The sequence below is a fragment of the Pistacia vera genome, unplaced genomic scaffold (assembly GCF_008641045.1).
Source record: "Pistacia vera cultivar Batoury unplaced genomic scaffold, PisVer_v2 Contig212, whole genome shotgun sequence".
Taxonomy (NCBI): Eukaryota; Viridiplantae; Streptophyta; class Magnoliopsida; order Sapindales; family Anacardiaceae; genus Pistacia; species Pistacia vera.
The window spans coordinates 1136994-1190348 of NW_022196016.1; the positions used below are offsets into that span (position 1 = coordinate 1136994).

The 53355-nt window shown below is 33.4% G+C and overlaps 6 protein-coding genes and 1 pseudogene across 9 annotated transcripts; 2 read left to right on the forward strand and 5 right to left on the reverse strand.

The window, feature by feature from the left end:
- Positions 1–1917: 1917 nt before the first annotated feature.
- LOC116129519 (pentatricopeptide repeat-containing protein At1g63400-like) lies at positions 1918–3218 on the forward strand. The gene is made up of 3 exons (XM_031415254.1): positions 1918–2344; positions 2505–2803; positions 3117–3218. The coding sequence occupies exons 1-3, from the start codon at positions 1918–1920 to the stop codon at positions 3216–3218; spliced, it is 828 nt and encodes a 275-aa protein (XP_031271114.1).
- Positions 3219–4439: 1221 nt separating this feature from the next.
- Positions 4440–9542, forward strand: LOC116129592. Its single transcript, XM_031415312.1, has 9 exons — positions 4440–4708; positions 5424–5612; positions 5711–5980; positions 6632–6666; positions 6754–6849; positions 7150–7309; positions 7446–8110; positions 8277–9096; positions 9190–9542. Exons 1-8 carry the CDS (start codon positions 4585–4587, stop codon positions 9048–9050), a joined length of 2313 nt encoding a protein of 770 aa, XP_031271172.1. The 5' UTR covers positions 4440–4584; the 3' UTR covers positions 9051–9096; positions 9190–9542.
- A 725-nt stretch (positions 9543–10267) lies between these two features.
- Positions 10268–30894, reverse strand: LOC116129450 (40S ribosomal protein S23). 2 transcript variants are annotated; one of them, XM_031415186.1, is made up of 4 exons: positions 30760–30894; positions 10873–11028; positions 10668–10794; positions 10268–10589 (listed from the first exon to the last, which is right to left on the reverse strand). In XM_031415186.1, exons 1-4 carry the CDS (start codon positions 30762–30764, stop codon positions 10449–10451), a joined length of 429 nt encoding a protein of 142 aa, XP_031271046.1. In that variant the 5' UTR covers positions 30765–30894; the 3' UTR covers positions 10268–10448. The 2 variants fall into 2 exon arrangements, with proteins under 2 accessions (XP_031271046.1, XP_031271047.1); XM_031415187.1 differs by lacking the exon at positions 30760–30894 and adding an exon at positions 11688–11812.
- Positions 13609–18294, reverse strand: LOC116129448 (annotated as a pseudogene).
- On the reverse strand, positions 21559–30849 carry LOC116129449. Of its 3 annotated transcripts, none has more exons than XM_031415185.1 (9): positions 30760–30849; positions 27827–28074; positions 24546–24581; positions 24375–24451; positions 23998–24263; positions 23396–23464; positions 23125–23183; positions 22431–22532; positions 21566–21751 (listed from the first exon to the last, which is right to left on the reverse strand). In XM_031415185.1, exons 2-9 carry the CDS (start codon positions 28047–28049, stop codon positions 21654–21656), a joined length of 930 nt encoding a protein of 309 aa, XP_031271045.1. In that variant the 5' UTR covers positions 28050–28074; positions 30760–30849; the 3' UTR covers positions 21566–21653. The 3 variants fall into 3 exon arrangements, with proteins under 3 accessions (XP_031271043.1, XP_031271045.1, XP_031271044.1); XM_031415184.1 differs by having other exon boundaries at positions 27827–28093; positions 30760–30847; XM_031415183.1 differs by lacking the exons at positions 27827–28074; positions 30760–30849 and adding an exon at positions 24794–25044 and having other exon boundaries at positions 21559–21751.
- A 3224-nt stretch (positions 30895–34118) lies between the features above and the next one.
- On the reverse strand, positions 34119–40393 carry LOC116129520 (interactor of constitutive active ROPs 2, chloroplastic-like). Its single transcript, XM_031415255.1, has 8 exons — positions 40333–40393; positions 39930–39965; positions 39764–39837; positions 39561–39653; positions 37347–37467; positions 37182–37234; positions 34433–35353; positions 34119–34330 (listed from the first exon to the last, which is right to left on the reverse strand). Exons 1-7 carry the CDS (start codon positions 40391–40393, stop codon positions 34436–34438), a joined length of 1356 nt encoding a protein of 451 aa, XP_031271115.1. The 3' UTR covers positions 34119–34330; positions 34433–34435.
- Positions 40394–48934: 8541 nt separating this feature from the next.
- LOC116129628 (ribonuclease P protein subunit p29-like) lies at positions 48935–52369 on the reverse strand. The gene is made up of 8 exons (XM_031415358.1): positions 52080–52369; positions 51825–51860; positions 51653–51729; positions 51303–51541; positions 50701–50769; positions 50429–50487; positions 49732–49833; positions 48935–49059 (listed from the first exon to the last, which is right to left on the reverse strand). Exons 3-8 carry the CDS (start codon positions 51683–51685, stop codon positions 48962–48964), a joined length of 600 nt encoding a protein of 199 aa, XP_031271218.1. The 5' UTR covers positions 51686–51729; positions 51825–51860; positions 52080–52369; the 3' UTR covers positions 48935–48961.
- Between the last annotated feature and the right edge of the window lie 986 nt (positions 52370–53355).

The following is a 53355-nucleotide window of genomic DNA, read 5'->3' on the forward strand; positions in this document are numbered from 1 at the left end:
TTGTATGTGGTGGTTCTGGTGGCGGATTTGGAAATGGTGTGTACTTGTCGTTTTCAAACTTTTTGTGTAGTACATTGTCATTATGGCAAACTTCAATTGTGAAGATGTCGTTCGACCCCCTCCGTTAATGACTTTTGGCATTTGACGCAGTTACAGAGACTTTGCAATGACAATAATACCCCTTAACCATGGTTCTCAATTTTTTAATATAAATATATGAAATTGAGCATCAATTTGAATTAAAATCTGAAATAATAACAATACTCTTTATATTAATAAAAAAATATATTCAAATATTTAGAACACGTTAAGTCATTAACAAACCCAGAAAAATAATGAAGAAAACCCACCAACACCTCATCCACAGATCCACTTTACCACCGTTACTCCATCACCTCACCTACTTTGCCACCGTCACTCCACACCTCACCGACTTCACTTCTCACCTCAGGCCACAGCCTTCACAACACTGCTACAATCCGAAATCAACACAAATTACCGCCACACCAACACAAATCAACATCATTCTCTTCTCTAAACCCCTCTTTTTATATCACCCCCAAATAATTTCTCAAAACTTCCATTTCATAATCGAAAGACATTGTCTACGTTTTGTGGATTTGTGTTTGTATTTATTTTCTATTGTTATTTATATTATGATGACTATGGAGTTAGGGATACAGGATAAAGTTGTATGAATAAATGGGGGAGATGATAATTTTATTGGCTTATGGAGGAGAAACCAAATCAATCCCGAATCTGAGTGGTGGAAGTGGGAGTGGGTTTGATTGAGGTGGGAGTGAGTTTGATTGTGGTTGTGATGGAAGTGGAGTTTGAGGGGTGGTTATGGAGGATGGAGAGAGGGGTTGGTATGGTTGTAAAGGTGGAGATGGTTTGTTGCGGTGCCAGATTGCAGACAACCGGTTAGGCAAAACGCCGCCGGCATAAGCTGCAAACCGGACTGGTCAAACGCCAGCAGGCTACGGCCCAGACAATCTAGGTGGTGTTTGGCTGTGGCGATGAGAGCTTAGGTTAAATTAATCAAAGATTTATTTATATATATGAGATGTAAGAGGACAAATTTACCCTTTGAACGTTTTAACCTTAACATTAGAAATTAAAAAATGAGTGGAACGTTTATAGTTTTCCAAACCAGGGGTACTAACTTGTCGATTCGTCATACTTAGGGGGGAACATCGGCCCTCCTACATAATCATTGTATAAGCTCTGGAATCATTCTGGATAAAACATGAGGGCTGAATGGTACATCTAATATATCTTAAGGACCGAACTGTTATTCTTAATTAGGGTTAATAAAAAAGAAGGAAAAGGTTCCAAATATCATGCGAATGTTGTATTTTCTGTTTTCCATCTTTCAAGCCGTCTCTTGACAAACCCTATCGAAATTCTATCGAAAATGTTTCTTAGAACTTCACTTGTTTCTTCAAACACAGCCTTGAAACCTAGATTCTCATCTTCATTCACTCCTTTACGAAATCCCACATCTTCAGTCTCCAAAAATCAATTCCCAAAACAAACCAAACACACACCCACTGTCAAACACCGCTGGAAACACAAGCTCAACTTGATGAATTTCTCCGTGTGAACTGCAGATCCGGTAACTTCTCTCTCAATGAATATTTGGATTAATTGCTTATGCAGATGTCGCGACTTTTAGTTATCTGATTCAAGGTCTTTCAATGAAGAGTAAGATTAAAAAGGTGACAGAATTGTTAAGGAAAATGATTGCTCTTGGTTGTAGGCCTAATGTAGGACTTTGGTTAGCAATATCGCTGTCGCCGTTCGGAATGGTGAATTTGGTGTCGTTTGTAAGCCTAATATTGTTATTTACAGTAGTATTATCGATGGTCTTTGCAAATATGGTTAGTAGGCTAGTCAAAACAAGTGTTTTCTGAAATGAAGACCAAGGGCATTAAACCAGATATGGTTACTTATAGCTCTGTAATTCATGGTTTGCGTTGTAGATGTAATTTGGAGGAGGCTAAAACTTTGTTTATGGAGATGTTGGATGAAGGTGTACAGCCTGATGTGGTGACATTTAGAGTTGTAATGGATGAACTTTGTAAGATTGGAAAGATGAACGAAGCCAATGGGTTGCTCCAACTGATGATTTATAGAGGTGTTCATCCAGACATATGTACTTATAACACAATTTTGAGTGGCTATTGCTTGGCAGGTAGAACTGACGATGCAAGGGAGCTATTTGTCTCTGTGGTGAGTAAGGGGTGTAAGCCTAATGCTGTTAGCTACAATATGTTGATGGATGGTTTATGCGTGGCAAATAAAATTGATGATGCTAAGCAGTTGTTTGAATCAATGACGAGTAAGGGATCAGGCCTAATGTAGTTAGCTACAATACTGTGATCGTTTGGTATTACAAGAACCAAAAAAATTGATGAAGCTATGATTGACTTTAAAGGGAGTTAAGCCCCGAGTTGTTACGTATAGCACTTTGCTAACTGGTTTTTTTCTTACTGATGAAGTTGGACATGCACGGAAACTATTTGGTGAGATGCAACTCAATAATGTTACACTCAATTTCATTACTTACAATATTCTTATTGATGGCCTCTGCAAAAATGGTTGTATGTTGGAGGCTGTTGAACTATTTCATACTTTAGGAAATGGAAACTTTCAACTTGACATCCAATCATCAATTGTCTCATTGATGGATTGCACAAAGCAGGGAGACTCGAGATTGCAAAATCAAGACTTGGTTCCAAGTGTTGTGACGTATAACATTATGTTGGATGAGCTTTGTAAAGAAGGGCGCTTAGAAAAGGTTTGTGATTTGTTATCAGATACGGAAGCAAAAAGGTGTTGCTCCAAATGTAGTCTCATTTAATACGCCTATGTATAACTTCTTAAGGCATAATGAGACCTCAAAAGTGGTTGAATTTCTTTTCAAAATGAGAAAGAGAAATGTGATGCAAGATGCATCCACAAATTCAATAGTTCAAAACTTAGTGGTGAAGGATGAAAACTAGCGTGAATGGCTAAACTTGCTTCCATCATTTTCTGTAGGAGAGCGGACTGGAAGTTGATTGTTGATTAACTGTATTCTCAATGTAGTAAGGCTTCATAAACCTTATTAGATGCCAAAGTACATGTCTTCTATGACAAGTAAAGCTTCTTCTCGCTCAACAACAAAGCAAAGCAGTAAAGTTGCTACATCTATAGAGGGGAATGCAACTTGATACCACAAATTCTGATAGATTCTTGTAGTAAGTAAGTTTTAGGCATTTCTTCTCAGATGTGTTTTTAATAGGATCAAATAGTTGACTTAATTTTATTGCTCAGGAATAGATATAATAGTTATCTCATCTGCCCATATTGCTCATTATTTGTATTTGCTATGAGAAAGAAAGACCTTTATGAGTGGATTTAGGTGCATTACAATGGTTTTGTTCTTCAACTGACAGATTCCATAAGCCCCAGTGATCTGTTAAAGCATGGATTTAATTGTGTAAATGAGTGATCATTATGTAACTATTATCAGTTTTTTAGGATTTTGGTGTTCTTTGGTTGAGTTGTCATGTTGAAAAGCTAATCATCCTTTCCTTGCTGTTGATGTCTTGATAAACTTGAAAAGGATTATCCCGGGTCTCGCAGTTTAAAATATTGATATTACCCCCCTGGAATATTATGATTTGAATTTGGCTCTTCTGACAGTCCTACTTTTACAGCAGATTCTTTTTCTCTTTTTATTTGAATGGTGAAACATCATCCTGAAGTTCGACAACTCTGTGAAGCTTTTAAAGAATGGCAGCTCCTTGTTATGATGATTTGCTCTAAAGTACCATGTTAGTGAAACAATAATACTGCAAATTCCTGCACTGCTCTTCCTGAAAAGTGAAAACAAAGGTCGGAATTTTTTATTTTTTTTGAAAAATTAATTAAAGCTGTGTAAATAAAAACCAAAACTGTAAGCATCCAACATTTCGTGGTTCCCATACTGCAGTTGAAAATGTTTTTAAAATATTTCTAAATATTTTTTTATTTATCATATCATATAACATATGATTATAATAGAAAATGCCATTTTTAAACTGATTTTATACATATTTAAAAGAAGGTTATGTTTATTCTGTTATTTAATTTAATTTACAAGCGGGATTCAAAACAAAAACTAACTAAAAGAAAAAAAAAATTATAATGAAAAAGAAATATGACCTACTTTTAAACCCCAGGTGCAGTGCAATGTGGACAGTTAGATTTCCATAGATGCAAACAGTAGCAAAATCTTGAACCGCAATCTGAACCGCATCATGACTCGTTTGGGCCCACTATGATAAAATCAACACACCAGGCGCTCCCTAACTTTTAATGCGGATGTAGATAAACTTTTTCTCCGCAATTTTTAATTACCTCCTAATTTTAAACCGCCGCATCTCCAAAATTCAAAAATTTCACTTCGTCCAATACAAACCAATCAAGGCTAGAGTGTTGGCTGAGTGTAACTCGGTGACTCAGTCCCATTCTCAAACGATCTCGAGACTTTTTCGATCCATTAGTGTCTAACTTTAGTTCAATATTGATTTTGATCTTTTACTGATCTCTGCAATGGATGAGTCCGAGAAACAGAGCGATCTTGAAATTCAAGAGCTCAGTCTCATCGACGTGTCGTTTGAAGACGATTGCCTCATCAATTCGGCTTTCACTAGCCCTCTACACCATCCATTTTCAGGTTCTCTTCTTAATTGATTATGGTTCGGTCTTGCTTTTTATAAAATCGGATAAATTCTTTGTTTCTTTTAGTCTTTGACTGGTATATGAGGTATGATATACGAGAATCTTGAAGGACGTCTCTTCATTTTGAAAGTGTTTATTGAGTTTCTTGCTTTTGGTACTTCAGATGAAACTACGAATAGTGTAAAGATTGAGGCGTTGGTACTGAGTATGCTCTAGGTTTGAAGTTATGCGATGACTATCCTTTCAATATTCCCAATATTACGTTGTTAATTGAGTATTTAATTCACTTGATATATCAATTTGTTGATCCTCTGGTTAGCTGCTGAGATTAACCAATTTTTGGATGTTTGTAGTGAAGATCTTTCAATTATTTCCTTTTCTTTCTTTCTTTCTTTCTTTTTTTCTGTTTGGTTTTGGTTTTAATTAATGCATGATATATGCTTGCACACTTACATTTGAGGTTTTATATTACAGCGAAGTAAGTATCTTTGTGTTGTCAGTGATGCGTAGAAAGGAAATTTTATTACCTTTGAAATTGTTTCTTGTATGATTTTAGATGCGGCATGAAGTGTTGGGCTAGCCTCAGTTTGAAATAAAGATTCTTTAATGAATGTTCAAGTTTCTGGATTTACAGTTTTTATGGTCTCATGTCAACATTCTTATAGTGGATATTGTGCTTTTCTACTGATGTGAATTTACTTGATGTTCAGAGAATCAGGAGCAAAAAAGTGTGAAGTTCTTGGAACCTTTTGAAGCTGTGGAAACCTCATTTAACTCCCCTGAAGTGAGGAAAGAAGAGTCTCAGCCAGTTGAATCATTGGAACCAGGAAAGACAAGAAGTGGACAATATAACTTGCGCAAAAGTTTGGCCTGGGACAATGCTTTCTTCACTAGTGAAGGCATGTTTCTTATTTAAATTTATTTGCTGTGTTTTTTTCCTCGCATTTTTAGCCAAAGTTTGGGACTTATGGTTAGAGTATATCTTCTATGCTATCAGGATTTCTGGATTCTGAGGAGCTTTCCAGTATGATTGGAGGCACCGAGAAAAGAGAGAAGCATGTATTATTGCCTGGAATTCAAGAAGACATCCACAGATCTACAGATTCACTATCTACATTAGACAGTGATACTTTGACATTAAAAAGTCTTGAGGTTGATTTGTTTAAAGATATAAGAGCTTCAATCCAGAAATCTAGCCGAGTGTCCAATGTGGCAAATTCAAATAATAAGAAGAAATTAGGGGTGACAGAGTCCCAAACTATGCAGTGTGAGAATCTTTTTTTGTTTTGTGCCTTTTCTTTTTCCTCAATTCGAGAAAATTCTTTGCTTTGTTTTTTCTGCATGCTAGTACACCATTTGATTTTTGATACCGCTTTTGAGATCCTCATTCTGGTCTGACACTTCAATATTACCTCCAGTAAATCATCATCTAACAACTTCTTCTTTTAGTGAATTCAAACAGTTATCTTCAATTTCAATGTAATTAAATAACCAAACTAAATTTCATAGGTCTGTAGTATGAGATGACATAAGAGATGCTAACACATTACCTAGATTACTTCTCATGTTAAACCACTTTTCTGGTGACATTAATGGATCAATCCAGCTATTTGATGTGAAGAATTATTTAAAGTAGGTTAATCTCACTGTAGAATTTGGTGTATGCTATTCAGATTCCTTTTGGTTCTCCTTGTATATTTCCATATGCTTGAAGCTTGCATGATGGATTTGTTTGTTCATTTTCTTGACCCCTTATTTTGGTTTTTTGCTTCCCACTTTTCTTTTACCTGCCAAGATCATATTAATGGAGCTACTCTGTTAATTAGTTAATTTCTAGATATTGGCTGGAGTCATTAAATTAGTCTTCTGTGTGCAAGTATTACTTAAAACTAATCGGAAACTATGCTTTATCTTTCAGCTTCAAAGAATGAGAATCTAGCATCTCGAGATAAGGTAAGGTCAACTCGCAAAATGTACCTTTAATCAGTAATTATTTTGTGGATGTCTTGTATGTACTAGTTAATCTCGTTGCAATTTCAGATGAAGCCAAAAATTGCTTCCAGAAAGCTTAGTGCTGGCACTCTAGGACCAGGGAAAACAACAAAGCAGACCTCTGTTCGTCTACAAGCCTCACAGGCATGCATTTTCTTAGTGCTCAACAAATTTCACTTGCATATGTGCATCTAATTCTTGGGAATTATGTGGGATTTTCTAACTAGAGCAAAGAGTATGGCCATTTAATATGGCACATGCTGTACTGCTTAATTTCTCAGTCTATAAAAACCATTGGGCTGTTCAAGCAGCTATGTTTTGCCATTCTTTGAAATATGAAAATTAAGAAATTTTTTGCTCTCAATGTACTACCTAGTTGGTTTAAACGTTACAAAATCATGAAGAGATCTTGGATAGGGTTTAACCGAAACAATTTTTGTGCAGTCTGTTGTTACAAATGGAGAGTTGACTTCATCTCCTTGTAAACCACCCAAGGCACGTGGTAGAATTAATCCTATCCCAACGCCAACGATATCGACCAAGAGGGCTTCCATGGGTGCTAACCGTGCCAAACTGGAAAAAGATAATCACAAAAATGCATCTGGTAATTTTAGCCCCAGCTTATATGTCTAACTTCATTTGACGTTGGCTGTATTAGTTTTATGGATTAACTTCTACACAGGCTGAACTGTTTGTTCTTTTACTGAATATATTTGCTTTTGACCTGAATTAATGAGCAGGTAAAGGAGCTCCAACATCAAAAATACCTTCTTCAGGTTCACGGAATATAGTTCCCAGGCCTACACTACCTTCTAGATCTTCTTTGCGTTCTTCAACTGCAACTAAAGCGGAGCTAACAACTTCTTGTTCCTCATTTGGTAGTTCTTGCAGTGTTTCATCTGACAACATTGGTAAAATTTCCTTAAATTCCATGAAAAGAAAAAATAATTCTGGTATTAGTAATGCTTCTTCTGCTGGTTCAACTGTCAAATCCATGTCAAGAACTGCACCAAAGGTTAAAAGTCAGTCAGGAAGTTCACATATTACGGCTTATTTGAGGTCTGTCGCCAAGCACTCTTCTAGCATATCACCAGCTAGCTCTATAAGTGAATGGTCCTCAGAGTCAACAGCATCAACTTCTACTGCTAATCAAAGGCGTAATAGTACAAGAGCTAGTGTAGACTCTAATTCTTCAAAATCAGTCTCTGTAGACAATGATGCCTTACAACGTTTGAATTTTCACGATTCCAATGATCAAAGCTCGGCTGGAAATGATGCCAAGTTCCCTGGTTTGCAAGGTGAATCTGTGAAGGGAGCTTCGATGAAAACTGGTCCAATTCTTTGTCCATCTTCAAAACCCTCTGGCCTTCGATTGCCGTCGCCTAAAATTGGCTTCTTTGATGGGGTCAGTTCTGGTTTTCCTATTATAATTACTGCATACTAGATGGGGAACCGGTTTTGCAAAATTAACTTATATATGTTTTTTGGCAAAATCAGCTTGCTCAATTTTATTTTGCAAATTTTGCTTTGTTAGGCAGGTATTAAACCATCATGAAATTTTATGTTTCCAGGTCAGATCAGCAGGGCGGACTCCCAATGGAAGTATGCAATCTCATCCCGGTGTACCCAGTGCCTTGCCTAAAATTGGAGCTGGAATTACTAGCCCAAGTGGAGGCTCAAACAAGTCAAAACTTGGAAAGATTCAACCGGCTAGAACTGCATTTCCGGTTCGGAATGTCAAACCTGATGCTCAGCAAAGTGCCATGACTGTGAAACCTAGATCTCCTTTACCTCCTCAAGAATCCTTAATTGCTGCAACAAAGGTCTCTAGTGCTTCAAAAAATGTGAAAAGCCCACTTGTATCTCCAAGAGTTCAGAGTAGATTGTCTTCTAAAACTGGTCGAGAAAGTGTTTCGAAGGCTGAGGAAGTTGATTCTAAAGGACATCATATAAGCGCTCAAAACTCTGGTTTGGCAGAAAAGAAAGGCATCTCAAGTGTCTTGAAACAAAGAGTAAGCCCCAAAAGCAATGGTAGAGCCAATGAACCAGGTTCCAAGTTCACTACTATGAATGAAGAACTCAACGCTTCTCATAATTTAATTCCCACTTTTGATGCTGAAAATATCAATCCGTCTCAACAAGTGGTTGAAGATGCAACATCTGGTCAGCAATTTCTCAAGAATGATTTAAGTTCTGTTCATAAGTCAAATGAAAAGGAGACGGTTCCTCGTGAAGATGAAGTCGCTGTTCTGACCAGACAAGTTGGAGCTATGGATATAAATGTGGAGTTAGAGAAGAAAGTCGTCTCACCTTCCCCAGAGAGCATTCTGGCAGAGAACAACTAAGCTGGTGTAATAATTTAGCAGCAGCAGCAGTATTTTTTTCTTGAAGGTATAGTTGATATAATTACTTAAAATTGTAAAGGGATCCTAGATGTCTATTTTTATTGTAAGTTAACCGGTCTTGTATTTTGATGTTATGCAGGTATCTTGTAAAATCTGATGTCTGTACGTGGAGTTTTTCTTTATTGGATTTAGCACCATTTGATACAAGGGTATGCATGAAATCAAGAGTGGAAATAATTTTAGTGGTTTTCATGTATATCTTAGTCTTATACGTAACATCCATGTTAAGTAATTTATTTTACTTTTCTTTTTTTTAATGGAAGTCCACTGAAGTCTGAAGTACAGTACTATTAAAAATTTTGTCTGTAATGTGTTTCCTGTACCCACTAGCTCTTTTGTTTCAAGTTTTTCAAGCAAACAATTTACGAAAACTTGTTTGAGAGGATAATTTTATAACATTGGACGGTGATCAAATTTAAAAATCTCTTGCCAAAAGGTAATAATAATTATCTTATGAGTAATGCAATTCCAATTTCGTATTTTGGTATCTCTTCTTTTGTGGTTGGATGGCAAGTCTTTTAATTATTAGGGTTATTTATATCCCCAAGTCTAGAGTTGTTGGCGAGATAATTAATTAATTATTGGGTTTATCCGAAAAAAAAAATGTCAACTTTGGTTGAAAATATTACATGAGATTTAATAATGTTCATTTAACTTTGTAGTGTAAAATGTCACCAAAAGAATAACATTTATCACACCAATATTTGTATATATAGGTTAAACTAATCAGAAACAAACATATTTGGCCAAGATAAAACAATATCTCAATGCCCCCATGGCTTCGTAAAAATCACAAATGCACCTACACTGCCCAGAAACCATTTTGTCCTTGTAAGCCATTTGCTTGAGAGAGAGAAATATGCGTTTTAATTTATTCTTAATTAAACTTTATTTATTTATTTATTTTTTTGTCGTATTTTGATTAAAGTTTATCTCTCCGCTCTACAACTACTACTTACAAATTTATTTTTAATATGAATATAAATTAATTGTCATAATTTAATTAAAATTTACATGTTTGTTATATTCTTAATCTGTAATTACTTGCATACTCCCAGCCAACCGACTTCTTTTTGGATTCGAAAGTAGTGTAAAATTGAAACAAACCCAGCGCAAGGAAAAGCAAATGATATGCTCTGGAATCTGCATACGAGAGATGAATGACAACAGCTTGAACGAGTGACAATTTAAATTCTAGAGTCAAAATGGCACCACAAAGCCCATACATTAACTAGACGACTGATCAAAAATTGTTCACAAAATCCACTCAAAAGAGAAAAAGTAACATTGCAAATCTTTAAATAAACTATCAAGAGACTTGGATAAAAAGTGTCCTCCTTAAGACCTTGGCTTCTCCTTCTTCTCTTTGAAGAGTGCCAAGAGGGAGACACCAGAAACCTTAACAACCTTAAACCTGACACCGGGAATATCTCCGACGGCATGACCCTTACGACCAAATCCAGCAATCAACACCTCATCCTACAACAACATAACATTCATAATCAGGGATATCTACTAGTGTAGAAAATTATATGTTCTAAAAAATATACTACTTACATTTTCTTCGATGTAGTTCAAGCAACCATCATTTGGAACAAAGGCAGCAATCTTCTTCCCATTCTTGATCAATTGGACTCTCGCACATTTACGAATAGCAGAGTTAGGCTGCTTAGCTTCAATACCACTGCACAATCATTATATAGTTAGATTAGTCAGTGAACACTATCCAGGAACACGATAAAAGTATAAAGCACAATCTTACATCTTCTCAAGAACAATTCCTTTAGCATGGGAAGACCCAGCAAATGGCTTCTTCCATTCATTTCCAAGGTTGGACTTCTTGTATGCCTTGTCTGCCCACCTTTGATTCCTGCGGTGGGTCTTCAGCTTGCGACCAGCTCCCATACCACGTGTCTTCCTGAATACAAAATTGCTCTTAATATCGTCTAATCAATATATCCAATAGATTTCTTTTTTTAAAAATAAAATAAACTAAGACTTATGGTGCCCTTCTACACTGACAAGCTTCAAGATGATGAACCATGTTAAAATGAAAGCACAAAAAATTAAAATAAAATTAATTGCAACCAGTAAGGTTGTCTAAACTACATAATGAATATCAAGAACACATCTAAACATTCTGATCAAACTTAGCACCTAAACAAATCACCAACAATTTTTCATTCGCATGACCTTCATATATGATTAATATCAGAATCAAATAGACTTAGCTCGACAAGCATAAACTCTATAATTCACTAAAACTGATGCAGATTACTAAGATTTTTCTAAGTTAAAAATAAAGCATTTCAATTTTCTATAATCCAATAAACAACGAATCAATACCAAAGGAATCCTTACATTACGATCAGCAAATGAGAAAAATTAACGCCCAACTTTTTAAATCAGATTCAAGACTTAATAAATGCTCCTCTATAAATCTTCCTGAGGTTACAGAAACTAACAGGATAATACAAAATGATGATCTAAACTACTAAACCAACGAAAACTCCTATTAGAGCCCTGGATTTGCGACAAACGTATTATCCTTAGCAAAATGAAAGAAGAGTTACGTACCCCATGATGGCTAGGTAAAGATATCCGACTGCTACGAGCTCTGAAAACGAAGACTGAGAAGAAACAGCAGCCGCTTTGTAAAACCCTAGCCTTGTAAAGGAAGTGGATGCTCTTTATTATAGAGATTTTTTGAATTGGAGCATTGTTGACTCGTCCATCCGATGGATTTTTAGGGTCAGTTTGGTCTGTCCTTTGTCCAGATTTTTAATTCGGGCCGCTCACTGGGCCGGTTGGAGCTCCATCAAATAGACTGGTTGGAAATATATAATATTTCCATATTATATTAGCTCCTTATTATTTTTTTTTTTCTCATAATATAAAACTTTAAGTTAATTATGCCATTCTCAATAATTTAGTTCATATTTATTATATTATTTTTTATTGGTGGGATAGTGATTTAATTTTTACTTAATTTTTTAACACTTTTTATTAGTCGTTCATCCTTGTTGACCTCTTGTTAAACTCGACCAGAAAGCAGAACTCATTGTATTAAAACTCGGACCAGAAAGCAACCTTTTTGTTGCCCAGGTTACCGGTCCAACCGGTTAGACCGTGAAGTCAGCGATAATTTTATTTTTAAAAAATTATATTACCCTTAAATTTTAATATATTAATTCCCCTAAAAAGTTAAATTAGTCCCTAAAATTTTTTTTATGTAAAAGATACCCCAAAATTACCACTTAATCCTTAACTTTTGACATATCTCCAAAACACCCTATAAAATTACATATGAACCCTTATAATTTTGAAATATTATAAAATTCCCCTAAGACCTGAACCGACCGGAGAAGCTGCCTCGGTCCCGGTCCGACCGGTCGGTCAGTCCGATTTTTAAATGAACCAACAATATAATAATGTTGAATTAATATTAATATAACTACCCATAACTTTGCAGTTTGCACTTATCACCATTAGATAATAAATGTAATATTCACCAGGTTGTCAGAAAATAAATTATTATAGGTTAAAATAATGAGTTGATTACCCCCCTTCCTAAAACCCTAAATTATAGTAAAAACAAGCTAAGAAAGTAACTTTTTTTTTTTCCCATATTTCACTTCTCATTTATGATAATAATAGAGAAAATTAAATTAAGAAAATTCAAGGAGTTGGTTCACAATTGAAAAGTTTTGCTCCCTTAATTGACTTCTTACATTCAAACCACTTTAAGGTTTACCCTGAAACATTCGCTTATGAGTGTTAATAGCCCTGAGGATTGTTTGAATTACGCATAAACTTGTCGAAAGATCATAAAAAAAATAAGAGAATGAGTCAAAATATTCCGAACCCTTCCATAAAAGTCCGATAGTTATTAATCAAAATATATGATGAAAAGAAGAATTGATTTGTGATTCTCAATCTCAGCCTTCATATTGGTCATTCCGAAAAAAATTTAAGGTTAAATAACTTATTAAATAGGTACAAATATTAACTCAAAACAGCATCCAAATTATATACTGAAATTTATATCCATCTAACAGAGAAAACTCTAACTGCCAATTGTAATCACGGAATGCATCTTGCAATTTCTTTTATGAGGTTTATTTCTTATCCCTATTAATATCTGAAATGGAGTAAAAAAGTAATGCCTTTTGTGACACGCAGGACGGCCTGCATCTAAAACATCATATTATTCAAAACCTGTTTCTCTTATTTCACCAAGAAACTTTTTCAATCATTCATGACTCCTTAAAACGAAAGAGCAAGACTGGTCAATTTGTTTTTTAACACATCCTGAAATAGGACAGGTTATATTCATTTGAACACTTGTTTTAAATCCAGGCAGTAATGGCTCAAAACAAACTGCTTCATACCATACTGAAAAACTTCTAAGAGATACAACACTTGTCTCTGTGTCCAAACCCCCATAATACATCAGGTGAAACGTAATTCAGATTGAAAAGTTCACCAGTTTTACACGTCTATACGAATTTGCAAAAAAGCTTCAAGTCTTTTTTAAATTTATTGGCATCTACTTTGAAACCTTCCAAAATACCTGTTAAATAATCAGAAGAGATATTTAGACGGAAAGTAATGAAACAACCAAAAGTTATAATAGAACTACTATATGCAACCTGCCAGGTTCTCTACCTTCTACTTCTGGCCTTTCTTCCATAGTACCCCAATCTTCTTCAGCATGTTTGCATTTTTCTTCTTGGGAGAGTCTCATCCATGTCTTCTGAGTAAGGAGATCCCGTAGTCCCATTCATGGTTTAAAGTTGCTTTCTACATATTTCCCATGTTTACCGGTTGAAAGCATAGCTGTGGCTGCCTCAGCTGCCTCCTCCCCTGGTCTGACTGACTTTAATCTCCTCATTTCAGCCTCCATTTCTGTATTTGCCACCTGTGCTGCGTCAAGTTGCTCAGTCACACGTGTTGCTCTTCTGCTGCTTTTATCGGCTTCCTCCGTTAAATAGCCCACTTCATCAAAGCTTCTCGCTCCGCAGCCCTAGCTGCTTCGGCTAAGTATAGCTTCATCATTGACTTTGTTTCTATCTATTTTCTCTTCTTTCAATCTCCAACTTGAGCATTTCATTTTGCTCGGTTATACTCTGTAACTCTGTCTCCTTATCCAACATACTTGCCTTCAACTCACTAAATCTGCCTCTAACTTCTTCAACTCCATTTCAAGTTCAGAATCTCTTCCTTAGGTTCATTTTTCCTGATCTTCAAATTCAGTCCCTCATTTTCCTCTGATATATTTTGCAGTTCTGTTCCTTGTCCATCAAATTTCCTCTCAACTCTTCGATATGAGCTTTGGCATTCTTCAATTCTGTCTCCAATTCAGCATCTCTCTGGCAATTCTGATTTTAGACGCTCACTTGTTCGTATGCACTTCTAACTGTAATGTGCTCTGAATATATTTCCTGGTACCTGGTCTCAGAAGCATCTAAGCATCTCAGTTGACTCAATTCATATTTAGCATGATTAAGCTCTGCTTTGAGCTGTCAATTTCCTCCTTTCCCCATCCTTCCGAGAAAGTTCAACATCACCTGAAGATTCCACCAATCTATTGTTGTTACTGCAAAGTAGATCTAACTGAGCTTGCTTACAGATCCTCCAATGATTAACCCGAGCTTTTGACTGCTCAACTCCAATGATAAGGAATTAAAGCCTCTGTGGCTTTAGTGCAATCAGATTGCAACATTTCTATATTTGCATTTGCCCTTTCCAGTTGCATTTGAGTTTTGCCCCAACTTCAAGAGCCTGAGCTTCAGATTCTTTGCAATTATTAAGATCAGATTTAAGTTTTTCAACCAGGGAGAGAGTTTCAGTAGTTCTATTCTCAAGCTCTGCATCTCAGCATGTGCAGACTCTGCATGCTTGGTCTGGGCAGCTTCAGATTCAGCCACCTTTCCAGCTGAACTTTTAGCCTCTGAATCTCATTCATGAAGAAGACAGGCAGCAGAATCCATAGCATGCTGTTTCTGGACATCACAGTTCAGACTGCCATGCTTTATCACGATCCTGTGAAATCTTTCTGAGCTCCATCACTCGAGCTCCTCAGAGTAGTAATCTCCAGCATTTGCTGTTGAGATTCCTCGAGCTTTGCTGACATGGCCGAGAATTGCTTCCGCCCTCCTCAGCTTCCTGCTGGGCTCGCCTCTTCCAGAATCAGAAGCACTCAGTTGCTCCTTAGCCTTCTTCAGTCTTCTTGAAGTTGAGCAAGCTGTGATTCCAATTCAGACACTCTGCTTGAGCGCTTTTTCTAGAATTCACAAGATAGAGAGCAGATATCAAGTGAATGAAAGATAACTAAGCATTGGCAATAAATGGTAACTTGTTATTAAAGAATTTCCAATTGTGAAAGAAAAAGCTGTCCAATTACAGAATTTGAGTGGTGCCAATAAATTCATTAGTTACAGTAACTAATGAGGAGCATTCATGAGTTTGCCAACTCCAGCATAGCATTTCTAGGCAATTCCACATGAAACGGCATCGGATCTGATTATAAAAATTTTGCAAATACCTCTGTTGTTGCTGGACTCCGAGGTGATTTGGCTCAATGATTTAGGACTTTTATCTTTTGGTGTCCTATTTGTTGGGTGCGGAGAAGAGGAAAAACATTGAATCTGATCCTGGTATCTTGAGTTGGCGGGCAGTTCGCGGTGTTGCAGGAGATTTCCTTTGAGGCACTTCCGAAGAGCCGTTCTGTTGTCAAAAATCGACAGAATGAAGCAGTATAAGCAAGCATGCATGAAAATCAATGAAGCATTTTTTACAGCAACTAATACAAAAATCATATCCATGCAAGTAATGTCTCCACATTACAGCCCATTTATGCCTCAAAACATAAATGGATTAATGGCTCATCATTTAATATGCTGACAACGATTTGGATGCCACTCATCCAAAAGGTCAATATTGATGTATACGACATTTTGGAATCTATTTCAAATTCTCCTTAGGATTTGCTATACAAACTAACAATACAAACACAATTGTAATAGTTGTTTCAGACATACGTGCAGCAACTGAACACATCATCTTAACAAGTAGTCTAAATGTTCAGACTCCATTAGCAGAGTCCATACTCACAAATCACATTGATTTTGCTCTTCTTGTCACTTTCTAGAATCATGCCGGCTAGCACATACAAAAAGCTTGATATTGGTTTCGAATCATTTTACTTCTATTGTTAAGAACTTCATGCATTGTAGATCAAAACCACAACTTAAACCAGTAAAATATAAATTGCCAGAACCAAGTGAACTACAAACAAAAAAAAAAGAAAAGGATGCCGCAGGTCCCATATTTAAATCTCTAATAAATAAAATAATTCCAACATGTCTAGAAATCCACCAGTAAATAAAAATTTTTTTTTTTTTTGGATAACATTTAATTTAACAATATGGTCTGCATTAACACAGAATTCCACAACTCAAACACAATTGGTAAATGACAATCTTACCTTGCTTTTGGAGTCTGCATTATTTGTATATCCCCTCTAGCAGAAGTAGTTGAATAGCAACCAACTCCTCTCGTTCAAACCCCACCTGACCCACAACACCTGCAATATTTCAGAGAAAACTTTGGCTGAGAAGACCATCAAAGAGAATCTAAATATATATGGTTGTACAAAGAAGAAGTAAATGGTTCAAAAAGACATCCACTTCTAATCACTTGTGTACAAACCCTAACAACAAACATTACAATCGCTTCAAAGAAACTCCACGGAACTACTCCCACTACCACACACCTGAACCAGAAGACAAAAATTAAAAGAAAGAAAAAGTTGCAATCAGTAGAGATTATTTAATATCATTACATAAACCACCTTTCCACCTTTTTTTTCACTTCCTTTTTACTCCAGTACTTCCACTTGCTCAACAACCATTATTGAAGCCACAATGGGCCAGCAACACAAAAATGATGATAGTACAGATGTGGGATTGCTCGTTTTATTTGATCACAAACAGCCATGACAAAAACGGATCATTCGATTCTTAACAATATAATTTAAGGGAAATTGCACTGAATAATGTGTTTAATTTAATAATAAAACATATTTCCCTTATTCAACATCTTGCTGCAATTTTAAAAGCAAAAAATCTAAAAATACCCTCTGCAATTATTGCAACCCTTTATTATTCATAAACTCCTAATTCTCCACCAAATCTCTTCTTCAAAAGTTTATGGTTAAAATAAAAATTTAAGAATTTAAAAACTATAAACTCTTTCATTCAAACAGAAACTGGGTATTTAAGGTTGAACGTTTGGGAAGAAAAGAAAAGAAAATATATGCTCTGAATCGTTTATTAGCATTCCACAAATATTAAAAATACAGAAACATTTGAAAAAAAAAAAAAAATGTTGCAATTAACACAGAGCAAGAAAGTTGTGAAAGAGAAATATTAAAAAAAAAAAAAAAAGAAGGTCAAACCAGTGTCAGATAGGAGTTTGGACCTGAAGTTATTGTTCACTGCAGAGGAAAAGCGTTTAGATCGACAAAGTTCCATTGATCTATACAAGTTGGAGAAGAATAAACTGAAATAGAACATGAAACTGAACTCTCTTCCAAAGTCATAACACTCTCACCAAAACTCAACGTCACAATAAAAAAAAAATTCAAACTTCGCTGTCGTCTTCTTCAGTTCAAAGAAGAAAACTTCAAAAAAACAAGCAAAACACCATCCGCAGAACAAATCCACATTTATTTTTTAGTCAGAGCTCTACCTAAAACACGAGATTCTCTTTCAAAAAGAAGACAAAACAGCCATCATTTAACGAAAAAAGTACCAAACAAGATATTCAAAGCTTCGAAAACAAGTAAGGACTCACATATTTAATGGAAACTAATCAAACCTCAAAAAATATTTAAAAAAAAAAAAACAATTACAGAACAAAGAAGTGAGCGCTAACATTGTTGAAAGTTGAAGAGAGTTTCATGAAACAGAAGCGCTTACCTGAACAAACAAGTTGGTTGGTTGTGTTTGAAACACTTTTAAGAAGCAGAAGTGACAAAGCGAAAACCCTAGCAAGAAAGAGATGGGAAGCCAAACAAGGCGTCAAGTTGAATTAGCTTAGTTTCAGGTGCAACAGCGCTCAGTTCCCGAGTTAGTGAGTGAGTGAGTGAGCGAGTCTTGGTGTTTTTGTCAGTGGGGAGAGCAAGCAACTAAGCAAGCAAAAATGTTTGCTGGACGTTTTCCTATACATAGATGTCACATACCATTTTCCACGCTCTCTTTATTTCACGCGCCTCTATTGTCACGTGATTTTATGCTCACTGTTTACGCCTACGCGCCTCTCCTCTCTATATGTAATCGTCCGTTTCTGTATTTTATTATTATTAATTAGATTTGAAATTTGTAAAGGTAACGGAGAGCGACATGTTCCGCCCAGGGTTTGGCCGAAACGAGTTTCAAAATGACACTTTTTCCCTTTTCAGGTTTTATTAATATTTAACTGAAATGATAAAAATATATTTAAACAGTTTATTATTTAATTAATTTATTATAAATAAAAATTTAGTTAAATTAAAATTTTTTCTTGGTTATTTATTATTTTAAATGTAAAAATATATTTTTACTTTTGTTTATTTAATTATTTAGGAATATTAGTTTTCTATATTAATTAATAAAAAATATTATATTATAAAAAATATTATAAATTTAATAAATTATTGAATAATATTTATGAGATATTGATAATATTATAATAAATATCAAAATCATTTAATTTTAAACAATTTTATAACATTATTCTAAACATTTTAGGTAGAATTAACTATTTTTTATTTTTTGAGTTTTTAATAGTTGACTTTTTGGTTAATTAAAAATAATAAAATTTTTATAAAGTCAAATATTTAAGGGTATTTTCTTCTTTTCAGTAAAATATTAATGGAAAACTTAACAGAATCTAACGAATGTTGGGAAAGTGCCGTTTCGTCAAACCTTGGGTGGGAAAATGCTGCTCTCCCTAAATGTAATGACCTCATACATCTGAAAATTAATTTGTTTTTAAATTGAGAAAAAATGGAAATAATTTCCAAATGTTACCTGCTTCCTCTACTTAAGTGCATGTGTGGGCTAATGTTTAACTAATTTTATGTTTCTCCTACTGCATTAATTGTTGTTACATTCCAAATTTGTATTAATATTTTTAGTCATATAATAAAAATGAGCAAGTAATGTAACGTGAGATTGGGGTAATAATAAATAAAAGTGGGTCATGTTAATATTGTTTACATGTGCAGGGCCTTGTTATTTGGGTAATCAAGAAGCTCTAGTGGATGATGTATTGTCTCATGGGGGCTAATACAATCCAACCTTTTTATTTTATAATATGATATCAAATAATAATGGTCAAATGTTGCTCTCAAGGCACAGATGATATAAATACCCCAACAACATTAATATTACTTGCCACCTGAATTTGTTATCTCATCTCAAACTCACAATTAATTTATGTTCAGCAGTGTGGTCCTTGAATATATTTGATTTTTTGGAAATAAAAAGACAACACTTGTTGAAAATATTAGGGTCTGTTTGTTTAAATATTTTTAACTATCATATTCATACTATTTTCAAAATATCAGTTTGTTTCTCTATTTTGAAAATACTATTATATTTTCTTCAACTACTTTTAAACCCCTTAGTTTATTAATTTAATTAAACACCTCCAGATAGAATTTAGAAATTAACAAAAACACTCCCACCAATCCACATTTGCCAAATTCCGGCCACTACCACCGGAAGGTGGTCGAAATCTGGTATAATGGCACACTACCAACTAGATATGGCTGGTAGTGCGCCAATCTATCATTTTTCGGCCATATCCACAAGCAAAGATATGGCCGTTGATGGCCAGATCGTTGGACGTAGTTGGTTGTCAATGACGACCGTATCTTTGGCTGTCGTTGACTACCAAACATGGCCAGATCCACGGTGGATCTTGTTAGAAAAGGCCATCTCAACGCACGACCGGCTGGATTTGGTCGGTCGTGGGGTTGATACGGTGACTCTGGCCACCCTCCGACGGTGGCGGTCAACTGCCAGAATTTAATGGGTGGGTGGGGGTGTTTTGTAATTTTTAATGTTTTTATTATATGGGTGTTTAGTTATTTAACAAACCTAGGAGATGTTTTTGTTAATTTTTGAATCCTACCTCGTTAGTCTCACCCAACTCTAAAAAAATCAAAAATACTATTCAAAATACTAATACATAAGCACCCTAATTATCCAAAGAGTAAACCACTTTTTCCCACCCAAGGTTTGTCTTAATGACATTTCTCACCCAAAAAGTTTTAAAATACTATTTTCTCATCTAACGTTATATTCTATTAATACTGAAAATACACATCATTTTCGCAATCGGAGTTCGACGAGCTACCAAGAGCCAAGGTAAGAGGATTTTTGTAGTGTGAAGGTTAATGGACCGAATGATGGTGACCGATTGAATATTCGTCGTTAGAAATCAGCTAAAAACAAAAAACTCTAGCTTTGTGGTGATGGGCAATCGGCGAGAAATCAGGTGTTGAGAATGAAAGAGGTTTTGTAAAGAGAAGACCGGGGGTTCAAATGGTATTGATGGAGAGAATTTTTACCATCAGAGTCGGCTTTGGGTAATATCGAAATATTAACTTTGAGTGAGAAAGTAGCATTTTGAAACTTTTTTGATGAGAAAAAGTCGTTTATTCTTATCCAAAAGTGATAATATAAGAGTTGGGGTATGAATATGATAAAGACTTTACTAGTTTACTTTTGTTCAAGGATAGACGAAGGGTTTGCTTTGTTTACGATAAAAGCAACAAAAACGTCTTATATCATCTTCATCATTTGCTTGGTCGACAAATCAAATCAAATACGGCCCAAATGCTCTGGTTTTCACCAAAACTGCTTCAAATGATTATGATAAAGGGCAAAATGATTGAACCTAAAAATGCTTTGTTTTGTTGTTGAGGTTATACAATACCTGCTCCTGAGATTTAGTTAATAAAGGATAAACATATATTAATAAACAAATGATTATTATAATAAAAAGTTTTGTTAATCTTGGTTTACAAGTTATGCTGCTTGTCGTGGGCCTTCAAATTCATCATTTTTATCTTTTGATCTTAATCCAGGTTTGTAAACTTTTCTTTTACTCACCCACCTCCATTTCTCTTACAATTCAAGCCAAGAAAAGCTACAACTTTTTAATTCTAATATTGTTTTGAAATATTATGTGAATCTTCAAATATTAGAATCCAAAAAATGAATATGTATGAAAATAGTAGTTGCAGTTTTATGATTTAATCTTGTACAAAATTTGAAGGAAAATAAGTTTGACATACAAAAACCGTAAAGAATATTGCATTTTTTATTTTTTATTTTGATGACCAGTAGTGTTCGGACTAGTTTACGTACATTTCAACTAATCCTCAAGGCCTTTGAAGTAAAGAATCGAATGAATATGTTATGTACACATTTCCTGTTGTATTGAACTAATAATATGAAAAGGTGAATGGAGATCTCTGAATCAAAATCACAATCTCAAATTTCTTGAAGTGAGTTTGTCTCCCAGCAACGTAATTTTCCAGCAGTCAACTTGGAATACGAAGACAGAACCCTTTTTGGGCACAACTGCAAATTACACAGATGAAAGATATAATAAACATCGTTGCCAGAGCAGTGCACATTCAAAGGACAAAGAGAAGAGACTCGTGGAGATTTTGAGACCAGACATCTATTATACATTGCATCCGCAATTTCAGATGGCTTTTCCACAACCCAGATTTTGAGACCAGACATCTATTATACGTTGCATCCGCAATTTCATATGGCTTTTACACAACCCGAATCAAGAAGATCAAGAAATTCCTATATTGCGGTAATGCATTCAAGTCCACATTGTGATTTGTGAGAACCTTGAGAACCGCTTTATATGTGAACTTTCCATGTTTTGAGTCATTAACTTTTTATTTATTTCCCCTCCCCCCACCTAAGTCAAATTTTTGCTTCATTTAAATTAAAATATTGATTAGAACATAAAGAAACTTAGAGTTTATATGAAACTACCAAACTCCAATTCACAGAAAGAGATTCCACTATATAAGCTAATATTTCAAACATTATATGATTACATCTTCTTAATTATCAACTAGTTGGCCAAACCAAAAACCATAAAAGAAAAATTTAAAAAAAAAAAATCTCAGATGTGAGTGGAAAACAGGCAAGAACAAGAAAATTTTAAACCACATATCATAGCTGGACTAATTATGGCTGAAGCTAATATAAAGTATGACCTATATGGTTGAATTACCTCGGAATTTATCATCTCTTGTAACTATCCCAAATGTTTCTGCAGTTTCACGAACCATAATACCACTCACTCCAGTGAAAGCAGCAATCTTACACTCAGCAACTACAAAAAATAGAGAGAATTAAGACTTCTGAATAAATAATAATAAATAAAAAATCATCAATACAGTTCATAGAAATATGGAGATATCTGTTTCATGTCAAAACTGATCTCTATTTTGATTTGTCCTATCAGTTCCTTTAGAGAATTATTTACCAAAATATGCTGTTTTTAGTCTAACTTGAATTATGTCAATATAGCACTGGTTATTTTCATGAATGCTTCCAACTGCAGTTCAACTTCTTGACAGGATATGGCCCACACAAAATTATTCTCAGCATATTATTTAAGATAAAATTTTCAATATAAGCTGGAGGGGACAGTAGAATAAAGACTAGAAGGTTTCCTCCAAGAACTCGTTGCTCATAAAATAGCCCATTTATGTCAAACCTCACAAGTAATTTGATAACTGATTTGTGCAAGTAGGCTTGTATCCAGTCAAGATGATTTAGATGGTCCTCAGGCCAGTTATAGGTGAAATGATCATTCATATAAACTGTCCTAAGAAGAAGAAGAAAAAGGCAGAGCTTCTAAAATTTTTATTGATTATTCATTAAGTAATGTAAAATTAATGCTGCAGCTTTGACCAAGTTACCTAGAATTATAGCACCATGCAAATCTGCACTAAGAAGACATTGAGCCAACTGGTTTTTCCTGCAAGATTGAAAGAAATCATGGTTATAGCCTAAAAGATAAACAAGATAATGATGATGACAATCTACAAGGCATAAGACCATGCATAATCCAAATATCAGCAAAATCATAACAAAGTAATATCTCACCCAAAAAAAAAAAAAAACAATCCAACAACAAACAAGCAAAGTATATTGAAACATTGGCGAAATTATGAGGAAACAATATCTCACCCGGTGGTTTTAATTAGTTGCAGTACATAGCCCTTCCACATTTCATGCATTGGCTTATAAGTTTCAAATCTGTAACTCGAACACAAACCAACAATTTTTAGACAAAACTACTGTAAAAGAGGAAAGAAAATTTGTCAAACTACAATCGCAATATAAATTACATCATCCAAACACATAATTTGAGACAAATAGAAATTGATTAATCATAATCTTTCTATCTCTTGAAAATTCAAGGAACTATTTTTTCCCCACATACCTCCAAATTTATATAACTAAAGTAGGAAAAATAAAAATACTGAAATTGCACCACTCAACAGTTCAAATGATGAATAAAGTATGACAGAAATTCATTGATCAATAATCAGCAACTTTATCCCAACGTAGAAGACGCTGTGTCTATTTAGATCTCCATTCCTAGATTCTCTTTTCATACCCTCTTTAGTTGAAAAAGAAATATCTCTACATTGTTGTGGTGTGATGCAAACAGAATAGAAGACACAACACCAGCAGATTCAAGCAAAGATTATAGAACAAAATGCAGGTGCAGATAGAGAGAGAAAAAGAGCTGCAGCTCTCAACCATATGCATCTTAGACAACTCACCTTTGGAGCTCCTGAGGTAAATCAAATAATCCACTTTTCTTAAGTTGCTTCATAGACATGTGCTTTTTAGAGCGTTTTGAGTGGGTCTGCAAAGCACTGATGTCATAACTAGTAGATGCACCCCGTCCTTGTACATAATTATCAAGGAGGAGCCAATTGTCAATTTTCACACTTCTTGATCCCTGCAAGTACTTCGGAGCTGAGTCACCATTTTGGAAGAGATCATGCAAAACCGTGTCAACTGAGCTTCCTCTCCTACTAGATTTCTGCATGGTGCCAGATAAAATGTAAAGCAAGAAGCTAAGTAAAAGAATGTTATTATCTTAATTGTAAATTCATAGACTTGATTGTGTTAGAAAAAAAAAAAAAAAAAGTACCTTGACATCAGTTGCCAACAAATTCTCATGCATGGGCTGGGTGAGCCGAAAATATGTTGGACCACTTAATTCCACATCTGTCCAATATTGAACAACCTTTTATATCTTATAAAATATAAAAAACAGACCTCTTTTTGAGGTAAAAAAATTACATTAAGGATATAGAAATACCTTGTGATGTAGTGTAACCCACGAAAGTGAAATTGCCTACATATAATTCATAATGTGAAGTACAATTAGGTATATGTGGGTAACAAAAAGATAAAATCTAAAATATATTAGCTGATGCAGGACACTTGCATCTTAAATAATTATTTCTAAGGCAACTGGGGAGAAAAAAAAATATAATCAACTTAGAAGCAAATGGCACAACTTGAAAATACAAATATAAACACTTAAGCAAGTATAAATATGACAACCTCTCTTAGCTGACTCATTTGGGGAGTTTATAACTGATGCATCTGTTAGATGTGATGACGAAGTAATAGCTAAAGAATCTGATCCTTTTTCATCTTCTTCGAGTGGTCTCTTTTTTCCATGCTTTGTCTGTTGAAGAGCCTCGGCTTTGGCAATAGCAAACCTTCGCTCCAATGCCTCCATAGCATGTTTTCTTTGATTCCCAGATGTAGTATTTGTAGCCATTGCTACTAGATTGTTCTACTATTTTTCTTGCAACTAGAAATTAAGACTAAACCTATTATCCAATAGAATCACACTTGCTGATAAATATATCCAAATGCATTAAACTTATTGTTCGAAATTTTAACTATAAATCTAATTTCAAAATTTTATTTAGCTTAATATCCACAATTTCATAATTAGTTGACAGAATTTATCGAAAGCAACATAATAACTTATTGATACACTGAGAAGTTCTAAGAACTCCTTATAAACACTAGGACCTTGACAATTAAAAGTAGTTTCAAAAAACCAAAAGCACACCACAGAAGCACCTGTTCTTCACAAAATTTTCTTACCCACATCATGTGCACCTCAAACTGGCATTAACTCACTCACAACACCAAACTGGCATTAATTCACTCACAACACAAAACCAGGGACGTAACATAAAGGGGGGCTACAACACGGGGTAGCTGGGGGGCCCTCCTTAAAAAAAATTAGGTTTTGTTTTATGAAAATTATGTCAATATTGAACAATTAGCCATTTTTTTCATTAATTTCTTTCCAAATCTTTGACAAAGTAAAAAAAAAAAAAAAAGAGTATGCTAACAAGTTTATTTTATCTTTCATATTTAACTCCTTTATATAAAAAGAACTTAGACTTATCAAGGTACATGAGTAATGCAATACTCTCTCACTTCATACAAGTCGCAAACTAACTTTGATTTACCACAACATGCATTATTAGAGAGAGACTGATATGCAAACAATTCAAAATAAAAGTCTATGCAAGAATGATAATCCACACAAATCATTAACCAAGAACACCTTTTAACTCCCAAATGATTGGCTATGGCGGAAATTGACACCCTTTTGACATTTTATCAAACACATTACCATCAACCCAGAAGTAGAAGACAGAGGAAATAGACACCTTTTCTGACATTTTATCAAACACATTATCATCAACCCAAAAGTAGAAGATAAAGAAGAAGCCAAAGTAGCAAACGCTTTCCCGCAAAACCAAAATAAATCTAATTAACGGCCTAGGTTAGTTGATGCGATTAGTATTGGTGATTAATAGATTTTCCAAACCCATGGGGTTTACATATACAGATGAAGAAACAAAGGAAATTGATAGAGATAAAATGTGGAGTTGAAAATAGCATGAAAAGTTTACCAGGAAGGAGTAGTGGCTCTAGCTTCTGGATATGGAGGGGTATCTTGCGCTTGCCCCTTTGTGTTGTGAGTATATGCATCCGCCAATGAAGCTTTGTTTGGTGTTGATGGTAGATTAGAAAAGACTGGAAATAATCTATCACTGATGGAGCCAAAGGTATCCTTCGATTCAGGTCCTAGCGAAGAAATTTGCTTAATATGTGAGCTCAAAAACAAGCTGGATATGCTGGTTAGGATTTGTAGTTGTAGTTAGAATAGAATATAATATATAGGGCTTAGTAACTGCTTTAAATTTTAAATTTTTTAAAATATATTTGTTATATTATTAAAGAATGTTTAAAATTAGATAAATGCTAACCTTACAAAGAGAAATACAAAAAGGGGCATACAAAGACAAATCATGTCCTTAAAAGAAGGGAAAAAGAGAGAAAGACCATCACAAAGACAAATCATGCCCCACCAATACGACACAATGCTAACCTATTGGAAAACATGCCCCACCAATACGACACAATGGCCGAACAATTAAAGTCTCCACAACCACTACAACTACAAACACATCAATAACTATTGGTCTTAGATTACATGTTAAAAAACCCTTTCCGAACAATAATTAATTGCAACAACCAATAGGGCCGAACCATACTGTCAGGGTAAAAAATTATGAACTTTGTAATGCAATAAATTTACTACTTATTTAGTATGATATTGCAAAAAAATTAGATTTCAAATTATTATAATGTCTGAAAAAACTAACCTTTAAGTTACTATTGATTGTTTAAAAAACATGATAAATAGATAGACATAAACATAATAATTATGAATTTTATATTATTGAGAATCCAAAAGTTTTTTAAACATGGTTAATACATTAGTATCCACATAACTACAAACTTTTCATATTCACTTCTTCTTAAAAACACGTTGATTACGGTATATAGTTTTGATGTTTAGTTTAACTTTTATATTAAATAAATAACTATTTCGATTCCCTTGCACAGTATCCCCAGAGTTGTTTTAAACATCATGAATAAGTGTGTTTTTTAATGAATAGTTGTCTATTAATATTCTCTGATTATGGAAAGTCATTCAATGATATTTATATCTATATAAGGATAACCAAATAGAATTTATATTCCATTCAACAAGTCGTGCACATTCAAAAAAATTCCTCCTTTCATTCACATATTCATTAACCTATGGCAGACAGGAAACCAACTATCAACAATAAAATGTTTAAATTCAATATCCAATGAAATTGAATACAAACAATATACATTTAACACCACAAGAAAAACAATAATAATGTAAAAAAAAAAATTTTATAAATATACCCGCGCAACGCGCACGCTTTAAGACTAGTTATCAAATATGCTTATGGCAGTTAAGCATAATGTGAAAGATAGTAGTTTTTATAATATATTTTCATAAAATAAAGGTTTTTAATGATTATTAAAATAGATGTATTAAAACTTATAATATATTTTTTAATAATTTTTTTAAAGATTAAACTTATCAAATAAAAAATTAAAAACTTGAATAACGATAACCTTTTATTAAAAAAAAAACCTTTAAAGAATCAAACTAGTGTTAGAAAAGAAACATTATGCGAGTGTTGAAAGAGTTCATTAAAAGTGAANAAATATGACAACCTCTCTTAGCTGACTCATTTGGGGAGTTTATAACTGATGCATCTGTTAGATGTGATGACGAAGCAATAGCTAAAGAATCTGATCCTTTTTCATCTTCTTCGAGTGGTCTCTTTTTTCCATGCTTTGTTTGTTGAAGAGCCTCAGCTTTGGCAACAGCAAACCTTCGCTCCAATGCCTCCATAGCATGTTTTCTTTGATTCCGAGATGTAGTATTTGTAGCCATTGCTATTAGATTGTTCTACTTGCAACTAGAAATTGAGACTAAACCTATTATGCAATAGAATCACACTTGCTGATAAATATATCCAAAAGCATTAAACTTATTGTTCAAAATTTTAACTATAAATCTAATTTCAAAATTTTATTTAGCTTAATATCCACAATTTCATAATTAGTTGACAGAATTTATCGAAAGCAACATAATAACTTATTGATACACTGACAAGTTCTAAGAACTCCCTATAAACACTAGAACCTTGACAATTAAAAGTAGTTTCAAAAAACCAAAAGCACACCACAGGCCATAGCCGTACATTCTTAGATGCATCTGTTAGTATTTTTATAATTTTAAACATTCTTTAATAATATAACAAATATATTTTAAAAAATTTAAAATTTAAAATTGAAAGCAGTTTTAAAAACTAAGCCCTATATACTGTATTCTATTCTAACTACAACTACAAATCCTAACCATGGGCCATAGCTGTACGGTACCGCCCTCTCTAATCAATATTTCCCGCCTCAGCATATCCAGCTTGTTTTTGAGCTCACATATTAAGCAAATTTCTTTGCTAGGACCTCAACCGAAGGATACCTTTGGCTCCGTGGCATCTGCTTTTCCCTTCAAATAAAATTTAACCGAGGTCAGTGATAGATTATTTTCAGTCTTTTCTAATCTACCATCAACACCAAACAAAGCTTCACTGGCAGACGCATATACTCGCAACACAAAGGGGCAAGCGCAAGATACCCCTCCATATCCAGAACCCAGAGCCACTTCTCCTTCCTGGTAAACTTTTCATGCTATTTTCAACTCCACATTTTATCTCTATCAATTTCCTTTGTTTCTTCATCTGCATATGTAAGCCCCATGGGTTTGGAAAATCTATTAATAACCAACATTAACCTCACCAACTAACCTAGGCCGTTAATTAGATTTATTTTGGTTTTGCGGGAAAGCGCTTGCTACTTTGGCTTCTTCTTTATCTTCTACTTTTGGGTTGATGATAATGTGTTTGATAAAATGTCAGAAAGGATGTCTATTTCCTTTGTCTTCTACTTTTGGGTTGATGGTAATGTGTTTGATAAAATGACAAAAGGGTGTCAATTTCCGCCATAGCCAACCATTTGGGAGTTAAAAGGTGTTCTTTGTTAATGATTTATGTGGATTATCATTCTTCCATAGACTTTTATTAGTGTGTCTTCTTATTGAATTGTTTGCATATCAGTCTCTCTCTAATAATGCATGTCGTGGTAAATCAAAGTTAGTTTGCGACTTTTATTAAGTGAGAGAGTATTGCATTACTCATGTACCTTGATAAGTCTAAGTTCTTTTTATATAAAGGAGTTAAATATGAAAGATAAAATAAAATTGTTAGCATACTTTTTTTTTTCCCCCCTTTCCTTTGTAAAAGATTCGAAGAGAAATTAATGAAAAAAGGGCTAATCGTTCAATATTGACATAATTTTCATAAAACAAAACCTAATTTTTTTAAGGAGGGCCCCCCAGCTACCCTGCGTTGTAGCCCCCTTTATGTTACGCCCCTGGTTTTGTGTTGTGAGTGAGTTAATGCCAGTTTGAGGTGCACATGATATGGGTAAAAAAAATTCGTGAAGAATAGGTGCTTCTGTGGTGTGCTTTTGGTTTTTTGAAACTACTTTTAATTGTCAAAGTCCTAGTGTTAAAAGGGAGTTCTTAGAACTTCTCAGTGTATCAATAAATTATTATGTTGCTTTCGATAAATTCTGTCAACTAATTATGAAATTGTGGATATTAAGCTAAATAAAATTTTGAAATTAGATTTATAGTTAAAATTTTGTACAATAAGTTTAATGCTTTTGGATATATTTATCAGCAAGTGTGATTCTATTGCATAATAGGTTTAGTCTCAATTTCTAGTTGCAAGAAAAAAAGTAGAACAATCTAGTAGCAATGGCTACAAATACTACATCTCGGAATCAAAGAAACATGCTATGGAGGCATTGGAGCGAAGGTTTGCCATTGCCAAAGCCGAGGCTCTTCAATAGACAAAGCATGGAAAAAAGAGACCACTCGAAGAAGATGAAAAAGGATCAGATTCTTTAGCTATTGCTTCGTCATCACATCTAATAGATGCATCAGTTATAAACTCCCCAAATGAGTCAGCTAAGAGAGGTTGTCATATTTTTACTTGCTTAAGCGTTTGTATTTATATTTTCAAGTTGTGCCGTTTGCTTCTTGCTTCTAAGTTGATTAGATTTTTTTTTTTTCAAAAACACATCTAAACATTCTGATCAAACTTAGCACCTAAACAAATCACCAACAATTTTTCATTCGCATGACCTTCATATATGATTAATATCAGAATCAAATAGACTTAGCTCGACAAGCATAAACTCTATAATTCACTAAAACTGGTGCAGATTACTAAGATTTTTCTAAGTTAAAAATAAAGCATTTCAATTTTCTATAATCCAATAAACAACGAATCAATACCAAAGGAATCCTTACATTACGATCAGTAAATGAGAAAAATTAACGCCCAACTTTTTAAATCAGATTCAAGACTTAATAAATGCTCCTCTATAAATCTTCCTGGGGTTTACAGAAACTAATAGGCTAATACAAGAATGATGATCTAAACTACTAAAACCAACAGAAAACTCCTAATTAAGAGCCCTGGATTTGCGACTAAACGTATTATCCTTAGCAAAATGAAAGAAGAGTTACGTACCCCATGATGGCTAGGTAAAGATATCCGACTGCTACGAAGCTCTGAGAAACGGAAGACTGAGAAGAAACAGCAGCCGCTTTGTAAAACCCTAGCCTTGCAAAGGAAGTGGATGCTCTTTATTTATAGAGAGATTTTTGAATTGGAGCATTGTTGGACTCGTCCATCCGGATTTTTAGGCTCAGTTTGGGTCTGTCCTTTGTCCAGATTTTTAATTCGGGCCGCTCACTGGGCCCGTTGGAGCTCCATCAAATAGACTGGTTGGAAAATATATAATGATTTCCATATTATATTAGCTCCTTATTTATTTATTTTTTCTCATAATATAAAAAACTTTAAGTTAATATTATGCCAGTCTCATATAATTTAGTTCATATTTATTATATTATTTTTTATTAGTGGGATATAGTGATTTAAATTTTTTACTTAATTTTTTAACACTTTTTATTAGTTGTTCATCCTTGTTGAACCCATTGTATTAAAACTTGGACCGAAGGACAACCCGTTTTGCTGCTCGAGTCATAGGTCAATTTGTCTAACCGATTGGATCGGTCGATTAGACCAATGACGTCAGCGACAATTTTATTTTTAAAAAACTACATATTAATCCCTTAAATTTTAATATATTATAAAAATTCTCCTAAAAAAGCTTAATTAGTCCTTAAAATTTTTATTTATTTCAAAAATATCCCAAAAATCACCATTTAATACCTAAACTTTTGACATATCTCCAAAATACCCCTATAAAATTAAAATTAACCCTTATAATTTTAAAATATTATAAAATATCCCCTAAGACCTGAACCTGAGAAGCTGTCAGGTCTCGGTCGGACCAATTTTTAAAATGAACCAACAATGATAATAAATGTTGAATTAATATTAAATATAACTACCCATAACTTTGCAGTTTGCACTTATCACTATTAGATAAATAAATGTATAATTCACCAGGGTTGTCAGAAAATAAATTATTTAAAGGTTAAATAATGAGTTGATTATCCCTCATTCCTAAAACCCTAAATTTATAGTAAAAACAAGCTAAAGAAGTAACTTTTTTTTTCTCCATATTTCACTTCTCATTATGATGAATAATAAAGAAGAAAAATTAAATTAAAAAAACTTCAAGGGATTGGTTTGACAATTAAGAAGGTTTGCTTCTTTTATTAACTTTTTGTGTTCAAACTACTTTAGAGCTTACCCTGAAACATTCGGTTTATAGGGCATTCAATGGATTTTGAGGATTAGTTGAAATATGCGTAAACTTGCCGAAACACCATAAAAAAAACATAAAAAAATAAAGAAGAATGAATCACAATATTCCGAACCCTTTCATAAAAGTCCGATAATTAATAATCAAAATATATGATGAAAAAAGAAAGAATTGATTTCTGTGCATTCTCAGAATCTCAGCCTTCATATTGGTCGATTTCGAAAAATTTTAAGGTTAATAATTACTTATTAAAAAGGTACAAAATATTAACTCAAAACAGCATCCAAATTATGTAACCGAAATTGTATATCCATCTAACAGAGAAAACTCTAACTGGCCAATTGTAATCAACGGAACGCATCTTTCAACTTCTTTTATGAGGTTTATTTCTTATGCCCTATTAATGAATCTGAAATGAAGTAAAAAAGTAAAGTCTTTTGTGACACGGCAGGACAGGGCCTGCAGAAAAAACAATACAATATTATTCAAAACCTGCTTCTTATGCCCTATTAATGAATCTGAAATGCAGTAAAAAAGTAATGCCTTTTGTGACACGGCAGGACAGGGCCTGCAACAAAAACACTACAATATTATTCAAAGCCTGCTTCTCTTATTTCACCAAGAAAACGTTTCAATCATTCATGACTCCTTTATAACGAGAAGAGCAAGACTGGTCAATTTGTTATTTAACACATGCATGAAATAGGACAGGTTTATATTCATTTGAACACTTGTTTCCAAAATCCAGGCAGTAATGGCTCAAAAACAAACTGCTTCATTACCATAAACTGAAAAACTTCTAAGAGATACAACACTTGTCACTGTGTCCAAAGCCCCACATAATACATCAGGTGANAAAAAACTTTAAGTTAATATTATGCCAGTCTCATATAATTTAGTTCATATTTATTATATTATTTTTTATTGGTGGGATATAGTGATTTAAATTTTTTACTTAATTTTTAACATTTTTTATTAGTCGTTCATCCTTGTTGAACCCATTGTATTAAAACTTGGATCGGAGGATAACCTGTTTTGCTGCTCGAGTCACCGGTCAATCGGTCCAACCGATTGGACCGACCGGTTGGACCAATGACGTCAGTGACAATTTTATTTTTAAAAAACTACATATTAATCCCTTAAATTTCAATATATTACAAAAATTCCCTTAAAAAAGTTTGTTAGTCCTTAAAATTTTTATTTATTTTAAAAATACCCCAAAAAATTACCACTTAATACCTAAACTTTTAACATATCTCCAAAATACCCCTATAAAATTAAACTAACCTTTATAATTTTGAAATATTACAAAATATCCCCTAAGACCTGAATCGGACTGGAGAAGCTGCCAGCCCTCGGTCAAACCAGTTTTTAAATTGAACCAACAATAATAATAAATGTTGAATTAATATTAAATATAACTACCCATAACTTTGCAGTTTGCACTTATCACTATTAGATAAATAAATGTATAATTCACCAGGTTGTCAGAAAATAAATTATTTATAGGTTAAATAATGAGTTGATTATCCCTCGTTCCTAAAAACCCTAAATTTATAGTAAAAACAAGCTAAAGAGGTAACCTTTTTTTTTTTTTTTTTTTCCATATTTCACTTCTCATTATGATGAATAATAAAGAAGAAAAATTAAATTAAAAAAACTTCAAGGGGTTGGTTTGACAATTAAAAAAGTTTACTTCTTTTATTAACTTCTTGTGTTTAAACCACTTTAAGGCTTACCCTGAAACATTTGGTTTATAGGATGTTTAATGAACCTTGAGGATTAGTTAAAATACACGTAAACTTACCGAAACACCATAAAAAAACATAAAAACTCTAACTGGCCAATTGTAATCAACGGAACGCATCTTGCAATTTCTTTTATGAGGTTTATTTCTTATGCTCTATTAATGAATCTGAAATGAAGTAAAACAGTCATGCCTTTTGTGACACGGCAGGACAGGTCCTGCATCAAAAACACTACAATATTATTCAAAACCTGCTTCTCTTATTTCACCAGAAAACGTTTCAATCATTCATGACTCCTTTATAACGAGAAGAGCAAGACTGGTCAATTTGTTATTTAACACATGCATGAAATAGGACTGGTTATATTCATTTGAACACTTGTTTTCTAAATCCAGGCAGTAATGGCTCAAAAATGAACTGCTTCATTACCATAAACTGAAAAACTTCTAAGAGATACAACACTTGTGTCTGTGTCCAAAGCCCCACATAATACATCAGGTGAAACGTAATTCAGATTGAAAAGTTCACCAGTTTTACACGTCTATACAGAATTTGCAAAAAAGCTTCAAGTCTTTTTTAAATTTATTGGCATCTACTTTGAAACCTTCCAAAATACCTGTTAAGATAATCAGAAGAAGATTAATTTAGACGGAAAGTAATGAAACAACCAAAAGTATTATAATAGAACTAACTATATGCAACCTGCCAGGTTCTCTACCTTCTACTTCTGGCCTTTCTTCCATAGTACCCCAATCTTCTTCAGCATGTTTGCATTTTTCTTCTTGGGAGAGTCATCATCCATGTCTTCTGAGTAAGGAGATCCCGTAGTCCCATTCATGGGTTTAAAGTTGCTTTCTACATATTTCCCATTGTTACCGGTTGAAAGCATAGCTGTGGCTGCCTCAGCTGCCTTCCTCCACTGGTCTGACTGCACTTTTAATCTCCTCATTTCAGCCTCCAGTTCTGTATTTGCCACCTGTGCTGCGTCAAGTTGCTCAGTCACACGTGCTGCTCTTCTGCTGCTTTTATCGGCTTCCTCCGTTAAATAGCCCACTTTCATCAAAGCTTCTCGCTCCGCAGCCCTAGCTGCTTTGGCTAAAGTAATAGCTTCATCATTGACTTTGTTTCTATCTATTTCTCTCTTCTCAATCTCCAACTTGAGCATTTCATTTTGCTCGGTTATACTCTGTAACTCTGTCTCCTTATCCAACATACTTGCCTTCAACTCAGCTAAATCTGTCTCTAACTTCTTCAACTCCATTTCAAGTTCAGAATCTCTTTCCTTAGGTTCATTTTTCCTGATCTTCAAATTCAGTCCCTCATTTTCCTCTGATATATTTTGCAGTTCTGTTTCCTTGTCCATCAAATTTCCTCTCAACTCTTCGATATGAGCTTTGGCATTCTTCAATTCTGTCTCCAATTCAGCATCTCTCTGGCATGATTCTGATTTTAGACGTTCAACTTGTTCGTATGCACTTCTAATCTGTAATGTGCTCTGAATATATTCTTCCTGGTACCTGGTCTCAGAAGCATCTAAAGCAGATCTCAGTTGACTCAATTCATATTTAGCATGATTAAGCTCTGCTTTGAGCTGGTCAATTTCCTCCTTTTCCCCATCCTTAATAACCAGTTTGTTTTTCTATTATGAATATATATATATTTTCTTCAACTACTTTTAGCCCTTAAATTATTAATTTAACTATAACATCCCTGGAAAAATTTAGAAATAACCAAAAACACCCCCATCAACCCACATTTGTCAGATTCCGGCAACCACCACCGGAAGGTGGTCGGAATCTGGTATATTGGAGCACTACCGACTAAATATGGGCGGTAGTGTGCCATCATCATTTCTGGCCAGATCCAACGGCCAGATCGTTGGTCGTAGCTGGTGTAACCACGGCCTATTCTTTGGCTGTCGTTGACGACCAAACATGGCCAGATCTACGGTGGATATGGCTGGAAGAGGCCATCTCAACACACGACCGGCTGGATTTGGCGGTCGTGCGTTGATACGGTGACTTCGACCACCCTCCGACGGTGACGGTCGGCTGCGAAATTTAATGGGTGGATGGGGGTGTTTTTATATTTTATGTTTTATTACAAAGGTGTTTAGTTATTAACAAAATTATGGGGTGTTTTTGTTAATTTTAAATCCTACCTCGTTAGTCCTACTCAAATCTAAAAATATTATCCAAAATACTAAAAACGACACACCTAATTATCCAAAGAGGTAAACCACTTTTTCCCACCAAGGTTTGTCTTAATGACATTTCTCACCCAACGTTTATATGTTAATATTGAAAATGCACATCATTTCGTAACCGGGGTTCGACGAGTTACAAGAGCCAAGGTAAGAGGTTTTTGTAGTGTGAAGATTGGTGATTAAATGATGATAATCGATTGAATATTCATCGTTAGAAATCAACTAAGAAAAAAAACGCAAGCTTGTGGGATGGGCAATCGGCGAGAAATCAGGTGTCAGGAATGAGAGAAGTTTTGTAGAGAGAAGACCGGAGGTTCAATGGTAATGACGAAGAGAATTTTCACATCGGAATCGGCTTTGGGTAATATCGAAATATTAACTTTGAGTGAGAAAGTAGCATTTTAAAAATTTTTTGGTGGGGGGAAAAGTCGTTTATTCTTATCCGAAAGTGTAATATCAGGTTGGGGTAGAATATGATAAGACTTTACTACTTTACTTTGTAAAGGAAGACGAAGGGTTTGCTTTGTTTACAATAAAAGCAACAAAAACGCTCTTAATCTTTCATCATTTGCTTGGTGACACAAACAAATCAATACGGCCCAAAGCTCTACTTTTCACCAAAACTGCTTCAAATGATTATGAATAAAGGCAAAATGATTGAACCTAAAAATGCTTTGTTTGTTGTGAGGTATACAATACCTGCTTCTGAGATTTAGTTAATAGAGGATAAACATATATTAATAACAAATGATTATTATAATAAAAGTTTTGTTAATCTTGGTTTTACAAGTTAGTGCTTGTGCGTGGGCCTTCAAATTCATCATGTTATCTTTTGATCTTAATCAGGTTTGTAAACTTTCTTTTACTCACACACCTCCATTTCTCTTACACTTTCAAGCCAAGAAAAGTTACAACTTTTTAATTCTAATATTGTTTTGAAATATTATGCGAATTTCCAACTATTAGAATCCAAAAATGGACATGTATGAAATAATAGTTGCAGTTCATAATTCAATCTTGCACAAAATTTGAAGGAAAATAAGTCGACATACAATAAAGAATATGCATTTTTTTTTAATTTTGATGACAAGAGTATTCTTGTGCATACTTAAACAATCTCTCATGCCTTTGAAGTAACAACAGTATGAATATGTTATGTGCACATTTCCTGTTGTATTGAACTAATAATATAAAAAGGTGAAGGAGATCTCGATTCAAAATCACAATCTCAAATTTCTTGAAGTGAGTTTGTCCCAGCAACGTAATTTCCAGCAGTCAACTTGGAATATGAAGACAGAACCCTTTTGGGCACAACTGCAAATTACACAGATGAACGATATAATAAACATCGTTTCCAGAGCAGTGCAAATTCAAAGGACAAAGAGAAGAGACTCGTGGAGATTTTGAGACCAGACATCTATTATACATGCATCCACAATTTCAGATGGCTTTTCACAACCAGATTTTGAGACCAGACATCTATTATACGTTGCATCCGCAATTTCAGATGGCTTTTCACAACCCAAATCAAGAAGATCAAGAAATTCCTATATTGCGGTAATGCATTCAAGTCCACATTGTGAGAACTGAGAACCGCTTATATGTGAACTTCCATGTTTTGAGTCATTAACTTTTTATTTATTCCCCTCCCCCACCTAAGTCAAATTTTGCTTCATTTAAATTAAAATGATTGTAGAACATAAAGAAACTTAGAGTTATATGAAACTACCAAACTCCAATTCACAGAAAGAGATTCCACTATATAAGCATAATATTTCAAACATTATATGAGTACATCTTTTAATTATCAACTAGTTGGCCAAACCAAAAACCATAAAAGAAAAATTTAAAAAAAAAAAATCTCAGATTGTGAGTGGAAAACAGGCAAGAATAAGAAAATTTTAAACCACATATCATAGCTGGACTATTATGGCTGAAGCTAATATAAAGTATGACCTATATGGTTGAATTACTCGGAATTTATCAATCTCTTGTAACTCCCAAATGTTTCTGCAGTTTCACGAACCATAATACCACTCACTCAGTGAAGCAGCAACTTACATCAGCAAATCAAAAAAATAGAGAGAATTAAGACTTTGAATAAATAATAAATAAATAAAAATCATCAATACAGTTCATAGAAATATGGAGATCTGTTTCTTGTCAAAACTGATCTCTATTTGATTTGTCCTATCAGTTCCTTTAGAGAATTATTTACCGAAATATGCTGGTTTTTAGTGCTAATTATAATTATGTCAATCTAGTACAGGTTATTTTCATGAATGCTTCCAACTGCAGTTCAACTTCTTGACAGGATATGGCACCACACAAATTATTCTCAGCTATATATTAAGATAAAATTTCAATATAAGATGGAGGGCACAGTAGAATAAAGACTAGAAGGTTTCCCAAGAACTCGATGCTCATAAAATAGCCATTTATGTCAAACCTCACAAGTAATTGATAACTGATTTGTGCAAGTGAGGATGATCATTCATTATAAACTGTCCTAAGCAGAAGAAGAAGAAGAAAAAGGCAGAGCTTCTAAAATTTTTATTGATTATTCATAAAGTAATGTAAAATTAATGCTGCAGCTTTGACCAAGTTACCTAGAATTATAGCCCCATGCAAATCTGCACTAAGAAGACATTGAGCCAACTGGTTTTTCCTGCAAGATTGAAAGAAATCATGGTTATAGCTTAAAAGATAAACAGATAATGATGATGACAATACAAGGCATAAGACCATGCATAATCCAAATATCAGCAAAATTATAACAAAGTAATATCTCACCCAAAAAAAAAAAAAAAATCCAACAACAAACAAGCAAAGTATATTGAAACATTGGCAAAATTATGAGGAGGAAACAATATCATCACCGGTGGTTTTAATAAGTTGCAGTACATAGCCCTCCACATTTCATGCATTGGCTATAAGTTTCAAATCTGTAACTCGAACACAAAACCAACAATTTTTAGACAAAACTACTGTAAAAGAGGAAGAAAATTTGTCAAACTACAATCGCAATATAAATTACATCATCCAAACAAATAATTGAGACAAATAGAAATTGATTAATCATAATCTTTCTGTCTCTTGAAAATTCAAGGAACTATTTTTCCCCACATACCTCAAATTTATATAACTAAAGTAGGAAAAATAAAAATACTGAAATTGCACCACTCAACAGTTCAAATGATGAATAAAGTATGACAGAAATTCATTGATCAATAATCAGCAACTTTATCCCAAACGTAGAAGACGCTGTGTCTATTTAGATCTCCATTCCTAGATTCTCTTTCATACCCTCTTAGTTGAAAAAGAAATATCTCTACATTGTGTGGTGTGATGCAAACAGAATAGAAGACACAACACCAGCAGATTCAAGCAAGATTATAGAACAAAATGCAGGTGCAGATAGAGAGAGGAAAAAGAGCTGCAGCTCTCAACCATATGCATCTTAGACAACCACCTTTGGAGCTCCTGAGGTAAATCAAATAATCCACTTTTTAAGTTGCTTCATAGACATGTGCTTTTTAGAGCGTTTTGAGTGGGTCTGCAAAGCACTGATGTCATAACTAGTAGATGCACCGTCCTTGTACATAATTATCAAGGAGGAAGCAATTGTCAATTTTCACACTTCTTGATCCCTGCAAGTACTTCGGAGCTGAGTCACCATTTTGGAGAGATCATGCAAAAACGTGTCAACTGAGCTTCCTCTCCTACTAGATTTCTGCATGGTGCCAGATAAAATGTAAAGCAAGAAGCTAAGTAAAAGAATGTTATATCTTAATTGTAAATTCATAGACTTGATTGTGTTAGAGAAAAAAAAAAAAAAAGTACCTTGACATCAGTTGCAACAAATCTCATGCATGGGCTGGGTGAGCCGAAAATATGTTGGACCACTAATTCCACATCTGTCCAATATTGAACAACCTTTTATATTTATAAAATATAAAAAACAGACTCTTTTTGAGGTAAAAAAATTACATTAAGGATATAGAAATACCTTGTGATGTAGTGTAACCCACGAAAGTGAAATTGCCTACATATAATTCATAATGTGAAGTACAATTAGGTATTGTGGGTAACAAAAAGATAAAATCTAAAATATATTAGCTGATGCAGGGGAACTGCATCTTAAATAATTATTTCTAAGGCAACTGGGGAGGAAAAAAAAATATAATCAACTTAGAAGCAAATGGCACAACTTGAAAATACAATAAAAAAACACTTAAGCAAGTAATAATATGACAACCTCTCTTAGCTGACTCATTTGGGGGGTTATAATTGGCATCTGTTAGATGTGATGACGAAGTAATAGCTAAAGAATCTGATCCTTTTCATCTCTTGAGGGTCTCTTTTTTCCATGCTTTGTCTGTTGAAGAGCCTCGGCTTTGGCAATAGCAAACCTTCGCTCCAATGCCTCCATAGCATGTTTTCTTGATTCCAGATGTAGTATATTGTAGCCATTGCTACTAGATTGTTCTACTATTTTTCTTGCAACTAGAAATTAAGACTAAACCTATATCCAATAGAATCACACTTGCTGATAAATATACCAAAGCATTAAACTTATGTCGAAATTTTAACTATAAATCTAATTTCAAAATTTTATTAGCTAATATCCACAATTTCATAATTAGTTGACAGAATTTACGAAAGCAACATAATAACTTATTGATACACTGAGAAGTTCTAAGAACTCCTATAAACACTAGGACCTGACAATTAAAAGTAGTTTCAAAAAACCAAAAGCACACCACAGAAGCACCATGTTCTTCACAAAATTTTCTTACCCACAATCATGGACTCAAACTGGCATTAACTCACTAACACAAACTGGCATTAATACTCACAACACAAAACAGGGCGTAACATAAAGGGGGGCTACAACACGGGGTAGCTGGGGGGCCCTCCTTAAAAAAAATTAGGTTTTGTTTTATGAAAATTATGTCAATATGAACAATTAGCCTTTTTTTCATTAATCTTTCCAAATCTTTGACAAAGTAAAAAAAAAAAAAAGAGTATGCTAACAAGTTTATTTTATCTTTCATATTTAACTCCTTTATATAAAAAGAAATTAGACTTATCAAGGTACATGAGTAAGCAATACTCTCTCACTTCATACAAGTCGCAAACTAACTTGATTACCACACAGCATATTAGAGAGAGACTGATATGCAAACAATTCCAAATAAAAAGTCTATGCAAAGATGATAATCCACACAATCATTAACCAAGAACACCTTTTAACTCCCAAATGTTGGCTATGGCGGAAATTTGACACCCCTTTGGACATTTTATCAAACAATTACCATCAACCCAGAAGTAGAAGAAGAGGAAATAGACACCTTTCTGACATTTTATCAAACAATTATTATCAACCCAAAAGTAGAAGATAAAGAAGAAGCCAAAGTAGCAACGCTTTCCCGCAAAACCAAAATAAATCTAATTAAACGGCCTAGTGTTAGTTGATGCGATTGTATTGGTGATTAATAGATTTTCCAAACACATGGGGTTACATATACAGATAGAGAAACAAAGGAAATGAGAGATAAAATGTGGAGTTGAAAATAGCATGAAAAGTTACCAGGAAGGAGTAGTGGCTCTGCTCTGGATATGGAGGGGTATCTTGCGCTTGCCCCTTTGTGTTGTGAGTATATGCATCCGCCAAGGAAGCTTGTTTGGGTGTTGGTGTAGATTAGAAAGACTGGAAATAATCTATCACTGATGGAGCCAAAGGTACCTTCGATTCAGGTCCTAGCGAAGAAATTGCTTAATATGTGCTCAAAAACAAGCGGATATGCTGGTTAGGATTTGTAGTTGTAGTTAGAATAGAAATAATATATAGGGCTTAGTAATGCTTTTAAATTTTAAATTTTTAAAATTATGTATATTATTAAGAATGTTTAAAATTAGATAAATGCTAACCTACAAAGAGAAATACAAAAAGGGGCATACAAAGACAAATCATGTCCTTAAAAGAAGGGAAAAAAAGAGAGAAAGACCATCACAAAGACAAATCATGCCCCACCAATACGACACAATGCTAACCTATTGGAAAACATGCCCCACCAATACGACACAATGGCCGAACAATTAAAGTCTCCACAACCACTACAACTACAAACACATCAATAAATATGGTCTAGATACATGTTAAAAAACCCTTTCGACATAATTAATTGCAACAACCAATAGGGCCGAACCATAATGTCAGGGTAAAAAATTGAACTTGTAATGCAATAAATTTACTACTTATTTAGTATGATATTGCAAAAAAAATTAGATTTCAAATTATATAATGTCTGAAAAAACTAACCTTTAAGTACTATTGATTGTTTAAAAAAAACATGTAAAATAGTAGACATAAACATAATAATTAGAATTTTATTATTATGGAATCCAAAAGTTGTTAAACATGTTAATACAGTAGTTCCACATAACATACAAACTTTCATATTCACTTCTTCTTAAAAACACGTTGATTACGGTATATAGTTTTGATGTTTAGTTTAACTGTTATAATTAAATAAATAACTATTTCGATTCCTGAACGTATCCCCAGAGTTGTTTAAACATCATGAATAAAGTCTGTTTTTTTAATGAATAGTTGTTATTAATATTCTCTGATTATGGACAAGTCATTCAATGATATTATATCTATATAAGGATAACCAAATAGAATTTATATTCCATTCAACAGTCGTGCCAATTCAAAAAAATTCTCCTTTCATTCAACATATTCATTAACCTATGGCAGACAGGAAACCAACTATAACAAATAAAATGTTTAAATTCAATATCCAATGAATGAATACAAACAATATACATTAACACCCAAGAAAAACAATAATAATGTAAAAAAAAAAATTTATAAATATACCCGCGCAACGCGCACGCTTTAAGACTAGTTATCAAATATGTTATGGCAGGTAAGAATATGTGAAAGATAGTAGTTTTTATAATATATTTTCATAAAATAAGGTTTTAAGATTATTAAAATAGATGTATTAAAACTATAATATATTTTATAAAATTTTTAAAGATTAAATTCATCAAATAAAATTAAAACCTGAATACCGATAACCTTTTATTAAAAAAAAAACCTTTAAAGAATCAAACTAGTGTTAGAAAAGAAAAATTATGCAAGTGTGAAAGAGTTTATTAAAAGTAAAAAAAGGAAAAAGATGTATGAGGATCTTTATTATAATGGATTAACACATCAAAACTAAGCCCAAAAACTAACTCATGGACCAGTCTCTTTGATAACATAAAAATACGAAATAAGAATAATATGAAATAATATAATTTCAAATACAATCTTATTATTATAATTTTAAACATATTTAATAATATACAAATATATTTTGAAAAAATTTAAATTTAAAGCAGTTTTAAAAATTTAATTGTTCAAGGTCCTAGTGTTTATAGGGAGTCTTAGAACTTCTCAGTGTATCAATAAGTTATTATGTTGCTTTCGATAAATTCTGTCAACTAATTATGAAATGTGGGATATTAAGCTAAATAAAATTTGAAATTAGATTTATAGTTAAAATTTGTACAATAAGTTAATGCTTTTGGATATATTTATCAGCAGGTGATTCTATGCATAATAGGTTTAGTCTCAATTTCTAGTTGCAAGAAAAAAAGTAAAACAATCTAGTAGCAATGGCTACAAATACTAATCTGGGAATCAAAGAAACATGTTATGGAGGCATTGGAGCGAAGATTGCCATTGCCAAAGCCGAGGCTTCTTAACAGACAAAGCATGGAAAAAAGAGACCACGAAGAAGATGAAAAAGGATCAGATTCTTTAGCTATTGCTTCGTCATCACACTAACAGATGATCAGTTATAAACTCCCCAAATGAGTCAGATAAGAGAGGTTGTCATATTTTTACTTGCTTAAGCATTTTATTTATATTTTCAAGTTGTGCCGTTTGCTTCTTGCTTCTAAGTTATATATTTGTTTTCAAAAAAAACATCCAAACATTCGATCAAAACTAGCAACTAAACAAATCACCAACAATTTTCATTCGCATGACCTCATATATGATTAATATCAGAATCAAGTAGACTTAGCTCAACAAGCATAAACTCTATAATCACTAAAACTGGTGCAGATTACAGAATTTTTCTAAGTTAAAAATAAGCATTTCAATTTTCTATAATCCAATAAACAACGAATCAATACCAAAGAATCCTTACATTACGATCAGTAAATGAGAAAAATTAACGCCCAACTTTTTAAATCAGATTCAAGTTAATAAATGCTCCTCTATAAATCTCGGGGTTTACAGAAACTAATAGGCTAATACAAGAATGATGATCTAAACTACTAAAACCAACAAGAAAACTCCTAATAGAGCCCTGGATTTGCGAACTAAAATTATATCTTAGCAAAATGAAAGAAGAGTACGTACCCCATGATGGTAGGTAAAGATATCCGACTTCTACGAAGCTCTGAGAAACGGAAGAGTGAGAAGAACACAGCAGCGCTTTGTAAAAACCTAGCCTTGTAAAGGAAGTGGATGCTTTATTATAAGAGATTTTGAATTGGAGCATTGTTGGGCTCGTCTCATCAAGATGGCTTTAGGTCAGTTTGGGTCTGTCCTTTGTCTGGAAAATATATATGATTTCCATATTATATAGCTCCTTATTTATTTATGTTTTTTCTCATAATAAAAAACTTAAGTAATATTATGCCAGTCATAATTTAGTCATATTTATGTATATTAGTTTTTTATTTGGAAAAAAAAAAAAAAAAAAAAAACAATTACAGAACAAAGAAGTGAGCGCTAACATTGTTGAAAGTTGAAGAGAGTTTCATGAAACAGAAGCGCTTACCTGAACAAACAAGTTGGTTGGCTGTGTTTGAAACACTTTTAAGAAGCAGAAGTGACAAAGCGAAAACCCTAGCAAGAAAGAGATGGGAAGCCAAACAAGGCGTTAAGTTGAATTAGCTTAGTTTCAGGTGCAACAGCGCTCAGTTCCCGAGTTAGTGAGTGAGTGAGTGAGCGAGTCTTGTGTTTTGTCAGTGGAGAGAGCAAGCAACTAAGCAAGCAAAAAAGTTTGCTGGACGTTTTCCTATACATAGATGCTACTTACCATTTTCCACGCTCTCTTTATTTCACGCGCCTCTATTGTCACGTGATTTTATGCTCACTGTTTACGCCTACGCGCCTCTCCTCTCTATATGTAATCGTCCGTTTCTGCATTTTATTATTATTAATTAGATTTGAAATTTCTAAAGGTAACGGAGAGCGACATGTTCCGCCCAAGGTTTGGCGAAACGAGTTTCAAAATGACACTTTTTGCCTTTTCAGGTTTTATTAATATTTTTTTTTTAATATTTAACTGAAATGATAAAAATATATTTAAACAGTTTATTACTTAATTAATTTATTATAAATCAAAATTTTTACTTGGTTATTTATTATTTCAAATGTAAAAATATATTTTTACTTTTGTTTATTTAATTAATTAAGAATATTAGTTTTCTATATTAATTAATGAAAATCATTATATTATGAAAAATATTATAAATTTAATAGATTATTGAATAATAGTAATGGCTGCGTTTGGATAATTATTTTTATCCATATTTTGAGTCTGATTTTGGGAAAAGTGTTTGTTTTATTATCTACATAATAGAATCCTGAAAACTCTTTTCCGACATTTTGCTGACAGCTTTTTGACCTTTTTGAATTTTTTCTACAGACGCATTCTCTTTTCTTCTTTCACGCCTTCACCTGTTTTTTTTCAGTCCTTTTTCACGGTTCGTCATTTCTTCTTTCACGCTTCTTCATTTCTTTTTAGTACGGATAATGAGCAAATATATTGTGATCATTAAAACGGGATAGAATATGGGCGAAATAGAGAAGGACCGAGTCAACCACAATAAAGTATTATAGACAACATGACAACTGTATGGGATAACATAATGAACAGCACAGTGGACCATGTCGTAGCTGTTAATGGAGTATACGTATAATAATGATTGTAAGGATTGATAATTAATACTTTTATCATATATATATTAATTGGATGTTTTTAAACAATTAGATTAGTACTTGAAATTAATATGAGTTTTTGTTTTTTAATATATATGGGTGAATTAAAATGTAACTTGATAAGTTATATATATAATAATACATTATTTTAACGAAACACAATAAAATATTATATTAATAAGTCATTTATAAAAAAATATATTAATCAAATATTCAACACAAATATCAAGGTCAAAATACTCTACCAAACACATATTCTACAAATCATATTCTCGTAATCATAACCCTATCAAACTATTCAATACTATCCCCAAAATTCTATCAAAAAGAATAAACCAAACGCACCCAATGAGATATTGATCATATTATAATAAATATCAATGTCATTTAATTTTTAACAATTTTATAACATTATTCCAAACTTTTTAGATGGAGTTAACTATTTTTTTCGTTTTTGACTTTTTAATAGTTGACTTTTTGGTTAATTAAAAATAATAAAAATTTTATAAAGTCAAATATTTAAGAGTATTTTCGTCTTTTCAATAAAATATTAACGAAAAACTTAACAGAATCTAACAAAGGATGGGAAAATGTCATTTTATCAAACCTTGGGTGGGAAAATGTCGCTCTCCCTAAATGTAATGACCTCATACATCTGAAAATTAATTTGTTTTTAAATTGAGAAAAAATGGAAATAATTTCCAAATGTTACCTGCTTCCTTTACTTAATAAGTGCATGTGCGGGCTAATGTTTAACTAAATTTATGTTTCTCCTACTCCATTAATTGTTGTTACATTCCAAATTTGTATTAATATTTTGAGTCATATAATAAAAATGAGCAAGTAATGTAACGTGAGATTTGGGGTAATAATAAATAAAAGTGGGTCATGTTAATATTATTTACATGTGCAGGGCCTTGTTATTTGGGTCATCAAGAAGCTCTAGTGGATGATGTATTGTCTAATACAATTCAACCTTTTTATTTTATAATATGATATCAAATAATAATTGTCAAATGTTGCTCTCAAGGCACAGATGATATAAATACCCCAACAACATTAATGTTACTTGCCACCCGAATTTGTTATCTCATCTCAAACTCACAATTAATTTATGTTCAGCAGTGTGGTCCTTGAATATATTTAATTTTTTGGAAATAAAAAGACAACACTTGTTGAAAATATTAAGGTATGTTTGTTTAAATATTTTTAACTATCCTGTTCATACTATTTCCAAAATACCAGTTTGTTTTTCTATTATGAATATATTATTATATTTTCTTCAACTACTTTTAGCCCCTTAAATTTATTAATTTAACTAAACATCCCTGGAAAAAAAATTTAGAAATTAACAAAAACACCCCCATCAACCCACATTTGTCAGATTCCGGCAACCACCACCGGAAGGTGGTCGGAATCTGGTATATTGGAGCACTACCGACTAAATATGGCCGGTAGTGTGCCGATCTATCATTTTTCGGCCAGATCCAACGGCCAGATCGTTGGTCGTAGCTGGTCGTCAACCACGGCCATATCTTTGGCTGTCGTTGACGACCAAACATGGCCAGATCTACGGTGGATATGGCTGGAAGAGGCCATCTCAACACACGACCGGCTGGATTTGGCCGGTCGTGCGTTGATACGGTGACTTCGACCACCCTCCGACGGTGACGGTCGGCTGCTGAAATTTAATGGGTGGATGGGGGTGTTTTTATAATTTTTAATGTTTTTATTACAAAGGTGTTTAGTTATTTAACAAACTTATGGGGTGTTTTTGTTAATTTTTAAATCCTACCTCGTTAGTCCTACTCAACTCTAAAAATATTATCCAAAATACTAAAACAGACACACCCTAATTATCCAAAGAGTAAACCACTTTTTCCCACCCAAGGTTTGTCTTAATGACATTTCTCACCCAAAAAGTTTCAAAATACCACTTTCTCACCCAATGTTTATATTTCGTTAATATTGAATGTTTATCGTTAGAAATCAACTAAGAACAAAAAACTCAAGTTTTGTGGTGATAGGCAATCGGTGAGAAATCAGGTATCAGGAATGAGAGAGGTTTTGTAGAGAGAAGACCAGAGGTTCAAATGGTAGTGACGGAGAGAATTTTCATCATCGGAATCGGCTTTGGGTAATATCGAAATATTAACTTTGAGTGAGAAATTAGCATTTTGAAACTTTTTGGTTGGGAAAAAGTCGTTTATTCTTATCCGAAAGTGATAATATAAGAGTTGGGGTATGAATATGATAAGACTTTACTACTTTACTTTTGTCAAAGGATAGACGAAGGGTTTGCTTTGTTTACAATAAAAGCAACAAAAACGTCTTGTATCATCTTTCATCATTTGCTTGGTCGACAAAACAAATCAAATACGGCCCAAATGCTCTACTTTTCACCAAAACTGCTTCAAATGATTATGATAAAAGGCAAAATGATTGAACCTAAAAATGCTTTGTTTTGTTGTTGAGGTTATACAATACCTGCTTCTGAGATTTAGTTAATAGAGGATAAACATATATTAATAAACAAATGATTATTATAATAAAAAGTTTTGTTAATCTTGGTTTACAAGTTATGCTGCTTGTCGTGGGCCTTCAAATTCATCATTTTTATCTTTTGATCTTAATCCAGGTTTGTAAACTTTTCTTTTACTCACCCACCTCCATTTCTCTTACAATTCAAGCCAAGAAAAGTTCCAACTTTTTAATTCTAATATTGTTTTGAAATATTATGCGAATTTCCAACTATTAGAATCCAAAAATGGACATGTATGAAAATAATAGTTGCAGTTCTATAATTCAATCTTGCACAAAATTTGAAGGAAAATAAGATCGACATAACAATAAAGAATATTGCATTTTTTTTTTAATTTTGATGACCAAGAGTATTCTTGTGCATACTTCAACTAATCTCTCATGCCTTTGAAGTAAACAACAGTATGAATATGTTATGTGCACATTTCCTGTTGTATTGAACTAATAATATAAAAAGGTGAATGGAGATCTCTGATTCAAAATCACAATCTCAAATTTCTTGAAGTGAGTTTGTCTCCCAGCAACGTAATTTTCCAGCAGTCAACTTGGAATATGAAGACAGAACCCTTTTTGGGCACAACTGCAAATTACACAGATGAACGATATAATAAACATCGTTTCCAGAGCAGTGCAAATTCAAAGGACAAAGAGAAGAGACTCGTGGAGATTTTGAGACCAGACATCTATTATACATTGCATCCACAATTTCAGATGGCTTTTCCACAACCCAGATTTTGAGACCAGACATCTATTATACGTTGCATCCGCAATTTCATATGGCTTTTACACAACCCAAATCAAGAAGATCAAGAAATTCCTATATTGCGGTAATGCATTCAAGTCCACATTGTGAGAACCTTGAGAACCGCTTTATATGTGAACTTTCCATGTTTTGAGTCATTAACTTTTTATTTATTTCCCCTCCCCCCACCTAAGTCAAATTTTTGCTTCATTTAAATTAAAATATTGATTAGAACATAAAGAAACTTAGAGTTTATATGAAACTACCAAACTCCAATTCACAGAAAGAGATTCCACTATATAAGCTAATATTTCAAACATTATATGATTACATCTTCTTAATTATCAACTAGTTGGCCAAACCAAAAACCATAAAAGAAAAATTTAAAAAAAAAAAATCTCAGATGTGAGTGGAAAACAGGCAAGAACAAGAAAATTTTAAACCACATATCATAGCTGGACTAATTATGGCTGAAGCTAATATAAAGTATGACCTATATGGTTGAATTACCTCGGAATTTATCATCTCTTGTAACTATCCCAAATGTTTCTGCAGTTGCACGAACCATAATACCACTCACTCCAGTGAAAGCAGCAATCTTACACTCAGCAACTACAAAAAATAGAGAGAACTAAGACTTCTGAATAAATAATAATAAATAAAAAATCATCAATACAGTTCATAGAAATATGGAGATATCTGTTTCATGTCAAAACTGATCTCTATTTTGATTTGTCGTATCAGTAGTTCCTTTAGAGAATTATTTACCAAAATATGCTGTTTTTAGTCTAACTTGAATTATGTCAATATAGCACTGGTTATTTTCATGAATGCTTCCAACTGCAGTTCAACTTCTTCACAGGATATGGCCCACACAAAATTATTCTCAGCATATTATTTAAGATAAAATTTTCAATATAAGCTGGAGGGGACAGTAGAATAAAGACTAGAAGGTTTCCTCCAAGAACTCGTTGCTCATAAAATAGCCCATTTATGTCAAACCTCACAAGTAATTTGATAACTGATTTGTGCAAGTAGGCTTGTATCCAGTCAAGATGATTTAGATGGTCCTCAGGCCAGTTATAGGTGAAATGATCATTCATATAAACTGTCCTAAGAAGAAGAAGAAAAAGGCAGAGCTTCTAAAATTTTTATTGATTATTCATTAAGTAATGTAAAATTAATGCTGCAGCTTTGACCAAGTTACCTAGAATTATAGCACCATGCAAATCTGCACTAAGAAGACATTGAGCCAACTGGTTTTTCCTGCAAGATTGAAAGAAATCATGGTTATAGCCTAAAAGATAAACAAGATAATGATGATGACAATCTACAAGGCATAAGACCATGCATAATCCAAATATCAGCAAAATCATAACAAAGTAATATCTCACCCAAAAAAAAAAAAAAAAAAATCCAACAACAAACAAGCAAAGTATATTGAAACATTGGCAAAATTATGAGGAAACAATATCTCACCCGGTGGTTTTAATAAGTTGCAGTACATAGCCCTTCCACATTTCATGCATTGGCTTATAAGTTTCAAATCTGTAACTCGAACACAAACCAACAATTTTTAGACAAAACTACTGTAAAAGAGGAAAGAAAATTTGTCAAACTACAATCGCAATATAAATTACATCATCCAAACACATAATTTGAGACAAATAGAAATTGATTAATCATAATCTTTCTGTCTCTTGAAAATTCAAGGAACTATTTTTTCCCCACATACCTCCAAATTTATATAACTAAAGTAGGAAAAATAAAAATACTGAAATTGCACCACTCAACAGTTCAAATGATGAATAAAGTATGACAGAAATTCATTGATCAATAATCAGCAACTTTATCCCAACGTAGAAGACGCTGTGTCTATTTAGATCTCCATTCCTAGATTCTCTTTTCATACCCTCTTTAGTTGAAAAAGAAATATCTCTACATTGTTGTGGTGTGATGCAAACAGAATAGAAGACACAACACCAGCAGATTCAAGCAAAGATTATAGAACAAAATGCAGGTGCAGATAGAGAGAGAAAAAGAGCTGCAGCTCTCAACCATATGCATCTTAGACAACTCACCTTTGGAGCTCCTGAGGTAAATCAAGTAATCCACTTTTCTTAAGTTGCTTCATAGACATGTGCTTTTTAGAGCGTTTTGAGTGGATCTGCAAAGCTCTGATGTCAGAACTAGTAGACGCACCCCGTCCTTGTACATAATTATCAAGGAGGAGCCAATTGTCAATTTTCACACTTCTTGATCCCTGCAAGTACTTCGGAGCTGAGTCACCATTTTCTGAGCTTCCTCTCCTACTAGATTTCTGCATGGTGCCAGATAAAATGTAAAGCAAGAAGCTAAGTATAAGAATATGTCATTATCTTAATTGTCAATTCATAGATCTTGATTGTGTTAGAGAAAAAAAAAAAAGTACCTTGACACCAGTTGTCAACAAATTCTCATGCATGGGCTGGGTGAGCCGAAAATATGTTGGACCACTTAATTCTACATCTGTTCAATATTGAACAGCCTTTTATATCTTAAAAAATATAAAAAACAGACCTCTTTTTGAGGGAAAAAAAATTACACTAACGATATAGAAATACCTTGTGATGTAGTGTAACCCACGAAAGTGAAATTGCCTACATATAATCCATAATGTGAAGTACAATTAAGTATATGTGGGTAACAAAAAGATAAAATCTAAAATATATTAGCTGATGCAGGACACTTGCATCTTAAATAATTATTTCTAAGGCAACCGGGGAGAAAAAAAAATATAATCAATTTAGAAGCAAGAAGCAAACGACACAACTTGAAAATATAACTATAAATGCTTAAGCAAGTAAAAATATGACAACCTCTCTTAGCTGACTCATTTGGAGAGTTTATAACTGATGCATCTGTTAGATGTGATGACGAAGCAATAGCTAAAGAATCTGATCATTTTTCATCTTCTTCGAGTGGTCTCTTTTTTTCATGCTTTGTCTGTTGAAGAGCCTCGGCTTTGGCAATGGCAAACCTTCGCTCCAATGCCTCCATAGCATGTTTTCTTTGATTGCCAGATGTAGTATTTGTAGCCATTGCTACTAGATTGTTCTACTTTTTTTCTTGCAACTAGAAATTGAGACTAAACCTATTATGCAATAGAATCACACTTGCTGATAAATATATCCAAAAGCATTAAACTTATTGTACAAAATTTTAACTATAAATCTAATTTCAAAATTTTATTTACCTTAATATCCACAATTCCATAATTAGTTGATAGAATTTATCGAAAGCAACATAATAACTTACTGATACACTGAGAAGTTCTAAGAACTCCATATAAACACTAGGACCTTGACAATTAAAAGTAGTTTCAAAAAACCAAAAGCACACCACAGAAGCACCTGTTCTTCACGAATTTTTTTTACCTATATCATGTGCACTCAAACTGACATTACCTCACTCACAACACAAAACCAGGGGCGTAACATAAAGGGGGGCTACAACGCCGGGTAGCTGGGGGGCCCTCCTTAAAAAAAATTAGGTTTTGTTTTATGAAGATTATGTCAATATTGAACGATTAGCCCTTTTTTCATTAATTTCTCTCCAAATCTTTTACAAAGGAAAGTAAAAAAACAAAAAGTATGCTAACAATTTTATTTTATCTTTCATATTTAACTCCTTTATATAAAAAGAACTTAGACTTATCAAGGTACATGAGTAATGCAATACTCTCTCACTTCATACAAGTCGCAAACTAACTTTGATTTACCACGACATGCATTATTAGAGAGAGACTAATATGCAAACAATTCAATAAGAAGACACACTAATAAAAGTCTATGCAAGAATGATAATCCACATAAATCATTAACAAAGAACACTTTTTAACTCCCAAATGGTTGGCTATGGCGGAAATTGACACCCTTTTGACATTTTATCAAACACATTACCATCAACCCAGAAGTAGAAGACAAAGGAAATAGACACTCTTTCTGACATTTTATCAAACACATTATCATCAACCCAGAAGTAGAAGATAAAGAAGAAGCCAAAGTAGCAAGCGCTTTCTCGCAAAACCAAAATAAATCTAATTAACGGACTAGGTTAGTTGGTGAGGTTAATGTTGGTTATTAATAGATTTTC

Coding starts and splice junctions, on each gene's coding strand:
- LOC116129592 (XM_031415312.1), top strand. CDS start 4,585: ATGGATGAGTCCGAGAAACAGAGCGATCTTGAAATTCAAGAGCTCAGT. Junction 6,850..7,149: donor TTCGTCTACAAGCCTCACAG/GCATGCATTTTC, acceptor ATTTTTGTGCAG/TCTGTTGTTACAAATGGAGA. Junction 7,310..7,445: donor TAATCACAAAAATGCATCTG/GTAATTTTAGCC, acceptor ATTAATGAGCAG/GTAAAGGAGCTCCAACATCA.
- LOC116129449 (XM_031415183.1), bottom strand. CDS start 25,016: ATGGCTACAAATACTACATCTGGGAATCAAAGAAAACATGCTATGGAG. Junction 24,264..24,374: donor TGTTGGCAACTGATGTCAAG/GTACTTTTTTTT, acceptor GGCACCATGCAG/AAATCTAGTAGGAGAGGAAG. Junction 21,752..22,430: donor AAGAGATGATAAATTCCGAG/GTAATTCAACCA, acceptor TGTAATTTGCAG/TTGTGCCCAAAAAGGGTTCT.
- LOC116129520 (XM_031415255.1), bottom strand. CDS start 40,393: ATGGCTACAATATACTACATCTGGAATCAAGAAAACATGCTATGGAGG. Junction 39,654..39,763: donor TTGTTGCAACTGATGTCAAG/GTACTTTTTTTT, acceptor GGCACCATGCAG/AAATCTAGTAGGAGAGGAAG. Junction 35,354..37,181: donor AGTTGACTGCTGGAAATTAC/GTTGCTGGGACA, acceptor TATTCATAATAG/AAAAACAAACTGGTTATTAA.
- LOC116129450 (XM_031415186.1), bottom strand. Junction 10,795..10,872: donor GGAATTGTTCTTGAGAAGAT/GTAAGATTGTGC, acceptor ATGATTGTGCAG/TGGTATTGAAGCTAAGCAGC. Junction 10,590..10,667: donor TGAACTACATCGAAGAAAAT/GTAAGTAGTATA, acceptor ATGTTGTTGTAG/GATGAGGTGTTGATTGCTGG.
- LOC116129519 (XM_031415254.1), top strand. CDS start 1,918: ATGAAGACCAAGGGCATTAAACCAGATATGGTTACTTATAGCTCTGTA. Junction 2,345..2,504: donor GTTGTTTGAATCAATGACGA/GTAAGGGATCAG, acceptor TTACTGATGAAG/TTGGACATGCACGGAAACTA. Junction 2,804..3,116: donor AAGAAGGGCGCTTAGAAAAG/GTTTGTGATTTG, acceptor AAACCTTATTAG/ATGCCAAAGTACATGTCTTC.
- LOC116129628 (XM_031415358.1), bottom strand. CDS start 51,685: ATGCATGAGAATTTGTTGACAACTGGTGTCAAG. Junction 51,542..51,652: donor TGTTGACAACTGGTGTCAAG/GTACTTTTTTTT, acceptor GGCACCATGCAG/AAATCTAGTAGGAGAGGAAG. Junction 50,488..50,700: donor CAACTTATTAAAACCACCGG/GTGAGATATTGT, acceptor TCAATCTTGCAG/GAAAAACCAGTTGGCTCAAT.